The sequence below is a fragment of the Grus americana genome, chromosome 4 (genome assembly GCF_028858705.1).
Source record: "Grus americana isolate bGruAme1 chromosome 4, bGruAme1.mat, whole genome shotgun sequence".
NCBI lineage: Eukaryota > Metazoa > Chordata > Aves > Gruiformes > Gruidae > Grus > Grus americana.
Window position 1 is genome coordinate 6,908,451 of NC_072855.1, and position 71,714 is coordinate 6,980,164.

Here is a 71,714-nt window from a genome sequence, read left to right on the forward strand (position 1 = left end):
CTTGAGTTTGGATGATGCTGATGTGGGCTGACCATTTCCAGATCTGAGGCCACCTCTGGGATCTGTGCACCATGCTCCATGTTCCTGTGCTCCCAGACATGCAGAGAAAGGCACTTCTTCCCCGCTTAGTGAAGTGCAAGGAAAGAAAGATAGCAGTGAATGTAGTAAAACTGTTCGATTTGCTTCACGTAAATTTAAAATTTTTTTCATTTTTCTTTCCTCTAACTCACTCTCTGCTCTATAGCCCTAAACACCACCCCGGATCTGCAAATCCTTACCAGGTTTCCAGTCCTTACCTGGTTTCTAATCCTTTAACCCCGTTTTTCACCATCTAGTAGATAACACATGGAAAACTTCAGGTTCATGGTCACGCTCCCCGCACGGGTGTGAGTGCAGTCCAAGCAAATAAATCCTGAGTGCAAGCATTCATACGTGAAGAACTTCACACTCGGAAACATGACCACATTAAATTGCTGCCAGAGTTTTAAAGGCAGCTTTTGAAAATATTGGCCCTGCATCTTGTATTTCTGAAGCAAATGGTTTGATTCATTAGGGAAACATCAGCTAACTGCACATAGGACTGCAACCTGGGGATGCAGGGAGGAGAGAGGCTGGGATGAAGACAGCTCTCTGCTTGTACATAAATACATTGTGGGCTGATTAGCTACCAGAGGAAAAGGAAATCTTTATTATTTCTGCCTTTATCGTCCATGTCTCTGCAATGACAAAGACCTGATATAGAAGAGTATCTTTCAAGTATATAAAGCATATGCTCCCCAGAAGTATTCAGCAGCAATGTTTTTGGCTCCTGTAACTAATGCTAGCAGAAGGTTCAATTTCCTGACCGTCAACACTGGTTTTTATTAAGAATAAGCATTTTCCCTTTATTTTTGTCCCAATTCCCAAAGTATTATTGATAGTTGATTATTACTATTTTATGTGAGGTCATAGCAATTAGGTTTGAACTGTAGATGTGCAAACGTGCAGTCTGTAAAACTCAGGTCAGTGCTGGAGTGCGTAGGTAGTATGTGCCTATAAACTGCACTGAGGCCATGAACTCCAGCATGGAGAAGTTAGGAGATGCCAGAATGAAGGTTTTTACCTCCCATCTTCATTTAGCTTTCACAATGCTATGTCTCATAATGGTCTCATGATCATTATACAATATTTTCATGCAGGATCCTCCATTCAGCTCACTGAAGAGGCATCACTCTTGTGAGAAGCACCAACTCAATATTTCGTGTTGGCCCCATGGTTGCTGCAACACGTGTGCTACTGATGAGGTGGGGATCTCAGTCCATCCCTGCTCTCCTTGCATCAGCCCCAGCTGCTTGGGGCCCTGCTCACCCCGTAGTCCCGCTCTCCTCTGCTGGCTCCTCAATCAGGTGCTCACGCCTGTCTGTTGGTCTTGCCAACTTGTCTCAAATTCAGCCCTTTCAAGCTTCTTCCAAAAAAACTCCCTTACTTTCCTTAATACAGCAACCTCAGGAGTGATGTATGGTGTAATTCATGAGTTATATACTATTATAATGCATATTATGGAAAGGGATAGAGCAATGAGATCTTCTGTGTCATTGCAAAGACCCCTATACTTCAGCCCATGTTTTACACACTCTTATGTACGTTGGATGGGGGCCAGCCCTAGTCATCTCTTTTAGTGCAATGTGCCAAGTGAGAGGGAGCATGCTCAGGGGGACAGAAACTTAATTTTAATATCTACCAATATTTGAAGTGACATGATCTTGCGCTGTGTAAAACCCACCCCTGACACTGGGTCTCCAGGGCACCAAACCGGTTGCTTGTGGTTAATGCTACGAGAAGTCCCATGAACTTCGGGAAGATCAAGCACATGCATGGATGCCCCCAAATGAGACTTACCATTTCAATACTGATATCAAAGGCCACAGATTTTATAAGTTATTGGTATGTTGTGGGTTAAAACTTTTAAAACAGTGTCTTGGGCAAGCTTATTCTGTGTATAACTTAGGGTTAAATTTTATCCCCTCCCCAGCTCTTAGCTTTTACCATACGTTTTGTTTCAATCAAGATTTGCTTGAATTTGACCGGTTATATGTGACAGCAGGGTTTGTCCTTCTCTCTGTTGTTAAGTCTAGTTACACTTAAAGTGAAGGGATGCTAGGATCCTTGAAGGAAAAGGTACAACTAATAACAGTAAAATTCAATTACTGAACATCTATCAGTGGCAAAGTGTTGTGGAAAACATTTTGATCTGAACAAAACAGCTCTACACAAAATGAAATATTGTGTGATATCTAGGGCTTTTCATAAGCAAGTGGAAACAAATTATGATAGGCAGAGAGGAAATATCAATGTTTTGCTTTGAAAATTAGCCTCTTCTGGATTGTTTTTTCTGGCTGAGTCAGTCTGACAACATTTCATGAAATATTTTGATCTGCTTGAAATTGTCTCTCTCTCTCTTTCTTCCTTTTTTTAACCAAAAAGATGTATTCTTGGCTGAAAATTTTTACTGTATCCAGAAAGGGAAATTGTTCTGTCAAGGGCATTGTAAAAAGCCCTGTGTTTCATTGCCTTTTAATGGAACCTTAATAGAAGTTGGCAGCGTAGATGACGAAGCTGGAAGGCTGCAGTGAAATTAAAATAATCAGAAGTTGTTCTGAGGTTCATGACCATGAGAAAGCCCTCAAAGCCCGTAATTCTTCACTCAGCCATAAAAATGGCTGATCTCATTTCTTCCCATCACGTCCCATCCTTGGGAGAAATGCTCATGACTGCAAGAAGCCCATGGGGGACCGTGCTATTGCTATTGCTATTGATTTTAGATGGAAGATGTGCAGATACTGCAGCGAGAAGAGGAAAGATCAGCTTCACACACAAGAGGTGCGTTGAAATCTGGAAAAGCTCTCGGATCTGGGAAGGAGAGGATAAATTTTAATCAATGTCAATGTTTCCAGCTGATTTAGAAAAGCCTGACTATGCATTAAGCTGTAATGACCTCTGGCAGACTTTAATCTAGATGCAAGCATTATAACTTTCTTTTTTAATGATGAGCATGGCTTCTAAATCCTTTAAAACAGTTGCATCTGAATCAGATTGTGCTACTTGGAGCTTACGTTACACCCACTAGAGGTTCCTTGGATATTTGCCGGAGTATTGCTGAAATCAGAGTTAGAAGAATTGTTCCTCAGGGATAACACTACCTGGACTGGTACTTCTCTTGCTCCCCTGCACTGGATATTTCTCCCCCCCTAATATACCCGCATGCTCTTTCTTTTTCCCCATCATTACTGCTATATATTCAGACAGCTTTTGGGTTTCAGTCTATTGGTTTGTCTATTGCAGAGCCTTTAATAATGGTCATTTCCTGGTAGTGAATGCTCGACGTGGTCTAGGGGGACCTGTTTGTAGCATAGTTTTCTGTAATTACCCAAAATTTACACAGCAATTCCAGGCCTATTATATGGGGCATAGTATGTAATTACAGGCATAACGTATTAGGTCCTAATAACAGCAAATATATCATTACACAAATCATTCACGTTACTGTGCTGATATTTTTATATGGAGTAAGTGAATACAATTACTAATAATTACAATACACATCTTACAGCTGCAGTGTAACTGGTGCCACTGCGACATGTAGCAGGACAGGGGTGGGAATAAGAAACTCCCACTGAAATACGATTGAGCCTGTGACATATCACATCCAAAACCAAGGTGGAAACCCTGTCCATATAGTTTTGTGTGTATGCATGTGCACATATATGACAACTGTATTCATCAAAGCAGCTGTCTAGGGAGAGGGATCCACATCGTCTTGCTTAGATGATGGATCTCCCAGTTAGTTATGGGGTGGGAGATGGTTCTCCCTGTCCTAGGGCTGTAGAGGGAGGGAATAAATCCCATAAAAGCAGCTGCAAGCAGAGTTGGGCCAGCAGATCACCAAGTGAGCTGTGCAAATGGTGTGTCTCACCTTCCAGTTCGGAAAAGCTGGGCTCAGCCCAAGATTTGTAATAAAAGTGCTTTGAGGCACTTTAAACCTTCCCTGAAAGGTGACCGCTGATCTCTGCCAAATGTAGGTAGCTTGTAGGGAAAAGGTGTTAGTGCTGGCATCCCTCAGGCAGTGCTGGGTGTGGATTAAGGACACAGAAGGGGTGCAAGGCCAGTCCTGGCCTTTGCATGCAGCTTTATGAGTGATTTGGGTTGATGCATGTGGGTTTATGAGTGATTTGGCTTGATGCGCGTTGGTTAATGGGTTGATTTAGGCACTGCCATCCTGGCACTCCAAGATGCATCATCTCAGCCCTTGGCATGGAGCGCAGGGCAGATGCAATGTGGACTTCTTCCTATACCACTATATCAAAAAGTTCACACCATGACTTCTGTATTTACATCTACCTACTTATATCTGCTGCATGGCTTAGGCTGAAATTTGTTTCCTTTGCTGACTGGTTAACCAGCTTCCTGGGTTCTGTCTGCAGCATCCCAGCAGCACCTTTGACAGCACTAACTCATAATGTCAAGCCTCCTTTCTCCACAGCAACAGGATAAGGGTCAGTCACTCTCACCCAGGTTAACGGGCATTTTGTTCACCTCTCCAGAGCACCTCAAACTGACAATATGAGGAGAAAAACATGTAGGCTGGGGTCAGCCCTGAGGCACGTGGTTGGGAGTTATCAACAGGACTTGGCTTGCACTTGGGCAACTTGATTTGGGCAGAGGTCTTTGCTTTGCCTATCCTATTTCAGTATGGAAATACCCTGGATAGAGCAGGGATGATGAACAGGAACCATGGGGCCCAGCACCAGCCTGCCAAAGCCATTTTAGCCGGCCATGGAAATACTGACGATCCAGCCCAAGCGGGAGTATTTCTGTTCATGTGGGGTAGAGGGAGATGGAGGTGCTCACCTGAGCCTGGAGAGAGTTGTTGTGCAAATGTGGTTGCACTGGTCTACAAAGAGCTACTGCCAATAAAAAGGGCCAGCATGAGTTTGCATCAGGATAAGCCAAAATAATATCATGACCCTTGATGGAGACAAACAGCAGAGCATGAGCAGCTTCACAGTAGAAAATATGCAAGTTCCATGGCCAGGGCTCCCCATCCCTGGTCGATGCAGTCTTTCAGTGCCTATCCCACCTTAATTTTTGCCCGAGCTTGGTCTGGTCACAGCTGGGATTCAAGCAGGGGCAGCAGTGCTGCAGGGGTCCCTGCCCAGAGGAGCTGGTCCCTCGTATGGGGGCTCTGCACTGATCGCTTGCTCCGTGCTTTAGTTCCTCAATGGTTTACGAGCCCCAGAGGCCAGGAAGTGGGAGCTGTTGATTTATGTGAAGCAGGCAGGGGTGTTTTCAGAGGCCTGGGCACCTATCAAGGTCTTTCCTTTTTCAATATGACTGTTCTTGTGATGTTTTTGTGCTCAGAGTTCAAGAGTAGAAATGGTAGGAAAGGTCCTACTGCTCCCATGTTGATCCCGCCACCCGCGAGCAACAGAAAACAGAAAGAAAGAAGAATCTGATTTTATGGGGCAGATTATTACACATGGTATTTTTGAGACTCCGTAGACAGCCTTTCGACCCCTGGCAACTTAAGCTGATATAAAACCTTGAAGATGTTCAGATTTAGAGGTGTCTGTGCAGGGCAGGGCTCCTCATACAAGAAGGACTTGGCAGCGGCGAGGACCTTTATTTAACAAGCAGGTAGATGGTCACTGCTGCTGCGAATCCTGTGCGATACTTTGAACAAGTCTGGCAGTGTTGCCGCGTTCATAGGATGATCCTCACCTTGGTCTTCACCTTTGGTATCTCCTTGGCTGCTAAATTCCTGCAGCAATTGTTGGATGAGGAATAAGGTCCTTCACCCACGGCATCTGGCATCCGAGCAGCGGATGCAGTATGAGCATTAATGGAGCGCAGTGCTTTACTTCCAGGTGAATTTATTGGGTCGGTGTGTGATTTCTGGTTTAGTATGGCATTCAGGATCTGGGGAAAAACACAAATGAACGTCATCTCCCCTCTGTCCCATGGTAGGTCATGGTCAGCTGAGCTCCTGCAAATTGTCTGGCGTGGGGTCTGTGTTAGAACGAGTCCTGTGCCCTCCCATCCAAGACGTGGAGCTGGGGGCTGGCGTCAACCGGGAGCAAAGGCTTTGGCTCTGCTGACCGTGGGGAGGTGACGGCACGAGGGCTGTTTTGCTTTTCCAGCATGATAACAAACATCATTACCTTCTTATCGGCAGAGGAGAGCAATCGCTCGGCGTGTTTGCTGGGGAGGAGTGAGGCAAGGTCGGCTCTGTACCTTGGCTGACCCCGGCTGCGTGCCTAGCCAAGAAAGCAGAGCGTCACCTCCGCTACGGTGCTCACACTCAACGTTTGCTACCCTTTGGTAAAAATTTACTCTTCTTCTTGTCAGAGTCGGTTGGCGGAGCCGGGCTGGGCAGCATGGGGCTGTGTTAGGGATGGCATTTGCTACTCGCCTCCCCTGACCGCCCACGGGGATGCAAAAGCACCCAGGCAGCCTTTTGCAGAGCCTTGCTCACTCAAACCAAGCAAAACAATTTTCTTTTTTAAGCTCTAAGGGCTATCTTTCTGCCTTCATTTACTGGGGGGGCAGCAGTAGGGTGGGAATTGCAGGGAATGTTTAAGGAAAGTGAATTTAGGAGTTTGTAAATGAAACAACTTGATCCCAAGGGTTAATGTTTCCCTAATCCGAGGGACAAAGAATATTGCGTGACCTGAAGCCCCAATTGCAACCCGATGATGCTGCCCAGCTTGTGACCTACGTATGTGCAGCAAATTCCTTATCTATCAACAGAAATTGAAAGAAGGAAAAAAAAAAAGGCAAATAAAGAATATCAACAGTATCATATCGATAACTCTCCCTGCAGACCTTGCCTTACTGATAATTATTAACTCTCACAAATCGAGAGCCACTGCAGAACTGGTGACTAGTTTTGAGAAATGGTTATTTCTCAAATTAAAAATGCTCGGTGAATTTTGGATGCTGCTTGAAGACAGAAATGGTTACAGGCTTTCCTTAGCCCCCAGCTGCGTGGCATAGCCTGTGTGCGTCAGGGTGGGGACAACCTGGGGTTGTCTTTTTGCTCTTGCTCAAAACCCAGATGGGAGAATTGCAGCATGGCCCCGTACAAAACCTCCAGTTCCCCCTTCAGGTCATCTTGCAATGAATTTTTCTTTTTCCTACTGCCTTCCAATTCCCTTTCTCGCACTGTTTTCTTTAGCTGGGCCACATCTATGACGTCAGCCGCTTGCTGGTTCTCAAAAGCAAATGCACTTTAAACCCAACCCTTTGACATGGGTGCAAACATCCCCGGGAGCGTTTCCCGCAGTCCGTGAGCTCAGCCCCTCTCCCTGTTACAAGCTGAAAAGCTGGCCTTAACGTATATAACAAAAGACAGGGTTAAAAACTGTGCTTTAATAAAGAAATACAAATTACAATCTAAAAATGTATTTTATTGGGCTGCTAATAATGACCGGCGGTGAGGGTGGAGGGGTGAGCAGTATAAAGAGCTCCTGGGAAGGGGCTTGGACACAGCCGTCCCCCATGCGTCCCAGGAATCAGGTAGCAGACATCTCGAGCATCCTCACCGGGAGCTCGCCCATCCTCGCCTGAGCCAGGGGACCTGGCAGCGAGCAGACCGTCACCGTGCAGCCTGGCACCCCAGACCCTGCTCCGGTGAGCTCAGGTTTTGCATACCAGCTCCCCAGCTCCATGTTCATCTGCCAACTGCTCAGCTTGGGAAATAAACGGGCAGGCACCGAGGAGTTCAAGTTTTATATTCATGTCAGTAAAACAGAGACGATTCCCTCCCCCTGCCCCAGCCCCTCGCCCTCCCCAGCGCCCAGCGATGCCTGGACAGATTCGGACTGGAGTAAGTCAGACACCTGGGAACCTGATTTACGCTGATGTAGCCAAGATGCAAATCTGGCCTCACACATAACCTTTCCCCTTGAGTGGGAAACAAAATATGTTAATCTCCTTGGTTTGGAAACCCCCTTTTTTTTTTTTTACTTGAACACAGAGCTCTGCCCCCCCATCATTAGCAGATGTCTTGCATATGAACTGCATTACCTATAAAGTCTGCTTACTCCAAGCAAATGTTTCTCAATTTTTTTTTTTTTTACTTCAATTTGAAGTGAAAGGTACAGTATAGGATTCAAATGCTTTTGCATTACATGGGTTTCTGACCACTTGAAAAAACCCACAGAAAAAAGACTTCACAAACTTGAAACGCCCGCTGAATCGTTTTGCTGCCTTTCATTCTGCCTAGCTGAACTTTCTTTTGATATCCTGGGTTGGTTTTTTTCTTTTTTTTCTTTACATGGCACTTAGCTTTTGCTTATTTAATTTTATTTATTTATTAAAAAAAAAAAAAATCATAGCTCCTTTTTCAGCTCTCACTTTGTGTCAGTATTTCTACCCTGTGGATGTGTCGCACAGGCAGGAACGTCGGGAAACTGCCCAAAAGGCAGAACTATGGAATAGCTCAAAGAAAGAAGCAAATCTGAACGCCGAAGCACGACTTGGTGTTGTCCCAGCTCTTGCCCACACTGAACGCTGGCTCCTGGGCTGCAGGCAGAGAAGTGCGGGCAGGAGAAGTAAGAGGCGACTCACAGAAGGACTCAGAAATTCGGATTTGTCTCCGACAGCTGGCTGGCCTGCTCGCCACCATCTGAATGGCACCTCTGACTTTTCTTTGGCTCAAAGATTTAACGTTAAGGCAAAAATAAGACACAGTGTAGAAGCTCCATCAAATCTTTGGCACAACAGCAACAACAACAACAAAAAATTACTGTACACATGAGCTGAGAGGGTAACATTTCCCAGTTAAGCAAAGGGAAAAGTGCTAAATAAATTGCACGTACTAGAAGGTGGCTGGCTTAACAACAATAAGAAGCATTCCCATCCTTTTTTTTTCTTTTCCTTTTTTCCTTTCTGTTCCAGAGATTAAGAGAGTTCCTTGGCCAATTGTCATCTCGAAAAGGGGTTTCTGCAAAAAAGCTGCTTGCAGTCTTCATCTGGATTATGCAACCTTTGCCAAGAACAGATGTAACTCTGGCTGGAAGCTCTTCTGAATCCTCCCTTCCTGGTTATTACTCCTGGAAAGAGAAAGATGCACCATCAGAACAGCGAACACATGGCGTCCCGGCGGCTCCTTGCACGAACGACCATGGTTGACACACGCTGGGGTGTCCTCAGGGACTGTTGGCCATGGGACCCGCTAAGGGCTTGCAGAGCAACCACCTGCAGGTGCCACAACGGTGGCCAGAGCCCACATAGAGCAGGGGGACTGGCAGAGAGGGGATGAGAAAGCTTTGGGGAAGAAATGAAACCATGTAATTAGGTGCTGGCTCCAGCTTGTGCTGCAAAAGAATTAGAAACGATGGCAAATACCTGCTTTTGACAAGACCTGCAGCTTTTTGGGTCTATTTTCAGCTTCAGAAGCTAATCTCAGAATTACAGAGGGAAAGCAAAGGAGTTGGGACAAGCTGGATTTGTGCAGGATACGGGGTTTATTTCTGTATTTTAGTGATTGCATTTACTTTTCTGCATGCATGGCTTCTCAGTCTGCAGGACTGCAACCTGTCCCTTGTGCCTCGGCGTCCCACTGTGAGCCACGGCCGTGGCAGACGTGCTTGGGTAATTGCCTTTGGCTACAGAGTATTACGGCCAGGTCCGCTGGAAAATGCACAACTCCGAAGCACAGCAGCTTCAGACAGGGAAAACCTCGTTAAAACCCCTTCGACATTAAAATAAGCCCCGCAAATATCCCACAAGTTCAGAACAGAGTAAAATACTCAGGGCCTGCCCTTTCATGACATCACATCTCTGTTGTCTGCCATCATCACGTGGGCTCCTAAATCCTCCTTTAAGTAACTTAGGAATTAGAAACTTGGAAATGAGATCCCATTTACTGAGTCCAACCACCGTTTCTTGCTTTTTGCCAGTGGATTTAAGAGCCCTTCAGGGTGCAGTACGGCCTCTGAAGGTCCGTTGGACACGGTCATCAATTCCCCGGACAGATCAGCCATCTTTCTGACAGCCTTAAAAAGGTCAAACTCTTTAAAGCTTGGCCTGAAAAACATTTTTTCCTCAATTCGTTTTGTTTCTGTACTGCCTCTCCTTTTCCATTACTGGGTATTGGAACATTAAGGTATAAAATATGACTAAGATACTGATTTTATTTTATTTTATATTTATTTTATTACTATCATTATCTGTTTGTTAGATCAATCATCACAGCTGAGCATCCACGCCAAGCTAAGGGGCAGGGGGGCCCAAAATCCACCCTGACACCCTCTCCTGCAAAGTGCAGACCACGGGAAGCACAGGATGGCCCCAGGACCATCAGAATTTCCCTCGATAAGAGTATTTTGCTGAAAGGGCCCAGCTCATCCTCCGTGCAAGAAATACTGGTCTCTGCTGGACCCCGGACTCGTGGTGTTGGGGTCAGCACATCTGGATACGGCAGAGGAGGCGTTTGGTCGCGTGGCTCTGCCGGAGAGCATCACAGCGGCCGTGCCGTGGGCTGGCTGCATCCCGGCACATCCCGGCAATAACAAAGTCCCCGGATACATGTCACTCCATCGGTCCCAGCCCGCATCGGTTGCTCTCCTACGTAAGCAATAACGAACTCTTCACATCTGGCACATGCCAAATCTGAAAACGGAGCTCATTATTGCAATTATTGTCGATAAGGAGGTGTCTCTGCTGACTGTAACACACTACCTAGCGCTGCTCAGAGCAGGAGGATATAGAAACTATTGCTCTAATTCAGGTCCTGCACTGGGATTAGAGATTTTGAATAAAGGAGGTTTAGATGGGAGAAGGACAAACAGCCTTGCATATCACAAATGTTTTTGTTAGGAACCCCTAAAATTATTTTCCAGTGATAAATATTATATATTAATAACCTGTAATAGAAAAATCGGTTGTTTAATTTATCCCACATGGAAAGAAAATGTAAAAGAAGAAAAAGGAGGGAAGCAATGACTGCTTTCATTAATATTAAAAGACAGTAGAGACAAATCCCCCCTGCTCCCGTCTGGAACAGCAGTCTTAGCAAGCAAAACCTTTTCCACTGCAGGAACGAATTACCCAGCAATAGCAGCCTCGTGCCCTAAGCCAAAGCCACCGGAGTCACAAGCCCCCGGTCCCCTCGCTTGTACCTCTGGTGCTCTTCAAAGTGCTGAACAGACAGGACCTGAGATTGCAGTTGCAAAGTACCATGAGCTGTGAGACCTCCTGCGTTCCTTCAGAGAGATCAGGGTGCTCCATGCTGATAAAAAAGCATTGGTGGATTTTGGGAAGCAGGATGGTTTTAGGAAGAGGAGCCCGGGCAGGAGGTCTCTGCTCTGAAGTCTTTGCAATTGGGGAAGATCAGTGATGGGGATGGGGGGGGCAAGGGGGAATATGTACAAACCAGCCAAGGGCAGGTAAGGGCTGTACCTTCATGGCGAAGAAAATGGAAAGAGGAATGGAGAGATCCCTCTGCAACACAGTGGAGGATCTCAGCTCAGCTCGTCGGCACCACTTGGTTGGTCCCCAGGCACTGCCCGACGCTGGCCATGGGTTTTGTTAGGGGGACACAGGCTCCTTTCTTTCCCCCTCCACCTTTTTCCACTCCAGCCAGGAGCTCTGAAGACAGATTTATTAACCAGAGTCTGCTTTAAACTAATAATATCAGAACTCCCATGGCTCTTGAATTTGACAACTGGCCCAATGACCTTGGTGAGTTTGCAGCATCCCGGAGCATTTCAATCTCTATAAATCAAAGCACTTCTGGAATTGAGTCAGCCTTTGTTCCAGGGCTTCTCCTGTCTCTTCTACTCACATTTTCCTTTTGCTGTAGTTACCTGATATCCGTGGGGCGGATCTTACCCTATTCTTGGTAATACCCTTGCTACAAAGGGAACAGAGCCAATGCTGGGAGCATGCTCCCACCGTAGGAGCAAATCCCCGGCTCCAGCCTTTGTGTGCTGTGATGCGGCTGCTCCAACACCCCTTAAAACAAAGTGAATTTTGGGTGCTGATGTGCAACGTGTGGTCCCACATCACATCCTTTTTGCAAGGAAAAGCTTTTGGCCCTGCTCTTTGGGGTGCTGCCGCTCAGCCCCCCAACGGGCCAACGCAGGGTGCGCAGTGCCGTGGGGGATGCACCCAGTGCCTGCTCGGCATCGAGTGAACTTGCTCATGAACTTACCACGAGCCCTTAGCCTCACACCTCTGCCCCATTTGCAACTGCTGTTTCAGGTTGCAGGGACATATCAAACGTAAGCAATAAGCACGGGAATCCGCTACGGTGCTTATGCAGCTTTATTTTTAAGCAGGTTTGTTCCCCGGGTGTGTAATCCCTCAGCCAGCGTGGGGCAGGGATAACTCATGGCCAGGTGGATCCAGTCCCCCCCCACCTCCCCGGGGATGCTGCCATCCCGCTGTCCCGCTGGCAGACAGACGGCTCGGAGCGGGTCGCTGCTCTCCTGTGGTCCAGCTCCTCCCTGGGGCCCGCGGAGCCGGCGGCCGTGGGGAAGCAGACTGGCTGGCTGCCCGCTCTCGCCTGCAAGTCCTAGCAGGGAAATGAAGCTATTTTTAAAGAGGAACCTCTGCGAAGTCAAACTGCAGAGAAAGGGAGGTTGAACCTCATTATCAGACACCCCCCCCCCCAACCTGCACAGGATGGGAAGCGGCGAGGAAGAAATGCCATGCAGATCATCAAGATTTTTACTGTGCCGGCTCCGAATGTGTTATAATAATCAATATCAGATGATCGATAACAGCAAGCCATGGCAGCCAGGATCATCCATACAAACCAGGGGGTGGGAGCTGTGGCTTTATCTCGGGGCTCTGTCTAAATAAATCATGAGTCACGATACAGTGTTATAGCAAAAATACGCTCCAAGCAAATGGTTTCAGTGCTACACAAATCAAGCCTGCCACTACCATTTCTCTTTCATAATATAAAACCTTAACTTGTTCACTTCTGCAAGTAAATATGCCCGCAGAATGCCCTCTTTGGAATTTTTCACTGGGAGTAAGTGTTACCTACAGCGGGAGCTCTGCTTTTAGCAAAGTAGCAATGAGGCAGCATCAAGGCATGGCAGAACACCACAATAACTATTTTATATAATGCAATAATTACATACACAATGCGAGCCATTTTAGTGCAGCAGACTGCAACAAATAGAGTGGCTTTTCATTCTATATATGCTTCTATATCATTTAATTATCAGGGAAAAAAAATATATATATAGCACATTTTTAATTTTTAATTCCTTGCGTCTGTGCGCATCCGCACACACAGGCACAAAACCAAGAAACTAAATTCCAGCCGAAAACTTTTATTGAGCTCCAACTGCTCGCCTGTTATTCATAACCCAGTTTCCTCTCTCACAAAGAGACCTTTCGCATGGTTTGGGGTTTGGATTTTTTTTTTTTTATGTGTGTGTGTTTCTTTTTTTTTTTTTTTTTCCTTCTGCCTCGCTAACAGCTGCTCACAGTGTTGTATCCTGAGTGATGATGAGGTTCTGAAAGTGTTTTTTTGGAACAGATGGCCAGGAGAGAGCCGGGGAATGTGCCAGCAGCGAGCTGGGGAATGCGCCAAGTCCTGCAGTGACTGAGTACTCCGGGTTCCAGCTCGCGTGCCTTTCCCCTGCCCTCTGCCCCAAGTGGCGCCAGCAGGACTTCCCAGCTCGCGCTCCGAACATCTGGAGTCTGCGACTGCCAGAAGAGCCGGGACGGGGGGAGGATGAAGCGAAAAAAAAAAAAAAAAAAAAAAAAAATAAATCCCTCACCCATCCCTCCCCGCTCCGGCTTAGCTCCCATGGCCGCGGCGATGTTGCTGCCTTGCACGAGGGCTGATCAAAAGCAAAGAGGAAGGAAAAGAAAATGAAGCCTACGATGGGTGTTTGGGGCTGTTTTTTTTAGCGGTCGGGGTTTTCTGTTCGGTGCTGGGTGCTGGGTGTGTTGTATAGGGTATTTGTTTAGTGGTCGGATCCTGCTCTGTGTAGACCGAAGGGCTGTGGTTGTGCTGCCTGGTGGGGAGGTAAGGTCTGCCCCATAGCCTGTGGGGCTGGGGGATGTGGGGGGCTGCGGTGCACAGCTCTGCACCCACAAAACCACCAATCTCCAGGGAGAGCGCACGGCCGTGGACCCTAAAGCCCTAACCCTACCCCGAGCCACAACGCCGCTTTCCTGCAGGGCACCAGGATTTGGCCCTGGGGGGAAAAGGCTGTAAAAAGAGACTGTGCCAACAGCCGGCTGGACCCGACACCCTATAAAACCCGTGCAAGGCTTTCAGATGATCTCCGGCCACTCGGGATCATGTCTCATGCAGAAACAGGGTACGCTAGGGATGAGAAAACTTGGACCCCCCCTTGCTGATCCACCTCCTTTCGCTCAGCGCTGCCGGAGGATGCTCTTGGCCGGAGCCAAGGGCAGATCCCCCCTTTTCCCAGGACACAAGTGTGGCCCCAGCAGGACTCGGGACTCTGCTGAGGGTGTCGCAACCCAAATATCTGACGTAGTGCGACTCTTGCGTGCATGGTGAAGGGCAAGGCTTAGTCCAGATCATTTGTATAACCAAGCAAAAGGCAGCTTTAAAAAATGAAGGCTATCATCATAATTCGCCACCCCCCATGCAACTTTTTTTTTAAAGAAAAGGCATTTGAAGCCCTTCAGTTACCCCCTTGGCCGCTTATAAATGAGATCTCCCATCACCAAACACCCTCGATCAAATCTCAGTTGCAACAACTAAAATCACCATATAACTGCTGTTAGGACTGGAAAAGGGATTTTTTTTTTTCCTAGCCAAGTTTGAAAGACTAAAGCCAACTTTTCTAATTAACAGAACAGAGCAGAAAGGGGGAAAAACCCACCCCATTAAATTTCCTATTGCAACAGCAAAGTCCGAACAACAACCTAATGTTAGGGACAGCAGAAAATTTGCCCTCAAAAACAAAGCAAAAGGCAACGCACAATCCAGCAAACGCAACATCTGGAGCCCCTGCCTGCCAAAACAAACTCCAACCAGCTACTTTTTTGTGTGAAAAGCTCACAGTGCCATAGCACATCGCAATCGGAGAGCTGAGAGAGCAAGTGATAGAGCCAGGGACACAATAAAATGGAGATGACAGGAGATAAGGGTGCAGCTCGAGAAGCAGAGGTCTGCGTTCAGCCTTGCTGTGATTTTTTTTTTTTTTAAAGAGAGAACAAAAAAGGAAACCTAAAACCAACAACAACAAAAATATAACAACCACCCCAAAGTCGATAATTCAGAGGAACTGCTCGGCGAGCAGTGGTTTCGGAGACCTGATTAAAAACACACACAGCTTAGGAAAACGTGCCGATTTCAAAATTAATGAGGGCGCGGTGATTTTGGGCCAAGCCATTGTATCCTCATCCAGCTGCCTGCGCGAGACCCCCCAGGAGAGACATCCCTTCACACCACCTGACATCCAGAGCTCGGATCTTCCCTGCACAGCCATCCTGGATCTACAATTTCCCTCTGAGAATGGCATTTCCCTCCCTCGTGCTCATGATGCCATCAATTTGCTTGGCTGAAGGAGGAAGGGATGAGTCCTCCCAACCCTGGCTTTGCATCCCCACTCCTATCTACTGGGAATTACTGGTATTACTTAGTGGTACCTACTGATTTTGGCTTTATTATCAGCTGAATGTGCTCTTCAGCCAGGCGAATCCACAGGCTCTTGGGCTGCCCAGACCCTCCTAAACCTGGACTTTCCCCAACAACAGAAATGCATTTGCAAGACACTTTCCAGAAAGAAAAACAAGGCAGAGCAGGGACCAAGACCCTGCCTTGGGTACGAAGCCCAGCTTTCTTTTTGGAGAGGGCCTTTGGAGAAGGGTGAGGGTGGGTGTCCTTCAAAAACTTGCCCAAAAGGCTGATTTTTCTCCTGGTGATGCTGTTTCTGTGGATCAGCAGTGGCCCAGTGGGAGGCGGGATGTGCCGATGCCCCATGAGAGCTTCATTGTTCACGCGCTCTCGATGGGCTCAGGGCTTTTCTCCATGCGTCCGCTCCATAGCAAACTTTAGAGAACAAACGCCATAAATGGAAGCCTTTTAATTCTTAATTTATTTTTTTAATTACGAGTGGGCCCAGCCCTAACCCTCGGATGTGAACACCCTGGGATTTGGAGCCATTTGAAATCTGGCTCTGCGTTTTCTGTCTTTAAGCTTGCATTGGTTTTTGTAAGTCAAGACAATGGATCTCAGCCCATCGGGCACCCAAAGCCTGAACATCAGCCCAGCAATCTGCTGAAGCTCCAAAACGGATGCTCATCCTCTTCTCCCCCATCTCGACTTGGGGAAGGAACCCAAGACCAAACTAGTAATCTGCTGAAGCTCCAGAAAGGATGCTCATCTCCTACTCCTCCATCTCGACTTGGGGAGGGGACCCAAGACCCAACTCTCACCTCACTGGAGGGTTGCGGGCATCACATTGGTGTCCCTGGGACACCACCGCCTGTGGCACTATGGACCCCGCAATGAACCTCCAATTCTGGGCCGTGTCCAGGAGCTTCCTCCTGCGCCTCCCAGTTTCTGCCGATGCTGTTGGCCATGGGCAAGCAGTGCCGCGTCTCCGCCTGGCACTGCTGCTCCGGGAGCATAAATACGGCCCGTGACAGTGAGAGGAAGCGACAGGGACTGTGCTATTGTGTTTATTTATAAACTGAACTTCTGCAGGATGATTTGTTGGGCTAAAGAGGAGGAAAAGCAAGGAAACCTGCCTGAATCGGAGGCAGATCTTAACAACACCGGGGAAGGAGCCTGCTCCCCGGCTTAGCTGCCCATTCATCCATTAAAATCACGCTGATTTATTATCCTGCCTGACAAGCGAGCCCAGAAAGCAGGGGGAAGTTCAATTCAAGTTTACAAAACTCTTTTTGTCATAAAAGCCTGAACAAAGACATCAATCACTCCTTTAATTCACCCATGTCACTCTCCGAGAGGAAAACTGGCAGAACTCTCTGCTTCCTCCTCCTGCCGCTTGACGATGATTTCACCTAATTGGTTCAGTGTTAAGTAACCTAAAGGAATGCAAGGCATAATTAGATTTAACGTTGTTTCCTCAAGATACCCACATGTCCTTCAGGTCATACATCTTACTAATGTGTTTATACATACAATGTCTCCATTAACTACTTTTTTTTTGTTGTCGGGTGATTTTTCTCGGAGATAAGTGTTAGATTAAACAAAACAGAAAACACAGGCGGGCGACCGTGTTTTATGGGCTCCAAAAGGCGACTCGAGGTTGGTTTGGTTTAACAAATAACAGCCCCAAGATGACTCTAATAGGATCACGCTCGTGTTAAAACACACGATGGGCGACTAACGAGAGGAAGAGCCCGGCGCGGAGGATGGGGAGGAGAGAAAAGCTTTTGATTAGAGAGGAATGCGGTTATTACAAGATCAGACAGATGGAAGAGAAAAAGCAAAGAGAAAGGCAAGGGATAAAAAAAATCAGGAAAATTTCAAGAGGTTGAGAAAGGAAGGAAACCGCTTTGGATTTTTTCTTTTTTTTTTTTCTTTTTTTCCCCCCCTTTTGTAACTTTTACCGTTATTTGGGGGCGAGGGGGAGAGGCTGTAACATACCTTCCTTTTTTTAGATCTTCCTTCTGCTTGTAAGGTCCTAGTGCACTGCTCTACGCATTCAGAGAAGCTCATGTTACTGTGGTCAGCGCTGTAATCCAGGTCTGCTAGTCTGGCCAGGGAAAGGATATAGTTACAGGCTATTCTCAAGATGGCCAGTTTGGACAACTTTTGACCATAAGAATAGCAGGGAACCTAGAAAGGGTAACAGGGAAAAAGAAAATATTAAAAATTAGGCCAGATAAACAAAATATCTTGCTTGAAGCATGACAAAACAACTGTAGGTTATTTTCTTAGCAGTTTTTAACATAAATAGGAACTCTAGCGATAAAAGGCCATATGGTCCCAAAAGGTTTTTAAGAAGAACTCCCCCGCTGATCTCCACGGGGATGAAAGCAGCACGAAGCCTCTTGATTTCAGCGGGGCAGTTCTGCTTAAAATGCGACGGCAGGATACGGCCCGGGACGTCTGCCTGCCGTTCAGTTCGCTTCTCAGAGGTCCTGTTTTTCTCAGAAGCCTGCAACCCCCATGCCACCCCACTACTCATTTTGAGCAACTTACTCCCTGCAAGTAGCTCCAATGCCATCACACGTCTTGCAGAATAAGGCAATAAGGGGATTATGAGCAAATATATCACAACCTGGTGTTTCTGCGCCCAAACAGCATTGATCATGACTTCCAGCCCGTGCAAAAACACGATGCTGTTGTAGGAGCAGGACGCGGAGGCAGTAATTCCTACCTGCTGAAACACCCCATCACAGTATCTCACCTCCCAGAACAGACCAAACCAGAGCCTGGTTCAGGGCCGTATCTTACACAACTTATTTCTTTACCCTTGAAGATTTCTAGTGTAATGTGAAACATTCAAGCAATTCAAACTAAAGCGTATGTGTCTAAATAACTGCACAGTGCACATTTCCTGCTGCAGAAGGTTTGATTGCTTTTCAATCATGATCCAGCAAAGCGCTACATAGATGCTCAATTTTAGGCACACAACTTTGACATGTCCAGCTTAAAGAGAGATGTTCTTCTGAGTTCCATAGGCTTGGGGCCCCATTTGCTAGTTTGCAAAATTGCTAAAGGTCATTCGGCCTTTAATGTACAAGAGTCTATCGCCTACGGGAAACTGGAGCCGGGCGTTTATCTGAAATCCATCCTAGCCACTCAGGTTGTCTCACTGCCCGTCAATCTAAGTTTTCATACTACATCAATCACTGGAATGCCTCAATGTCCCTCTACCATCTGCCTCCGTACCAGTCTCCATCCTCCTCATCCCTCTAGGGTGTCACACTCTGCTTAGGGTTGGAGATTTTTTTACACTTCTTGCCATGCTCATGCCTCAGCTTCTCTTTTCTCCATGGAGACACAAAGGCAGGCTCATCCCTGGAGCGGTGTCCCTCACTTTACATAAGGTAAGATGGGTTCACCCCCTCCATGAACCCCACAGCGGCCATACGCAGATGCCAAGGGAGGAGCAGAAGAGCTCAGGCATATATGGGATTTCCCTAAGTATTCTGCCAGGCTCCAACTAACGTCAGCTCCATGACCTCAGCTAGATGTGCCTTCCCCATATTTAGCAACCCATGATAGATCTTTTTTGTCTGTGAATGTAGTTTGGTAAGCTGAACCCCCATCAATTTTGAGCACACACAACATCCTTTTACAAAGTTTTCTCCCCAGTCTATATAACGCTCCCCTCCTTTTGCTTGTTTTGAACTTGGCTCCTACTGTCTTCACTTGAGGTGCCCCTGTTCCTGAACGAGAAGAGAAGACAACAGATTTTCATTCATCTCCTCCATGACACATGTTTTTAGTCCTCCATCATCTCTTCAGCCTCTTTTCGAGAAGAAAAAGATCAAACCTCCTTAAGCAGACAGTTGTGTGGAAGCCATCCCATACCTTTGATGACCCTTGCTGCTCTTTCCTGAACCTTTCCTAGTCCTTTTGGAGCTAAGAGGATCAGAACAACACACAGTATTCATGTTGTGGGTGCTCCGTGTGTTTATCTAACGGATGCTTATGTTATCTGTTTTATTTAATATTCTTTTTCTCATAACTCCTGATTTGATTTGTGACCACTACCAGGCACTGACCTGAGACTTCCACTGAACTATCTACAGAAACCCTGAGGTCTCTCTTCTCTGAGATAATGGTCACCTCAGGGTCTATCATTTCATATGTGGAATCTGGTATGGTTTTTCCCATACGCATCACTTTATCTATATTGTATTTATTTCATCTGCCATATTATTATCTAGTCATTCAGAGTCATAAGGTCCCTCTGTAACTCTGCTTATGTTTGCTACCTTTAGCAAATATCAGTACCATTTGCTGGAGTATTGCCAGAAAACTTCCTATCACACTGCTCACCCACCTTTCCAGGTCACTTACTTATAAACACACTCAGCGGCACAGCTCACACAGTCATGATTGCAAGTGGTGGGACCTTTGAGGTCTCCAACCCAACTCCCTGCTCAAAGCAGAACTAAGGTCAGGGTCAGACCCTGGTATGTCCACTCATGACATCCCTCCCCACAGGAACCAGCCCTTTTTCCCTACCCACCGTTCCCTGCCTGTCCACCAATCACTGATCCACACTCCTGTCCAAGCTGCTCAGTTTCTTCAAATGCTCTTAGGGAGGAGCTCTGCCTTAATAGTTATGGAAATCCAAACCAACTACAATTGGTTGGATCACCCTTATCCATGAGCACGTGGATTTTAACGCTGTTGACCCTAGAGGCCATTTGGCTTGTACAATACAGCTGAGGTGCCGAGTAGTATCCAACCTCTCCAGAAGCAAGCCAACAGGCTCCAAAGGGCCTTTTAGTATACACACCATCTGCTACTGATACCCCGAGGAGGCAAGGAATCATGGAATCATAGAATAGTTTGAGTTGGAAGGGACCTTTAAAGGTCATCTAGTCCGCCCTCCCCCCTGCAATAAGCAGGGACATCGCAGGGAATCTATTTATCCTCTGGGAATACCCAGTGACACTGCTGCATTGACCTCAGGTGGCACTTCCATGGAGCAGAAACGTCTCTGCTGGCAATACTAATCCAAAAGTGACAGAGCCACTTCCAAGCCCCTCCTGATGGAAAACAGAACTAGGTGTCCCACAGGGTTTGAGATACGTGCTGTAAGACCCTCTTTGCAAAGCTGGCAGTCAAGGAAAAGGCAAAGGCTAAAAGTGTTGTCCCCATCGCTCCACAGTGAGTCAGAGGGGTAGATGGAAATGGCTGAAGTCTGGGGACACAACAGGCCTCTTTTTGCCCAGCAAAATCTCTCTCTAAATCCTTGCCTTCATTTCTTTGCCAGCATTATGCACCCACCAACTGCGCTTGCCCTCAGATTGTAATACCTGGCCCCCAGATACAATAAGCTGAGAGTTATTTTGAAAGCAAGAGCTTCGGGCAGCACAAACACCCAAGTCTCTCCTGACACCGATGTAAGAACAGTGGAGAACCCAGATCAAACAGCAGCATGAAAGACCAAAGCAAGATGGAAACTAAAATGGAAGGATTCAGTGAAATGTGGGAGTAATTTCAGAATTAGAGCAAGAAGGAAGTTAAATCGAGTGGAAGGAAAATAGACCACGAAATCCTTGAGGCTGATGCACAGACACTGTCCAGTTACAACACAAGAAGGCAGGCTAATGTCTTTCTTCCTCATCTGTTTTGCTCTCTTTCTTTTGTGTTTTGTTTTATTAAAAAAAAAAAAAAAGAAACAAAATAAAAACCAAACTGTTTTGTAGGACATGTTTGCTACAAATTCCAAGAAAGATCTCAGTGCTAACACAGTTGACAAAACCCTCATCTGGGATTACACAATGCTCTTCCCACACGCTGCAGCAAAGTTCAAACTGGAGCTGGCCCGTATGTACACGGAAGGAGGTTCACCTTGAGCAGCTCAGATACCACTGTGATGGGTGCAGGGCACCAACATTAAGAGATAAGAGTTTTTGCCATGGTAACAGTGTTAGAATAACTATTTCGTAGAAACCTTCCCTGTCTTGGCTCAGCTCCTGCCATTTTAATGTTTCCTTTTGAATTAAACATGGGAAATTGAGAGAGGAATGAGCCACTTTTAGTTCAGATCCGGATCCAAAGCTTCCCCAAGCAGTCTGTGTGTGTGTGCGCGTGTGTGTGGAGAAAGTGAACTTCAGTTTTATTCCTTCTTTAACATAAAGCCAGCAGGGAAGAGGGGACAGATTTGCACAAGCTGGAGTGAAGGGTGTCGATGACACACATGGATGCCAAGAAATCTTCAAAATCTGACCCAAAACAGAGCGAGTGTCTTAGAAATCGGAAAAATGCTTCATGTGGCTGGTGTGGCCACGCAGGTGTAACCCTCCCAGCTCCAACGAGGTCTGTGCTACACAGGTGTTCAGGAGGTAATGCGAGCTACACAGGTTTCACCAGGAGGTAATGCGAGCAGGCATCCATCATGCTCCTGGTGAGCACCGAGCCCTTTCCTTCTGTCACCTTCTTGCTCATCACGCCTGAGCCGAACAGACATCAGTGCTTTGGTGGAAGACAGGAGCTAGGCAGGTCCGTTCAGAGCCTGGGGGAACCAGGGGAGAGCTCAAGTTCCCGTGCATTTAATGAAAATATTTCCCTTATCTGACCTCACTGATTCCTGCCGAGCGGCAGCGCAGCTCACCGTCTTGCCTGCAATATTTGCAATGATTAAAAGGAATTAGGAAGGAACTGCAACTGAAATTTCACACCGATCCAAAGGAATGCAGCTGTCTGCTAGAAAGGAAAGGATACTGGCACCATCCTCGGCTTCGGGAGATCAGCACGGCAGTGGGCTGGGACCAGCAGGAACCAGAGCTTCAGCCAGAGGATGTTTGTTGGTTGTGTCTGTGAAGGGCTCTGCAGAGTCTCATGGTGGCTTATCAGTGATCTCCAGGCTGGCAAGGGCTGAAGCAACACAAGATGCATGCTCTTGAGACATGTTCCTGTGCAGAAGAGCCCTTCTTTGGCAGGAAGATAGGACGGGATGTGACCTAACAGGTCTTTTCCATCCTTGACGTCTGTGATTCAGAGGCAGTGCCCTTGGAAGACCAAAGATGCTCCCTTTGAAGTCCATGGGAAGGGTGCCAGAGCAGTGCTCGGCCTGCAGCCAGCCCCCTTGAGAAAGGCAGAACCCTGCTGCAGCTCCCCGGAGCGTCACTGTCATCCAACAAAGAAGCGGTCTTGAGTTGATTCTCACCCAGGGCACACGAGAGGAGACTGTGGGATGAGGTTGGGGAACAACTAGAGAAAAAGATGGGTGAGAGGGTACAATAACCACCCCTGCCATATGAGGGTGCAGGGTGTGTTCACCATGATGGGTCGGTGGGGAACAACCAGGAGCATCCCATGAATTTTAGGAGCATTAAGCCAGTTCACACCATTGAGCTTCCGGCTGAGTAGCTCTGTTATCAATAAGATACAATTTCTACAAACATCCTCTGGACCTGTACGGATAATGTCTGTAAAACCGTGTCTGCTCCGCTTTTACGCTACATGAAAATGCTGGAAGAAAGAAGGGTGTTGGGTGCTGGGGGTCCAGACCTCTGTGTTACCGTGCTAGAAATGGGACTTATCAGCACAGACTTGCTCAGATCCTCTCCACACGAGGGTCACACAGGGCAGAATTGGGCCCCTTGGGTACATGAGGGAAGACGGGATGGCTCCGAGGCAGAGGAACGTCTGTGTTTGCGATGCAGTGTAAGCTAAGCCGTCCTGACAGCTAGCTCCTCCACTACAGGCCTTAATAAGCTGCTGATTTTACCTGTCTGCTAATTCATCTGGTTTATTTTTATGCTGGGAGTTAAAACACATCAGGGTACCCCCCTGGGACAGCAGTTGGCTGCCTCTTCCCCGCGTCTGAACACGCAGCACAACTGCACTGTCTCATTGTTTGTGCTGCGCCTCCTGCCAAAAATATTTCCAGAAGGTTCATATAAATGTCCAGTGCTTAATAGTTCTGGCTTTCATAGATCATCCTTTCACCCTGGCATGAGTCAGATGTTTCCCAGGGTTAAGGCACCTCTGGGGAAAGCTGGCAGGCTGGGGCAGCAGGACCACTGGTACTCCTTGCTCGTCGGTCCTGAGCACACGGCAAACCTCTTTCCTGCCTGTCTCACTATCCCAAAGTATCTCCAGGACTAGTGTCTGCAGTGCTACTGGGAAGAGGAGGAGACAAGTTGTGGATTCTCCGTCATTGGGAGTGTTCAAGGTCAGGTTGGGCGGGGTTTTGAGAGACCTGATCTAGTGAAAGATCATAGAATCACAGAACGGTTTGGGTTGGAAGGGACCTTAAAGCCCATCTAGTTCCAACCCCCTGCTATAGGCACGGACACCCTCCACTAGCCCAGGTTGTCCAAAGCCCCATCCAGCCTGGCCTTGAACACTTCCAGGGAGGGGGCATCCACAGCTTCTCTGGGCAACCTGTGCCAGTGCCACACCACCCTCACAAGGAAGAATTTCTTCCCAATATCTCATCTAAATCTCCCCTCCTTCAGCTTAAGGATCATTACCCCTTGTCCTATACCTACACGCCCTTGTAAACAGTCCCTCTCCAGCTTTTGAAGATGTCCCTGCCCATAGTAGGGGGTTGGACTAGATGATCTTTAAGGGCCCCTTCCAACCCAAGAAATTCTGTGATTCTGTGAGTAACAGCCTTAACAAGCAGAAGGCCTTGTCTAGAAGGTCACCGCTTGTTTTCAAGATGCGTTATGTTGTGGAGTATGTTTGGGAAGGGTTTGGAGCCAGCGTTCTTCCTTCCACCCAGTTCCAGTGGGGAGGTGAACACTTATGAGTCCCCTACTTCTTGGGGCATCCGTTGGTTGACCCGCTAGTTGATGTGTTCAGAGTTGCCATTAAGGAACTTGGCTTCCCCACCATGCTCTTGACAACCACGTATCCTGAGTCCTCCTAACATCCCAGGTGGGACGATGATGATTTATACAGCCATATGACAGAAAAGCCTGCAAGCGTGGCTGCGAGGTCCTTTCACAGTCCTACCAGACCCCTCCAGTGCAGTCAGTTATCAGTGGGTGGATTTGGCAATTGCAGCAACCGCACCATGGAAGCAGACAGCTTTCATGGAGTGCCTCAGCTTAGGGCCCAGGAGAACCACAGTGTGGTTCAGAGCCGTCAAGCAACTTGCAGCTACCAGACAGGCAGCTTTGCTGCCTGCAAGACTACTCCCACATGCAGAAACAGAGCCTGATGTGTGGTCCTCGATTCTAAAATACCCCTCCTCCTGCCCATGGCAGAGCACCAGACACCTTCCACCGATGGCTCCTCCATGCCACCGGTGCTCACTACACCAAACCAAACCTTCAGGGCAGCATGGCACAGGTTTGAACCCAGCAAGGCCAAGTTCTGCTTTGTGGGTAGATGGCATGGTTCTCAGGGGAGTGCTTCTGGAGAAGGGCTTCATCTGTGGCTGTCATGGTGTCAGATGCTCCACAGAGCTCTATTCCAGCCAGCGATGGGCAGCTATTTCATACAGTAGGTATGGGAGGCTCTTGTTTCTCTGCCACCAAGCTGTGGCGGAGCGGAACGGGCAGCCTCATGCTAGGAAAGCAATCACAGCATTTTGAAAGAAAGCCTCATTCGTGCCTCGCCACAGGCAGCGAAGCGTGCAGCCAGGGACCAAACCTAGCTTAAAATGCCAGCAAGAACAAAAGCAGCATCACTCAGGCGGGAGCACTAGTCCTGACCGAGGCGCCTTCGCCTCTCGGGTGGGTCCAAGCAGTCAAATAACCCGGCTCCCAGTTCCCTCCCAGCTCCTGGCTCCCCCATCGCTCACATTGCAAAAACATGAGTTCACTCCTTGGAGCGAATGAATTGGCTTCCTCCAAACAAAACCTAGGTGTGGTGCTGGGTGAGTTCACCCCAGGGATCTCTTCCAAACGGCAGTCTGGTTAACGCTGCCCCAGGCTTGGCTCCACTCTGTTTTGGACAGTCCTCCTGCGCTATCCCTGGACGTTTTGCACCCTCAAAGCTTCCTGCACATCCTCGGGGCACGCAACACACAGTATCATGCATGAAAAATATCACACTGCTGGGCTGTAGCAAAGCTCCTACCTTACTGCAAGCGCTTTGAGCCACTTCCCCAAATGATAACTACACAGAGGACTACTGGGGTATCACAGGAGAAATCCCGGGGCCATTGGGCCCAGAAAATCTCCTCTAGAAGGGGTTACCCTCAAGCACTATAGTGGGGAAACACTTTTTTGGGTGACATTTTAGTAGCGGCCATCTCCATCTCTGAGGTCCAATTGGTCCAATTCACCTGGGGAACAGGAGAACAAGCTCCACCAGAGCTAACGGCATTACACCAGCCCCAGCTTGGCCTTGGTGATTCTTTAGTCACCGGCCACTTCTGGACACCACAGGGTTTTCCAGTCCCTTGCTTATCGCTGCTTAGACCCAGGAGCTGCCCTGAGCCTGTGGCCAGCTGCAAGGAGCACAATCCTCCTGCAGCACACGCGTGGTTCTGCTCACATCCCTGCATCCCTGCTTGGCACGGGGGACAGTGCAAACTGTGACTGGGGTGGGATATGATCACGTTGTGAACACACATGGCATGGACTGAAGGAGATGCAGGTTGGGAACAAAGACCCTGGGGGGGGCTCTGCTGCAAGGTACCATAAAGTGTCCCACCTCCCCACCATGGGGACTGCAGCCCGGAGAGGAATTTGAGAGCGGATTAAGGCAGGGAGCGGAGGCTGGATTCAAAGCCCAATGGAGAAAAGCAGACTCTTTCCTCCGATTCAGCGGGAGCCATAAGAAAACACAGAGGTTAACCCTGGGTGGCTGCAGCAGGCAGAGCAAATACCTCCCGACAGGAGCGGGATTTGTAGCAGAGGATAAAATCAGTTAGCAGCCAAGGGAGCAAACAAGCCCTGTTCTTGGTGACACACAGTCATTGTTTTCAGGATTTTTGTCCTTTTGTCTGGTTTCTCCCTTATTTTCTCTCCCCTTGCGTTGCTTCAGGCCAGTATTTTGTCATCTTCTTTAGCTGTTAAACCACAGTGCCGTCCCGCTCTGCCCCAACCAGGCTCTAAATAACTGTAAGCGTCACTCCCGACTGGTTGAAACCACTGAGATGCTCTGGTTAACGCTATGCTGTTCAACGACAACACGCAGTGGTGGCACCGCACGTTGTGAGCAACATGTGGAGGATGCTCCGGCTCTCCCGAAGCCCATCAGCATCTCTTCAACTGCCACTGTGGAGCAGGGCCAAACCTTCCCGCCTGGCTGTCTTCCCCAGGGAGCTCAATGGGCAGTTTGCCTTCAAGAGCTGGGTTTTAAGGCATCTTAGGGTTTCCTGTTGGTAGGATCATGGGGGGATGAATCACTGGGAATAGGGCTGGGAGATGTCAGCAGGTGATGAAGGAAAGCCTCCTCACCACGCAGTAAGGACATGCCAGCGACACTGGTCACATACGGTGTCCCGCCTGCAGAGGTGACAAACCACAGCCACCTTTGGGATGACACACAAATAGGGCGAGCACGTAATGATGCATCCCCAGAATAGCCTCAGCCTCCACCGGCTTGTGGCTAAGGCGCTGCTCAAGCCACAGGTCCTGCCTGCATTTAGTGCCTGGCTTGTCCCTTCGAACCCCTGCAGACAGCTTGCCCCCATGCCACCCCACAGCAAGGCAACCTCCTCCCCATGGCCTTGAGGCTGCCGCTCCTGATGTCCCACCACGTGCCTGACGGGAGCGAGCGGGGTCTTTTCCGCACTGATTTAACAACAAGCCACAGCAGCCACGTGCATGCCGGCAGCAAAAAGTGAAAGGATCCTAGTGGGGGGAAAAAACCCTCCACTCCAGCAGCTAAAAAGCCCTATAAAACCCTAAAATATCTCCAGAACCCACATGAGTGAGGAGAGCGAGGCTGTCAGCTGCTAAGGCAGAGAGCGCCCTGGTAATGCAGTGGTGAAAAGATTTAGAAAAACGCCAATATACTTCAAGGGAAAATAAATGTCTGTGGACACATTTGCTCCCGGCGCAGACTCTAGCTCGCTGTGGCTCGATGCGTTGCTTTCTTGAGGAGGAGCTGGACAGCAGTGCTCCAGAGAGAAACCAGATGTGCAAGCCTAGGCAGGCTCCAGATCAGGAAGGCTGCTGTGGTCGTCTCCGTCCATCGAGGGAGAGTTTGCTGCCACCTTAGGGTCTGTCAGCACAGCTGAGAAGCTCGATCGCAACTCCTGTAAGTGCAATATACTGGTGAGAGTTGGTTTGCGTGGGTGCCCGCTGCAGCCTAATGGTGGAGAGCACTATCTCCTCCTGGCCAAGGCCTCCAGGAGCAAACCTGGTGGCTAAGTCCATGCTGTAATAAATGTTAAGATGGTTCAGTTTCACACTTGGCATGTGCTGGAGTAAGAGACTCTTGCTGCCAAAAAGAGTTTACAGACGAAAAAGAGCCGGTGTTGCTGATAACCATGGCCTGGCCTGAATAGCAGTTGCTCTGAAGATGCGCAGTGGTGTTGTCACATCTTGCTTCCTCCGAACAATTGCACTACTTCATGAACTGGAACATCTACCGGCACAGGGGCGCTTTGGATGGAGGAGGAGATGTCCTCGGGTTCTTGTGAACTCAGTGCTGCGTCTCTGCCTGCATCAGAGATGTTTGAGCTTGTTGACCACCCATGAGGGCAGGGAGAGGGAGAGAAAAAGGATGGAAGTGACAACCTGTTCTGTCACTTATGGGGGTTCTGGAGCAGCTGGGACAGTGCAAGAACCCACTGACCAGCATCTGCCAGGGCATCTGAGGTCAGGAGACCAGTGCTCAAGGTAGGACCTGCCCAGCCACGGGGACAGGAGCAGCACCCAGCAGGGACACGCAGAAGGGCAGCAGCAGAGGGAGAGCAAGGTATAGCAGAAGTATCTCCACCATCTCAGAGAGTTTTAGAGCAGGTGAGTGTTTTCCACAGGGAACTACGCTGTTAGCCTCAGGAGTCCACTGTCAGTGGAAGGATCACTTGGACAAATGACGCTTGGGGGACTGAGGGGGGGGAAATCTCTTCCAGGCTGAGTAGCTGAAGATCACAAGTGCCAAGACTAGGGGGAAGGAGCACCTACTCTTCAGTCCCACTTCAGTGTTATGGCTCTGTGGTGAAGGCAGCAGCTCGATACAGAGAGAGGGAGAAAGATCCTTGTTCGTGGTGGCCATGACACCAAGGGGCGAGCACAATGGCAATGACACATCTCTCCCAAGAGCAGGCAGCTTCTCGGAGCTGGCAGCTGCCTGTCTACCTCCCACCTCTGAGGCGGCCCTGGCCTTGGAGGCGAGCCGGGGACAGCTAAGTGCTCAGGGACACGGCTGGATTAGCCTCTCCTTGTGTGAAACGACTGTGGTTGGTTCTTCCTCCAGCAAGAACTGGGGGGGAAAAAAAAAAAAAAAAAAAGCCACCCCTTCCTGCCATCTGGAGAGTTAGCTGACACAAGCCGAAACATGTGTGCCATATGTACACAGCTGCGGAGTGCAGGGACGCCGCTGTCAGCCCATCTGCCCGGCATGCTGCATGCCAGTCGCTTGCCCTCGGGTGAGCTGCCGAGACACGGAGGGTGTCCTGCAGGGAGGCATGCCTCCCCTTCCTCCTCCTCCTCACCCAGCACGGACAGGCTCGCTATGGTGTGGCCGTGGTGGGCCTGATCCTGCAATCGTTGGGGTTTTATCTCATGCGTGCCAGCGAGGATGGGTATCTCCAGCCCCACACATCCAAACAGGGTGGCGAAGGGGACGACACCTGCATGGGTGCTGGGTACCGGTGGCTGAGTGGGGCTCCTGCTTCCAGCAGCTCCGCATCCAGCACCTGACCCCTTCCCAAAGGAGCACGGGGCCATGGCCGGCTGCGGGCAAGCGCGGCACTCTCCCGTGCTCCTCGCCCGCCCGTCTGTGGGGAGGTATCGGTTTCAGTGCCTCAGGAAAAGCCTCCCAGCTGCTTAAGAGCCTGATACGTGATGACAAGGAGAGACGGAGGACTGACCGAGGAAGAAGAAGTAAACCGAGGTCTGCGGCTGACGGCACACAGGGATTGCCTCCTGCACGGGGCTGAAGCTCTTTGTATGCTCAGGGATGTGAAAAGGCGGCGCTTACAAGAGGCAAGAGAAAGCCTCCCTGCTGCATTTACCTCTACAAATGCATCTCTCCGTACTCCCGCTTCCCAGCCCCGCTGACCAGGACGTCACGGAAAGCAACGTCCTCTCTTCTGATCCAAACTGCTCCTCAAAAACCTTGCCGCCGGCACCGGTGTGAATGATTTGAGTGACAAGCCAGCACCGCGCGTATGTGCAATGAAGCCGACTGTCACCTGATGTCACGTACGGCACCAAGCACGCCGTTGGCAGCCCGACAAGAAATTAATCCAAATGTCATCCAATGATGGTCGGGACAGCCAGCCCACCCCTCAGCAAATTGCTAGGAAAACCTCGCAGCAAACATTTCCCAGAGAATGATTTCTTTCTCTCTGCAGAGCAAATACAGCTCTACCAGTATGTTCCTGTGCTGACCCTAGAGACTGGCTTTCATGGGAAGAGAGGACAGCAACTTGTTCTCCCGGCTCTTTGGGCTCCCAGCTGAGTCCAGGGCTGAAATGATTTACGGAGACAGGGCCAAGGCCAGGAATCTGAGGCTTTTCAAGAGTTGCTCATTTCCCAAAAGAGTGCGGCTTTAATTTGTTGCTTGCCTGACTTCTGCTTGAGGCTCAGCCTAGAACAAGATTGCCAGTGATTTGGGAAATCAGTGCTACTTCCCCTTGCGGTTTTGGTGGTGTAGATGTCTGTCCACAGAGAATTAGACTGACACTTCCAAGCGTGTTACACACAGCCCCCAAACAACTGAGATATGGAAGTAGCTTATAGAAACAAAATATATCAAGTCTGGAGTTTGCATTTACAATGGGTGGCCTCTCAGCATGGGAGGGACAGCATCCAGCACACACTGGATTACTGTGATTATAACAGAAGCTGTCAGATCCCACCACCGCGCGGTGATTAAAAATGCTCTAGTTTAGACCCTCATCAGCAATTCTCTCCTGATGTACAGCCCCAGTCTCAGCCTGCGCTTCCTACCAAGGATGAGGTTGGAAGTCTGTTTGCAGAAGTGGATGATGGGGAACGATTAACTCTTGGGGTACAACTACCCAACGCACAGCGGTCACTGAGAAGGGCTAGAGGCATCACAGCGAGCGAGCGCAGGAGGTGGGAACAAGCAGAGCCGCTCTATGCAGAACAAGATTGAGTTCTAAAGCGAGCACCCTCGGGGAGCAGCTTGGGTAAGTGAAGTCCGAAAGATGGTAGCCAAAAGCCTGGGTGTGCGAGTCTCCCTGCAAGCAGAGCGTGCCACTCCCACCGGGCTGGAGGGACCATCCTGGGACAGGTGATAGTCAGCATCTCATGATCAGACTCATCTGCAGGTCAGAGCCCTCCAAGCCCTGTGCATCTCCTCCTTCCTACACACCTGGAACAGTCCCATCAGCATTTACTGGAAAGGCAGAAAAGCCGGGACAGCTGGGTTTGCGCAGTGTGACAGTCTATCAGTGAGCTGTTACAGGGTGCCTACACGCAGAGAGAGGTACGGGGCTGAGTATGGGGCCGGGGCACGGATTTATCCTTGCGGGGGAGATACAAGAACCTTGCAGCTTCTCTGGATCTCTCCTCACTTTCCACATGTTGGGAAGGTGAGAGAGAGATTTTGTACAAAACTTCATTTACCTTTCAGAAGCTCCACCCTGCCAGTGAGAACACATCTATTATCCTTCACAGACAACCACGAGGATTTTCAAGACCTCTCAACAGGAAAGCCAGGCACTGTACACACTTCAAGCACACACTACAGTAAAAATAATGGGAAATAACCTGGCAGGGGACCTACAACTTAAGTCGCCTATCCCTTGCAGACACAGGGCACACGTAAAGTTTCAGAGGTGGCTGCGGTAACCCCCGGGGCCCTGAGGGGTCAGGCAGCCCGCACAAAAGCCCAACGGGAGCATGTCGCTGCCCACATTCCCAGTGACCCCTTCGGGGCTGCCCACCCCAGCACGAGAGCTAGCGAGCGTACGTGCTCTTGGTAGAGGAGCATCACCGCAGCTCGCAGCTTGGCCAAACGCCTCTGTCCACCCTCTGTTTTCACTCGGAGGGCTTGCTTGGTTTTGTTTCGTTTTTTTTCCCCTCCATGCCATTCTCTCTCCGGGGAGGGAAAAAAAAGTCCGAAAGTTTCTAACTGCAAGCAAATTAAAAGCGCTTATTTATTTATCTTGATTGTTAGCATAGTTCTAGGGTTGGTACTTCCAGGCATTTTGAACCGACTTCCCCTTCTGTCAGGCGTCCACTCCCGGCTCCTGCCTTTAACCTCCCCGCGCCCTGCGCACCCATCAGCACCCCTCGGGCGTCTGCGAAAGGGAGAGCAGCGGGTGCTGGTGGGGAAGACTTTGCAAAGCGATACCCGGCACCCTTCCCTCCCCATCCCCGCAGCTCGTTGGCGGAGCCCCGGCTCCCCGCGGGGACGCAGGACCGGGGTGGGGGGGGTGGGGGAGCGGCGCGGTGCCCCGGCCGGCGGCAGGTACCTGCTTCCGCAGCGCCTCGAAGGCGGCGCTGATGGTGTGGACGCGGGTCCTCTCCCGGGCGTTGGCCAACAGCCGCCGCGTCTGCTGCAGGGCTTTGATCTCCGGCGAGACGCCGGACGCCTCGCCCGGCCGCGGGCGCGGGGAGGCGGCGGGCGGCGGCGGCGGCGGGCGGGCGGCGGGGGGCGGCGGCGGCGGCGCGGCGGGGAAGGCGGCGGCGGCGCCGAGCGCGGCGCTGCGCGGCTCCCAGGCGGGCGGCGGGACGGCGGGGGGCGGCGGGGGGGGAGCGCGGAGCCCCGTCCGCCTCCCGCTCAGCACTTTCAGCTCCACGCGGAAACTTTTGCAGCCGTGCTTGCGCCGCAGCCGCCGCAGCCCCCCGAGTTCGGCGGCGCAGAGGCGCGGCCAGGGCTCGCCCTCCGCCAGCGGCGTGCTCCGCATGGCGCGGGGCGCTACGCGGGTGCGCTCAGCAGCGGCCGCTCCGCCGCTCCGCTCCCGCTGCTGCTACTGCTGCTGCTGCTGCTGCTGCTGCCGCCGCCGCCCCGCTGCCGCCGCCGCCCATCTGCGCCCGCTCGGCCGCGGCGGGCAGCGGAGCGCTGGCGGGCCGGCTTTCTCAGTCCGTGCGTGCGTGCGTCCGTCCGTCCGCGGCTCCCCGCAGCCTGCCTCCCACCGCCGGCAGCCGGCCCGCCGCGCAGATGAGCGGCTTTAAAGAAACAGGAAGGCTGGCCTTTTTTTTTTTTTTTTTTTCTTCCCAAAACAGCTGTGCTGCCAATCTCCTTTGTTCATCCCCCCCCCCCCCCCCCCTTCCCTTCCCTTCCCTCCCACCCCACTCCCACTTTCTTCTTTAATCTCTCTCTTCCATGCGATGGAAGAGAAATCCTGCCCCCCGGAGACTCGCCGCGACCCGCCGTGTGCGCTTTTTTCCCCCACCCCCCTTCTTGCCTCCCTAGGGAAATCTGTGATTTCGTCTGTTTTCCAGCCCCTCTTCATCCCCCTTCTCCCCTCTTATCACTCATTTCCCTCATCAAGATCCTCCTCTGCGAGGTGGGGGTGCCCGATTTCACGTTGCCTTCCTAAATGTGCCCGGGAGTACTGAGAGTACTGGGGAAGCCAGGGAAGCTCTGCCACCTCGCAGATATCCCTCCTGTCGCCGCTTCGCCTTTCACGGCTCCCTGAAGCCTTCGGTTGTTGCTCTGCTACCGGCTTCGTACCCGCTTGGAAGAATTATTCCACAGCAAAGGGCTGCCCTGTTTTTCACAGAGCTAACAAGGGAGCCCGGACGCGTGGGTAATTGCTACCAGCCATGGGCTGCCTTCTGCTGGCACCCCGAAACCCCTTTAGTCCCCTTACCCCAGCCACCGGAGGGGAGCAGCCCCAGAGCGGCAGGGGCAGGGGTCTCTGCAGAGCAGGGTGGGAGAGCGGGAGGGAGGGATGGAGAGGTGCAAGGATTTGCCGAAGGTCACAGTCAGAGCTGTGGCACAGCTGGGAATAAACTGCATTTCACAAGATTGTAGGAAACTTCAGAGGAGAAGGGACTTCAGGAGGACCTCTGTCATTTTTAAAAGTATCTCTGTTGTTTAGGCACCATGCTTCTGTTTTCAAGTCACATAAACCCCCTTAGACATTGTCATGTTGAGAATCAATGGGATGTAAGCTGTGAGATGCTTGAATTCACTACAGAGAAAGGGATGTTGGTTCCTAACCCTCCTCCTCCTCCCATGGCATGTCAACCTAGCAGCCATCAGCACCACATAGCACGAGCAGAGGGAGTTTCTGTTGACCTAGTTGAGGTCCGCGAAGTGAGACAAGCTGTGCCTGGTGGCTAGTGTCCTCTGCTTCGTGCTACTGTGGCCAGGCTGCCCCAGCGCAGACACAGCAAGGGTATCTCCAGGTGGAGAAACTAGAGGTACTGGAGATAGTACTAGAGAAGATACGCTGAGTCCTGGTTCAACACCATATCTGTAACTGCCTCCTCCATTAAATCCCCTGCCCCAGGTGTCACTGCAGTTTGATTTTCTTTTGCAGAAGGACTTAAGGTGAGCCAAGTGAACTCAGAAGTGCCTGACTTCCCCATGTGGGTAGCATCACCCTCCTACCTTGTGGTGGTGCTGGCAAACTGCTCTGATATCCTGAGCTAGAGCCTGTGAATTATTGCTGTTGATGCCAGGGCATGCCCTGATGACCATTTTCTCCATCTTTCATCTCTGAGTTCCTCTAACTCTCAAAGATGAGAGCCAACAAAGGGATTTGTGGTTGACCTGGTTTCTCCCAAATGTCCCAGTGAGTGGCAGTAGCACCAGTCTCTTCAGCAGGGTCTATCTTTCAGTGGAAGCCTACATTAAACATTTGGTGGCTCATCTCACAAGAGAAGGAGGATTAAACCCAAGATCTTGGCCAAATTTCAGTCTCAGCCATTAAATTCTGCCTACCTAAAATCCCCCTGCTGTTCCAGCTTGACTCCATGGACCAAATCCATTTGGGGGGTAAATAGACGAAACCCATTAAAACGAAAGGAATTTGCAGCCATTTACACCATTTGTTTTTCACGTCTCACCCTTAAGGGGCATGTATTTTCTGGGTGCTGGTTATATAGCTGCTCCCTTGGCGGTAGCTGCATTACAGAGTGCTTCCAAGAAGAAACCTAAACCTGAGCGTCCCTAGTCACATAACTGCCTGTCAGACCTTCCCCTTCTCTCATTTTAGTATCCTTGCCGTTATGGGTATCACAAGAGAGCTGGGGAGGCCCCAATCAGGGCTGGGTCACAATGGTCCTTGTCCCTCAGGGTGACGCACCGAGTGGTGCGTATAGCTTGTCCCCATCTGTGCCCGTTCGCAGAGTTTACAGCAGCGACAGCTGCCAACTGCGGAGCGCAGACGCCACGTGCATACAAACCTGCACCCCGTGCATTCTGCTGCGTGGTACCTACACACCAAAATGATGGTGGGAGGTGAAACGTAGGTGGAAGGAATTGCCTGCTTGTGTGGGAGAAGCACGGAGTAACAGGACTGTGGTTATGAGTTGTAGCAAAACTTCTGATCTTTCCTTTCTGCAGACCACTTAATGCCAGCCTTGCCTGCACTCAGAGTTGCATCGTTTCAGCAGTCCTGCAGTGTCCTGTGAGGCAGGTAGACACAGATATGGGTAAGGCAGGTACCCCAGGGTGTAAGCACACACGGGGGGACTTTTCATCAATGGCAGAGCCAAGCTGGTGGACTGGTGCCACTGTCAGATCCCATTGCCCTTCCTCCTTTCCCTCACCATACTCCCATTGCCTCCCTTTGCCCGCTCTGGGGTCCTCTGCTCAAAGGGAGCAAAGCTATCCCAGCCCTGTCCTGTTCTATATGCCTGGCATTTTGTAGCGTGGTGGTGTGGCCATGGCTGCACACTGGTGAGATGGGAAAGGGATCTCTCCTCTGCGACCCACCAAGAAAATAGCTTCAGTGTAATCACCGACCAAGAGGCTTGCCATGCAACCTCTGCCTTCAAGGGTAAATAAATAAGGAAATAAACCCTTTGCCAGTCCCCTGTGAAGGACATAAGGGTCCTTGGTAAAAACTCTGAGCAGACAGTATCTGGAGAGGTGTTGACGTCTGATCCCAGCATCCTCTGGCACGACATTACTGTGTCATGGATTAACTCCATCCAGTACGGGGTCAAGCTGTCCCTGACACTACAGCACCGTGCCCTAAACCGGGCTCTGCCTCCTGCCACTGGGTGAAACACCTCGTCAGGCAGCTCTCCGCTCTGCTAAAAATTGATGTGGCTGAAGGAAATGACTGTGAAACCCTAGAATGTGTCTTCAGATAATATAGTTTTTTAAATGATGAATAAATAGAAAGAAAAAGGAAATGGAAACAATCTAGTGACTAAGTGGCAAGATTTAGCAGTAGGTGCAGTTTGGGGTTTTTGAAAGACTTGTCTTCAGCGCCCAGGATAGGTGATGGGAGACAGACCTGCTGCAGGTGGTGGGTGCCAGGGAAATATCTCCAAAACAGAGCCCAAAGGACAGGACATCTTCCCCAGGAAAGATCCTGAACATTTCTGAAAGGTGATTCAGCTGGTGACAGCTTTGTACTTTCTGAAAACCAGAACACACTTCCAAAGCCTTTGAAAAACCAGAGCGCTGCACTTGTTAAAAAGGAACATCTACTCTCATGTATGCTTTCCAACATCCTCCTTAGGCAAGAGGAATTATTTTAAAATGCTGTTGAAGAGCAAAAACAGAAGTCTGATTGCAATTGGCATGCTGAGTATTTCAATGTAAAGTTGAGTCATCAAAGCGAGATTGAGATGCAGCCTTAATCCTTCTCCCTTTAACGTTTAAATGTGCCAGGTACTGTGACATTATCATTAATAGTTTGACAGCATTTGAGCAGCCCTCTTTCTTGAGAGGTTACAGAATTTCAGTATGTGTTTTGAAGTGTGTAAGATATAAGAAAGGAGAATAGGAGAACTTTTCTTTCTTTTTTTTTTTTCAATAAAAATTCCATCAGGAGCACATTCTTTTATTATGAAGTATTTAAACAACAAAAAAAAGAAATAAAGAAAAAAGGCTTGGCTGGCTAAGAGTTTGTCCAGTCCTTAATCTGGAAAAAAAAGAAAAAAAAAAAAAGGAAAGAAAAGAAAAGAAAAAAAAATCCACTGTTTTTATAGTTCTATGAAAAATACATCTTAAAAATCAGCAATTTGAGAATATAGGCAGGAGAGGAGAGAAAAAGTGAGAGAAGGCTGCTGAAACACATGTCTATTATTAGCGAGGAGAAATTTCTCCAGCATTAGGAGAACCCTGTAGCATTGCTAAATACCCATAAAATGTACAGTGGGAGTTGCAAGAAACCGTGAAGTTGGTGGTCTCTCATCAGTGGGGGTTTTTAAAGCTATTTGGAGACTTGGCAAATGTGCATGGGCAGGATTATAGGATAGTCCTCTTGGATAATATGAAACTGAGAAAGGATAGTGGATAGTGAAATGAGGTAAGAAATGAGAATTATTCACACCCAATGTACATTGGAGTCATATCTGTCATTGACTTAAAATTGTATTTCTTTTTAAATGCTTGGTTTTCACATGACAGTCAATATGTACTCAGAGGGAAAAGTGCTTATGACAGTCTGCAGCTTAATTTTATTCTCTTAGACTAAACGATCACATTAAATCTCTCCTCTCCTCTCCTCTCCTCTCCTCTCCTCGGCTTAAAGAGGGGCTGTAACAGTGATCCAAGGTCTGAAAAATATGTTTTGTCAGTGTATCTCAGCAAAGAGCAAAGGGTGAGATGTTTGTGGCCCATTCACATCTCCATGAGGAGGACATTGCTGCTGCCCAGTGGCTCTCCAGTCTATCAGAAAGAAGTGCAATGACTTCCAGAGGCAGAGCAAATGAGGGTTGTGATAAGAGCTATGTAGTTATGCTGAACACAACAAAGCTTGCAATATATTACCTAAAAGAGTAACGGAGTCTACGCTGCTTGAAGTGTGTAAATAAAGACTGGACATCTTTTAAAAATATATGCTATGGTTTAAGCTGTAGACTTGATGCAGGACTTATTGCATGAATTTATTTTATGTGGAAAGCTGGACTAAATACTCATACAGGATCCCTCTGGCCTTAACAGCTTTGAATCCCAAGCAGGTATCTGACTTTCTGAAACATCAGTGTACATCTTGGTGGAGGCCACTTGGGTGCTTGGCAGTCTTGCAGATCAGTTTGGATGCACTCCACTACAGATTGAGAGGCTCAATTTTATAAAAACCATTTTCATTTAAAATTTTTAAAAGCCTCACCAAGCCCCAGTGGGAGCACTACGTTACACAGACCAATGCCTCAATGCCTCCCTCCTGCTAAGGCCAGATGAGAGATGTGTCTCCACTAACCTGCCAGGAGGCTTTAGCCACACCGTAGCAGCTTATACAGTGACCCTGGAGCCATCAAAGCCAAGGACAACTCTTCCACTGACTTTAGCAAGAGCAGATATGGGCTCCTGCATTGCAGGGATGTGAGATGTATGGGAGGTTGAATAGCTGGGTAAGGACCTGCAAAAACCTCAACTCTTTCTCCATCTGTGAGCCAATCCACTGATTTATGCACAGTTGCACTGGCAGCTGGTCTGGCTTCAGCCCGATCTGACCTCATCCATCATTGAAACCAGTAAAAATCCTCCCATTTGTTTGTTTAGGACCTGTCTGAGGCTGGGAGGTTGTTCATGTGGTCAGGAGAGGGGTTGAGTGTGGAGATGGGCACGAGGTGCAGCCCCAGCTCTGCCAAAACTTCTCTTGTGGGATGCTCCCTGTAGTGCTCCTGGTGTCCTGTGGATCCTGGCAAGCAGCAGTACCGTGTCCTTCCTTGCCACAACCCACCTTCTCACTGTGGTCCCTGTGCCCTACAGCACCAACAAGATGCCCCGTATCAGCTTTAGCTCAAACTCTTCCTCCTTTAACCCGTCAAGGCGGTGAGAGCTGAAGTACATAGCATTTTCTAGGCTTTTCAAACAATTACTCTTTACATCGAGACAAGAGATACACAGGCTCATGCAAGCAGCCTCAGGCTTTCCCCTGCCTCAGTTTCCCCATGTGCATTAAGCATCCTTTGGGCTTTGCTGATTTTCTTTTTGGACTTTTGGGTCCCCTCTCTCAGCCTATCTCTGTCCAGCATTGCTTCTTCTCTCTGGACAGTGAGAGCAAGCTTGTCCCTTCACAGCTGTCCCCCCCATCAGCTGATAGTTCTGGTCAGCCTCAAACCCTGCCCTGTTCCTGCACCACTTGGTTCACTCTGAAGCTCTTGGCCAACTCTGAAATGCAGATGGACAAGAGGCTGAGATGACCTTGGATAAAGCTGTCTTCAGTGACAGTGTATGCTTAGTGACAAATGCCATGACAAAACCAGAATATTAAACATCTCTGTGGAGAAATTGTGGCAGAAAAGAAAAAAAAAAAGGATGCTAAAATCTTTCTACTTAATATTCTTTTGGTCTAGAAAAAGGTCAGTGGATCTTAAATAGAACATAGGTACAGAACAGTCTCTTTTTTAGTTCAAATCTATGTATTTTGCACGGAAGTTTACTTTTGTGGGTGAGGGCAAAGCAAGCATGTTTTTGCCAGATTTTTTTAATGGTGACTGTTGAATGTGGTTTGCAAGGTCTCAAGAATTCGCATTGACTCTTAGTGGTTACAGTAAAGAGAGTGCAATTAGAGGCACATTTATTATCAACTCTCTAGTCAGATGCTCCAGGTGTAAGAAATCCTCCAGTGGTGAAAAGTACTACCACTGAGAGCTTCATTTACATGAGCTAAGTACCCACATCTCCAGTGGGCAGTCACCAGGATGGTGCGGAAATCGCGGTTTTGAGAAGATAGAGGATTCCCAGAGAGGCTCATCTGCATGAAGGACATCTTATCACGTGCTAAAGTTTATTATTTTCTTCTATTAACCATTCATCAGAAGGCCTGAATTTATTATTAGAGTATATCAATAGTGCAGCTTGGTTTTTTCCCCCAAAAACATCATGTAGCAGCTTGTTTCCGATTAAGTTTGAACTTCGCATTGGGATACATTACTTTAGAGGCCTGTTAGTGAATAAGGACATGGGAGTCCAGAGTCATACTGTCTTGGAGTTATAAAGTAGAAAGACTATAAGAAACTTTTAAAAAAAAAAAAAAGTAAGAAGCAGACTGAGTGCAAGAGTGGTCCTACCCATGGTACATCATCCCAGCTTCTGGCAATCAACAGCTAAGGGAACTCCTGAACTAAATGTTGAGTTTGGACTATGGGGTTTAGTAGCCTTGCTGGAGCTAGCCACCATCACTATTTTAACCTCATTTGTACTCATTTGTATTTTTTTTCTGTCCATGACAATAAGTTCCATAACTTGTTTGTGAGAGAAAAAGTCCTTCTTTCTGTTTGTTTGAAACCCACAGCCTCATCGTTTCATTAGTTAGTCTCTGACCCTTGACATTCTGAGAAATGATGTACAATTATTTCCTGTTCATCTTCTCCATGCAAATCATGACTCCATAGACCTCCCTCAGATCCCCTTTGTCTTCTTTTCTCCCAGGATGAAGGGGTTTAGCCTATTTTGGCTTTTCTTGTCTGGAAACTGTTCCCTGTCTCTGGCATCTTGTTGCCGTTTCCTGCCTTTTGTAGTTCTGCTCTGTCCTATATGAGATTGGTGCACTGGAGCGATGTTCAAAAGTTCTTTATATTGCTCTGAAGTCTTTTCCTACTAGTTTTTAATTTTCTCTTTGCCTTTTTAATCCCCATAGAGCACTAAGTTCTCATTTTTAGAAAAATATGCACAGTAGCTCCAGGATCTTATTCCCAACAGTAGTAGCTCACTCAGCGCTCGTTATTGTGCGTCTATCCTTAGGATTGCTTTTTTCTCATTACTTATAATACTCTGAATGTTATCTTCCATTTTATTGTGCAGTCGCTCAGTATAGGAAGTTTTTCTGAATTTCTTTGCTCACAGCTTTAGTTTGGACTATTTTAGATGGTTTAGTATCGTCAGAAAAAGTAATCAACCTGCTTTTTACTTCTTATGCCTTTTCTGGAATAAATCTGTGTGAGGAGCACCAGAGGTCCTAACAGCATAAGACCTTGTCCAGTCCTGCAGATTGGCTCCCTTTGTTACGAAACCTGGTCATTTATTCCTTGTTCAGTCTCCTAGCTTTAACCAGTTGTTGAGCCACAAGAGGACCTTCTCCCTTGTTCAAGAACAGCTTGATTTTTTCATACATTCCCACATTTGGAAATCCAAGTGAACCATATTACTCAGATCACCATCCCCCCAAACTCAGTGACGCTCTCAAAGAACTTGATTTGTGAGACATGACTTCCACCTATAGATGCTCTTCCCCATTACACCTTGCTCCCTGATGTGTCTAATATTCTTTTTTAGAATATTTATCAGTTTGCCTTATACAGAATCTCACTTGTCTGTATTTATTTCTTTAGTGAGCCGTCTCTGGAAACTGCTGTTTCATTTTGCATCACGTTTACTGCTTCTGTTCTTTTGACATAGGCTGATTTAAACAGCAGGTTGGCTCTGCACTGCGGATAACCGTTCAGCAATTTCCTCTTTGGATTTCCATAGAGCTCTTGGGTGCATACCATCTGGTCTTGCAGATTTGTCTTATTCACTTTATCAGTTTGTTTGAAAATCTTTTCTACTGACGCTTCAATTTGAGGTATCTCTTCAGATGTGCTCCCAGTAAGGAAAGGCTGTAGTGCGGGACACATCCTCAGTATTTATTTAACTTTGCTATCATGACATAATGTGTCTTGAGTGCTCATCTATCACATATTGATCATCTATTAGTCTGACCAGCTGTCTGGCAAACTACTTGCTTTGGAAATATTTGGAGCAGTTATTATTATTAGCTCTCAGAGCTTTAGGAAATTGCTCTTCAGAATGTTTTTTAATAGATTGATATTAATTTTTAACATTGGCTTACCTATGTGTGTGTTTTTTCTATATTCCTTTTTGAACTTCATGTCCATATATTCCTTCTAATAGATTTTATTCTGTTTTTCATTCTGTTAACATTTAGAATTGCAAATGTACTGTTTAAATAAACTCAGAGTCCTGAAATCATTTGACTCCTAGCTTTCCCTTCTAACTTCCTTTCAGTGCAACTCTTCAGTTTTGTGTTACTGCCTGTCAGCATCCTACAAGTAGAGAAAAAGCTCCATTACTTAATGTATGAAAGATGTGACTGGTAACCTATACATCAGTTTACTGCAGGACTTGGTTTAGTACTAGTCAGTAAATGTCTTCCAAGGTTTAATATGATATAAAATATGACCACTGCCAAGATTCAAGCCAGTTCTGCAGTACAATTTCTCCACTTTGGCCTCCTAACATGTTTCACAGCACATAAATGAATACTCTGTGGGCATTATCAACTTTCTGACAGTTTGGTCTGTGAACTTCGTACTTCTGCACTGATTGGGGTCCTGGTGAACAGTGTAGGAAAAAGAAATAGGGAAAGAGAAATTAGTGATGGGCTGAAGTACAGTAGTCAACTTGTGATACAGACTTCAAAGTCTCTCTACAAAGCCCAGAATGTTGGGGCTGCTGAAGAGCTGGGCTTTGGCCGAAATTTGTTGATCCATTGTCAAATACGAAGCTGCCTTAGAGTGGGAGTTTGCCTTCAGGGTTGGGTTTGGGTATCCTGCTGTCTTGGATGTGAGTCGTTCAGTGGTGAGAACCAGACACATCCATCCACCTGGGTGACATGGGAACGGTGCGAAGAGGTTGATTCTCAGTTGCCATGTCTGTGGTTTGGCACTTTCTCCCTTGGCTAATCATAGGAGTGATGGTCTCTCAGCTGGCTGAAGATGGATTGGTTTGTTATTGTTGTTGAATTCACTCCTGTCCCATCTGCCTGATGAAGACAGTTGTAGCAGGACTGTGTCAATGCACCAGCCAGGTCTTTCTTCCCCACCATGGAAGCTTTCCTCAGGAGGGCAGAGAGACTGCCAAACCAGGGCCATCCTCCAGTCTGCACCCAGAGGTGCACACCACATCAGAGGACAGAGCTGTTGTCCGTACTGTGCACTCCATTGGATGGGTTTGGTCTGGGCCAAGTGAGTTTTCTCAGACAATGTCCGGGCACCCTTTGGGGATATCCTGGGACAGGGATGATTCCCAATGGGCAGTTTGCCTGTGGCCAACATGGGGTTTTTCCTTTCTTTCTTTTTTCCTTAGGTGGGGATGAGGAGCATTTAGCCATCCAGACCCATATTACGCTATGACAATTGATATCATAGCTAGAAAATGACCTTTACTGGTTTTATTTACCATTATGCATGTAGGTGGAGTCTTCACTGCTGTTCTTGAGTGGTCTTGGTTGTAAGTTTGAACAAGACTCCTTTCTTCCTCCAGCCTGCTGTACCATCAGCCTCATAGATTCTCAGCTGAATTGGTATCTGGGAGAAAAGATAACCATGCATGCTGGTTATTGAACAGTCAATGATGTTGCTAGTCAGCCATGTCCTTTAACCAGCTCCCTGGTTGTTAAGAGGTCTCAGCAAGGTGGTCAGGGCTCAGAAGAAGTGACTGAGGACAACTGTGGTCAATGGACATGAATTCGAAGAATAGAGAGGTCCAGATACATGAGATGAAAGGCCAGAAATTTGGCCAAAATATATCTAGGAGCTCTTTCAAGAAGAAAATAAAAGCTTACCCTGGCATTAAGTGGAGGATTAGGAAGAGCAGTGACACAGGAGAGGATCTGGAACAAGGACTAGATAGAATGGGAGTGAGGTGAGGCAGATGTGGATCAGGGACTAGGGCTCATGAGATCATGCTCAGAAGATACTACCACAACCCAGAAGGATGGTGAGGAGCAGAGAGCAATGAGAAGGACTTCTTGAATAATGACTGGTTGAGGCAAACCTCCAGTCAAACCTACAAGAAAATTCTCAGGTACTTGGGCACATTTCATTGTTTGTTTGTTTTTTTTTTTTTTTTTCTGGCTGCAGAAAACCAAATTCAGGCAGAAGTCAGCACAGGTATGGAAAATGTTTTGGGATATAGCCAGAAAGCAGAGGAGACACAGTGACGCAGAGACTGCAGGTCCTATGAATAACTCTGAAAATTAGTTGTGAGTCGTCCCTACTTGACTGTGTTTGTGAAACACATTGCTATTCATGGTATCAGTGGTGTTGCCCAAAGCAAAATTAGCAATGGAGCTAACATGTAAGAGTTTGGGTAATATCTTATTAGCGATATTTCTTAGCTTCTCTAAATGTAATTAGACCAACCTTTACCTAGGTGTTCAGATGTTTTCTTGGAATGTGTTAACTGCTAGTTGAGTGCCTGTTCAAAGGAGAAGCATCTTCCAGCAAAGCTGTAGAAAGCATGTTTCTAAATAAAGTCTTGCACTTTTAGGTGTGATTCAAACCCATCTTTCCATTGGTTTTCAGAGGCTTTTGGATTAAGCCTCATATGCAGATTTGCCAGTGCTCTCAGATGAAAAACAGTGAAGGATATGAAGTGCCAGATGGCGTTAAGTGAAATTTATTGGGTTTGGAGGTAACACAGAAACCCTAAGCTGAATGGACCCAGAAATTCTGGCTGCTGAAGTGTGATTCACCATCTGTACTGAACATCAAGGTGGCTCAAATAAAGGTCAGGGACCCACATTACCATTCTCTGTTCCACCGATGGCTTATAAAATATTTTAGGATGCATTGAGTGGGCTGTATAGGAACAGACTGACTAGTTTAGCAGATGTCACCACTAGAAGAATGTCTGCCATGATCTGGTGTCTTGTCCTTTGATAGCTGTTCAAAGAGCAGGCAGGAAATTGCACTGCTGAAAAATAAATTGGATATTAACACAACAGAAAGAGCTGATAATGTTTCTCTTTGTGATACCGGGCTGAGTTGATCTGAAAGCTAACCTTAGCGACCCTGAAAGAGGAGCCTATTGAAATATGCGGTGTGGACCTAAGTCCAGTTTTCATGTGGACATTTTTATTCTTGTGTTTTCCACCCACCTTTTAGCAGAGCCAAACATGATGCACAATCAAACAAGACATTGAGGCCCTTAATTTTAGCATTCACCCTAATTACAACCATTTTCCTGCTACTGATTGCTCCTAATGACATTCAGAGCCCCTGATAAATTCCTGAGAGACTCATTCGCTTTCAAATCTGCAGGTACATAACTTGATAACTATTAAACCTGGTCACAGTCAAGGTGGAAATGGGCTGGGTGGAAAGCTATAGAGCCATTATGAGGATCTATTGCTGAGCTTACCTGGAAGGGAGCGTAAAAAGATTTCTCTTTTTAAAGGTTCAGATGACAGTGTTGCAACTGATATTTAAAATGGCTAATGTGCACTGAACTGAGCTAGGCAAAAGAGCATTTCCAGGGCTGTTCCAGAATGTTTACCTCTCAAATGTTTTCTGACAGAAAATGCCATTATGGATTAAGCAGCTTTTTTGGAGAAGTGTCTGTTTTCAGCATGAAATTTCAGATGTTTACTGAAGCTTTTTAACTAAAAGCAGAAAGTTTATTTTCAGCTGTTTCTGTTTTTTTTTTTTTTAAGTAAAAGTTAGAATTTTTTGTGAGATAAGAAGAAAACTCCATTTTTAGACCAGCTGTAGTCCATTCACTCTTCCAGATGGAGAAAAGCCTGAAGAATGTATTTCTGAAGTGTCAAGCTCTGTGTGAACACTGGGAACCCTTAGTAGGGTCCTGGTTGGATAGGTTTGACTCATGCCCGTTTCATGGCTTCACTCTTTGGCATGGGAGAGACAAAAGGAGAGCAGGTCATGTATGAAACCTCTAATAACAATTTCTGAAAGGATCTTGAAACTTCTGAGAGTTGAAATTAACTGACCATGACTGCCTTTAGTGCAAAACATTTGCACTCATGAAGGCTCTTTGAGTGTTCCTCTTTCCTAGAAAGTGGAACAAAAATACCAGGTTATGTGAACGGGAAAGGAATCTACCATGTTGCCTCAGGTGACAGCCACAACCCTTTCCATGACCCTGTGGTTGTTACCTCCCTGGTCTGCTGAGCATAGCTGCTTTTGGTGCCTGGTGCTGGCATGATAGCTCATTCCCATCAGAGTGTAGATTTCTGGTGTCCTGCCCATCTCTGACCATGTGTACCAAGTTGAGATGTGGACTACAGATCAGGACGCCTTGAGCAGGCAGGGCCCTGGGTTGATTTGTGCTATGTGGCAAATGGTTGAGATACAGCCCGTGCAGGAAACAAGACCAGCTGAGTGACTCCCATGCGTGAAGGTGGAGGCTTGATGGGTCTCCACAATTTGCCTTGCTGTTCTGTCTGTTACAAATGCTAGGTGCCTGCTGGTGCTGATGCTCATCCAATTCAACCTTTTCAGTGACAAATCCTATGAGAGCTGGATGAACCAGGAAATGAGTTTGGCAAGGTTGCTACTGGAGGAATTTGAAAGTATGTTTCGCCTTGGAGAGAGGGAGTTGTGGAAGGTACAAGGCCATGCAGCATCTGTGGGGAAGAAGAAACCCAGTTCTGCAAAGAAGAGAAGCATTTTGCACATCCTCATATGCTGGTGGATATGGATATGTTGTGACTGCTCGTAGAAGCAGTGCTGGGCCATTTCAGGACTTTAAGTTCCTTCAAGTAATATGTGCTCCTTGATGGAGCTAAGCCTCCAGCCTTAGCAACTGAGAAATGCCTGAGAGAATGACTGCTCCTTTCCCCTGTCACCTCTCCTACCTTCCAACACTGACCATCCCACAGAGCTGCACACAAGTGTAGGGCATGGGGTCCCAACCATGCAATGACACTGTGAGCCTGGATTATCCCGCCCAGCGCCCAGCAGACTTTGGGTATGTGTCTCCATGCATGGATGACTTGTAGCACTCAGAGTCATTGTTTGATCATTAGGTCCACAAACAATCTTGCTCTCTCCACAGAAGGAATTATCCTTTTTTCCATCAGTTGATTTTGGATCTTCTCACTGTGAAGCGATCCAAGCAGTGAAGAGCTTGTTAATCCCGTTAGTGCAGAGACATTCTGAATAAACTGACTCACAAGGTGGTGGCTGTTGTCGCTGAAAGCTTCAAGATAAAAAGGAGATGTTTAATTTGTCCTCCTGGGACTGCCACACTGCCTCTGTTTTGCTGCTGAATTCCCACGTGTTGCAGAGGGACCCTCCTTCATGCTCTTGCTCCAGAGGCCGAGAGGGCAGCACCGCTTGGCTCTGCGGCGTGCAATCATCTTGGCCACTGACGTGTTGGCTCTCTGGGGGGAACTGGTAGAAGTGATGTGGGAAGCTCAAACCTGAAGTCATCCTTCCCTGCTTGCCAGAATGAATCATTAAATCATCTGCTTTTACAGGCTGTGGCCAGCTATAAGCACCCGTGGAAAGGGAGAATTCACTCTCCTTCTACCTCCGTGTAGCTACACTGGGCCAAATCCTAGCCTGGTGCCACTCTAGTGGTTTTGCAGCAAGCCTATTCACTCCTTTCAAAAATAAGCTAGAAGTTGTTGGGTTTTTTTCCTCCATCATGTCTCAACCAAAGTTTCTTGAAGATATTTGATAAAGTATCTTTCCAGAGGAGCCAAGAACACCTATTGCTGTATCTGAGCATCTACCAAGAGATTCCCCGCCTCTAAGCTCAGCCTAGCCACGTGGGATGAGAGGAGCAGAAAGAACAAGAAGGAGGTGTTGGCATACAACGGCAACTCCTCCTTTAATATAGGGGATCTTTGCTCCCTGGCACCTGATGGTCTGCCAGGAAATATCCTGTGTCCATTGAATATGAAGTTGGGCTGCCACAGCTGGCTACGGGTGAACTAAAACTGTCAGACCTGGTTTTGGTTTCTGTTGGGTGATCCTTCTGGCAGTGCAAAAGGAGGAACTTGTTGAGAAGATGATTTTGTTTAGATTGAACAACTTTCCTAAGCGCAAATTCCTTCAGCAAAGCCAAAGATGGTGGCAAGTGGTATCTGGCAGGCAGAGCCTTTGATTGGTTCTCTCATCTTGTTTCCTTTTTTGGGTGGAAACAAAGTGATGTTTCTTTTTTCTCAATTACTGAGACTCAAGACAGCCTTCTTTTATACCAGGCTGCAAAGGTGGAAAAGCACAAGAGGAGCAAAACATGCAAATAACCCAGCAGGCTATGGACACCAAAATACAGAAAAATGGCTTGAGGTGTAGAATAACCACAATTGGCACATGACTTATTGATTACACCCGTCATATGATCAGCCCTTAGCTAGTTATAAATATTATATTAGAAGTATTAGTGAAACCAGATGGGTTGCAACTGGTCCAGAATGTGGTGAGCCTGCGGCCTGAAATAAAGAGGGAAGAAGCACAATGATTTGGCATTAAAAATCATCTTTGTGCTAGAACCAAGAACTGATGAGGAAAAAGAGGAAAAGTCACAGACTCGGCTGTGCTGTGCACATGATGCCTGGGAAATCATTTTTCTGTGTCCCAAGGCACCAAAATCTATTTCCCAAGAGCCTGCGGTCCATGTTGGACATTTCATCCTGATGCTAACTAGCTCTGTTAATTAGTCAGATTGTGTTTATTTTGGGTCAGCAGTGGAAGAAAAGAGAGGATGTGAAGGCTGTCGCCCACGGCAAAGGGGCTGGACACAGCAGGACTTTTCCTCTGGATGTGCAAGTATTGTGCAGGGCTGGTGCTTAGGTTGGTGAAGAGGGACCGAGGACAGAGGTAAATGCATCTTTCTCCATCAGTGCCTCCTTCCCTGACCGCTTCAGATGCTATCCCCCATGTCTGAGAAGTTTTTAACCCCCTGATACCCAGCGCCTGCTGCAGCGCTTGCCTCTGGGTGCTTTATATGTCCTCGGACACACCCCAGCGACTTCACATCTTGCGTTAGTCCTTCCCAGGTTAGCTCCTCTCCCAGAAATCTGTGCTGGTCCCATCTTGCTTGGAGTACCCCAAACATTCATTAGCTGCATCAGGAGACCCTCAGAGCCCCCTTGGCTCAAGAGACTGGTCCAAGAGCACCAGGAGCACCAAGTATCCTATGAGCAACGACCCGGGGTGGCAGGATGCAGTGGAGCCACACGCGGCCGAATCCTGCCCTGGAGTGAGTACGAGGTGCATTAGTGTTTGCATCAATCCCGGCTGCAGAAGAGCCCTGGGGCTGTCAGTGGGGTGGCTGATTTATCGCACCGCTCAGGAACGGAGTGGTCAGCGATACGGCATCAGAGCGCTGTCGCCGGCTGTTAATAGCTGGGCGGCTCAGGGTCACGCAGGTGCACGTCGAACCCCGTGTGACTCCCTGCAGCCCGCGCAGCTGAAAAAATATGCCCGGCATCTGGCGCTGTCCTCGCGTCTGGGCCTCTGGGCTGGCACGCCAGCCCTGCACAGCCGGTGCCTCCCGACACGGACAGAGCTGGATCCTTACACAAACACAGAGAGGCGGCCGGAGCAGAGCTGTGCCAGGGATGGATTTGGCCCTACCGTGCAAAGCAGCTCTCAGTCGTGCCTCTGGCCTCGTCTGTGAGGTCCTCACCAACCTCGCCTGTGCCTGCATCTCGCCTCCTTCCAGCTTCCTTCCCCCAGCCAAAACGTGCGTCACCATCCTCTCCCACCTGGTCCTCTGGAGACACCGTGCTCTCCAGCTTTGATCCCTAGGCAGGTCCCTCTGCCTGCTCTTGTGCCCCTCCAATCGTACTGAAAGGCTCATGGAGATGCTGGGGCTTGTTGAGGGCTGGTCGCATCCATCCTGCTTGAACGTCATGGGGAAATAATTTGGCAACTTCTAATCAGCCCATATTGCGTGGTTGAGCTCCTGGTTTAGATGGCTTTAGGCTACGCGCTTGCTTGGTTGGGTTTTTGAGGGCTGTATACATCTGCGGCAATACATGGATACAAATTACTAATAATAGGAAAGCATGTGCTGGGTCTGTGTCCACTCCTTTCTGTCCCAAAAAGGAACAGGCTCTCTCCAAGAGCCCTAACCTTGTCTTGAAGGCCAGGACAACATACTTCGCTGATGAGGTGGCCTGAATTTCATCACCCTCATATCACTTTTGGTTCTTGGCAGACATGAGAGTCCGTTGCTTATAATACTACTTACCTCTTTAAAAGGGCTGTTCATCTCAAAGAGCTTTAAAAAGAAGCCAAGATCATTATTTCCATGTTCCAGATGGGGAAACTGAGGTACGGGAAGCAAAGCCGATTTCCCCAAGTTACACGGCAGCGCTGAGGCAGGAGCAGGGAAGGGCTCGGTCCTGCCCATCTCCAGTGGCCGCCCTGTCTTGTGCCGCAGCCCTGGAGCACGGGGTTGGGTGGGAGAGCTCACTGCGACATTTATCCTTCGGGGTGATTGAGTGTATCCACACTTTCTTGCCTCGCTAGCCACCAGTGCTCCCCTTGAAAGTGTTCCTCAGAAGAAGGAGGCGCTTGCGGGCAGGCAATTAGGTGTCATGGATGAATGGACAACTACAGCATCTACAATGGTTGTATGGGCTGGGCACTCCGATGTGATCCTTCTTACAAGGATTAATCATCTAGAAAAGAAGTTGGGGAAATGTTTTTTCCCCCAAGACAGTCAGGAATTTGGGTATTTTATTAAACAATCATTAAAGATACTCTACAGTAAAACCAAGTAATTTTCACTGTTTTGCCATGCGTGCACTTTGCAAGAGTCAGTCTCTTTCGGCCCTTCAAACCAAAAAAAGCACAGCAAGGAAAAGAGTAGATTGCAATATCCATCTTACACAGTAGAAGGATCTGGGGTAGGAGGATTCTTCTCAAGATCACACAAGAAACTGGTGGCTGACCTGGGAACGCAATCCGTTTTAACTAAAGCCCTTGTCCAGTGATTTAATGACAAGCTCCTGTTCCAAGTATGAATCTTTTATGATGAAAAGAGACACAGAAAAGGAAAATGATGGAGAGCCGGGATGCTGAGTGCATTTTGGTCCGTCCTCCCCTGGATCAAGATCCAAAACCAGGAGGAAAACGTAAAGAGAAAGGAGTTGATGGAAAGACAAGAGTGATTGAGCTAAAATCATCTTTACATCATCTTTGCTGGAGCAATGGCTCTGACAACTAGAAGTGGGGAAAAAAGCTGCATTTCAGTGAGTCCTGAGCCTGATGGTCTTTGAACTTGGGTGGGCTGGTGGCTGCATCACTGGGCACCATGACACGGCAGAGCAAGGGCAGCTGCCAGGTTGGGGGACAGCAGCAGAGCACAGATACGGACCTCGCTTAGGAGATCCCTCAGGGATCCTTACCTGCTGGTCATAGCTGGGATCTGCCTCCAAAGATCTATAGTTTCTCTCCAATTTCTTCATGGATTGATCAGCTTTGTGTACGTGGAAGATCACCTCTCCTCTGTCTGCAACAGCAGTGTCCTTGGGTGGCTGTGCCCCATGGAGCGGTGATGTTGCAGGGGAAGGCGGGTGGGTGCTGGTGCTGGGCATCACGATGCTGCGTTTAACTGTGAAAATGCTTCTGAATGGTATGGAACCCTGCGGGTTTGGAGTCACAGGTATAGTTTGGTTGCTTGGTTTGCTTCCATGAGATCTCCCCTCCTTCTCACACATCGGGTTTTACCCAGATGGGTGGAGAAGGCATCCAAAAGGATGCTCCTTTTTACCTCTGGAGAAGTGCCATGGTCGACATCAGCACATCATGTGCTGGTGACTGTGCTGCATTCAGCTGCTGGCCGAACACTGTTTTCCCTCGTTAGCAAAAAGGGCAAATCCCTAACGATGGTGGTTGCTGTGAGTCAGGCCACCAGCTTGCTGAGAGCCGTCCCTGCTGGGACACCCTCCATCCCTGGGTTTTTTGGGCTGTGTGTGAAGCCTGGCACTCTGCACAAACGATAAAGCGATGAAAAACTACAGACGTGCAGACAAAAATGCCGGTTGGATCTTTGCCTCCTCCCGTGCTGTGGAGAGTTAATGGACGTTTTTCATTAGGGGCAATTTTTCTTGGTGTCTTTTACCTACTTTCTCCACTCCTGTAAGCAAATTAACCTTGGAAAAAAATTCCTATTGCCTCCCAAAAACATAAACGAAAGTCTCTTCTCTAGTGTTTGATACTTGTTACTGGAGGAAAAAAATATCCTTGTTTGCTGGAGGGTATTTTCAGAGGCATGGGCACTGCTGCCCCATCCCTTCCCTGGGGCTGCCCACTCCCCTGGGCAGACCTGGCACATGGTGCTGCATCTTCTGCCCTGTGCACGGAGGCAGCAGCAGGCAGGATTCAGCCTCGTCCATCGAAACGCAACTTCTTTTGCCAGATGTCACCGCTGCGCGGCCGAGCAGACCACGGGGGTATTCCTGCAGGAACGTGCCTTTCAGAAATACCATTTTGCAGCTTCCCGGCTCCAGAACTGCTGGGGCTCTGTTTGCCTGGGGAAAAAAAAAAAAGGCAAAAAAGCAAAAAAAAAAAGCAACATACACAAGGAAAAAAAAATCTGAAGGCATCCAGTTGCTCCTGGGCAAATTGCCAGTGATTGAGTGACCTGCTGCTTCCCCAATATTGCATTCCGCTGGCATGTCTTTAGCCCTGGCTGACGCCAGCCATCTAACTCACCCCCAAAGCAAACATTTCCAGTTGGCACTGCTGCCTTGTTTTTCTGAAGAACCGATTCATGCCTCCCTTAAAAAGTTTTACTATATCCATTTTTTTCTTTTTTTTTCTTTTTTTTCTTTTTTTTTTTTTTTTCCTGGTGCGTGGAGCCACCGGGGAATGGCTGCCGCTTCAGGGATTTCTCCTTAAAATAAAAAAAGAGAGAGAAGGGGGGGAATTTTTTTTCCACCTCTCTTTTTAGTGAGCATGATAAATCCATTCAGAGCTCTCCTTGTGCGCGAGTGTGGAAACCTTCTGCTAAAAGAGTTATTCTGTTCTCATTCACAGATAATTGCTCCCCGAGGGGCCAGCGAGAGAGCGAGGAGGAGAGACCGATAATCCGGGAGGACATGGATACAAATATCAGGCTGCGGCGCTGAGTGCCTGCTTAATTTATTGGGAACGAGCTGTTACTCAGCACTTTGCAGGATTAGACCCTCTGTAATTCTGTTATTTAAGGAGAGATGGAGTCGAACGACAACAACAACCCACCCGGGGCCGTTGCGGAGACGGGCGGCGTTGGAGAGGAGCACATGCTGGTTTATTTTTTACGCTATGGAAAGAATGAGCTTTTAGGACACAAAGTCCTCGCGGCCGGCGAGGGGGTGGCGGGAGGGGAGCGAGGGGACAGCCTGGCTCCGCGCTGGCCGCCCTGACGGACAGACCCAGGTTAGGGTTGCTGCTGGGCCAGCTGGGATGATGTATGGCAGCAGGGGGGCTCCCCCGAAAAGGGCATGGATTCGCAGCCAGGCGGCACTGCCAGCATCCTCGCTGCCTGGCAGGTAGATGGGTGACAGCACCCAGATCACCCAGGTGGGTGATGGTCTGGACCACCACCAGTGCCCACCGGCTCCTGCTTGGACCACAGAGTGCTGGTTTTTTTATTGATTATATCTAATTGCGTAGTGCACCAGTCCCGCATCTGATGGAGTGTTCTTACCCAGGACTTCATGTAAAAGTGAGAATTCAGCCTCCTTCCCTCTTCAAACCTTCCTAGGATTCATCCTGTATCCCAAAAATGGGGGTAAATTACCCAGCAGGATGCCAGGAAGCTTGAACAGAGTAAAGGAAGGCGCCTTCTCTTTTCTTGTCTTGATGGGCTTCCTCTTTCATTCTGAAATCCTGTGATATTTGACACATTTGTCTGAATTTTCACTGACTATTTGAAAAAAAAACCCTCTGGGAAGCCAAGGGCTTGGAAAGAAATGTTTAGACTTTTCTGGCCCAAGTGAAAGTTGCGGTGACATTAAAATATAGTAGGCTTTTCTGCACAAGTTTTCTTTCTTTGGGGAAAATAAATATATTTATCTGTCTATTAAAGCATCTATCACCCATGCAAGAAAGACCCTGAACATGGCTTTTTGTTTTCTTATGGGGTGGTCCAATGAGGGCTCTTGCTGTAGTAGTTTAGGCTTTTTACTTCTTATAGATTCTTGGGTATGTTTCTCACCTGACTTTATGTTTGAGTACCTGTTCAGCTGGGGAAAGAAAACCAACCAGCTCATAGAAAACACAGTTCCTCCTTGGACAACATTTTGTACCGTCAAACCACCAGCTACCACTATGTCCATTTTACAGGTGGAGAAACTGAGGCAGCAAGGATGAAATAACTTGCCTAAAGAAAGTTTTGTTGGATAAGGGAGTCATAGAGCATTGTCAATCTTTATTTAATATGGCTGTTGCAATGAGAGAACCAAGAGCTGCTTTAGGGCTTTTCCACATACCAAATTATTTCAGGAGAGAAGAGGTTTCTTTGTGGCAGGAGGATTTGAGAACTCTGGTGATGCAGGAATAAATGATTGCTTATAATTCTCTTGAATTTATTATTGAGTAGGATTACCAGTGATTTTCAATCTGGGGCTTGCAGCCCTCAATCAAGGATCAATCCCAAGGAAGTTGTCCCTTCGAAGATCAATAATTGCTCCCCTCCTCCCCTCCTTGTGGATTATTGAGTGATTTTTGGCCGAAAGGACCCTGTTCTCCTTTCATAGTAGGAGCTAGAAGAAAAACTGACAGCTATGAGGTAGTAAAGACAAATGGTGGAAGGGAGAGATTTAGGAAAGCGGGTCTCAGGCTGTGCTTATGAGGAGTGATGACAGCAAACCCATTTCTCCAGCAGAACGAAACGTGAAGGGGAATACTTTGCTCTTTCAGACTGCTAATGTAAATAAAAGGCACACAGAGGGACGCTGGTAGGCTAACAATCAATTAAAAGCAAATTTCCCACTCCATGTGATGTTAGAAGGCTGTGGGTGATATAAAATGAGACAGAGATGAGGCACCATGGCGAGTTTCTCAGGTCATGCAAATACTTTAAGCATATTACTTAGCTGGGACAACCAGCACAGTGGTGGGATTTCCCTTTTGGTTTGCAGTTTCACCCTCTGTGAACGCTTCAAGGATACATTTAAATTCATACAAACAATTGATTCGATTTCAGCTAAAAGAAAAATGATGAGAATGTTTCCACTGATCTTTCAAAAAATCTTAAGCTGTGGGCATAATGTGCTCGGACTGTGTCCATTCAATATCTTAATGGTGCTAAAAATGCAGCAGAAATAAATGTCATTTCCCTGGAAGTGTCATTATTTAGCTGTTATCTGATTGGTTGTTTTAGTGATGATGTTGTAATTCCATGATGTGATATCTGAATTCGTCAAACTTTTTCCATCTGGTTTAAATGCCGTCATCAAGCCGAAGCAGGATGGGATCATGTATCACCAACAAACCCAAGGTTAAATAAGCCACGAGAAGCGACTGCTTTCAGTCCATGATGTCAGAGGCATGTAAGTACAGGGCCCATAATATCTGTCTGGATTTCCATGTTGTCCAAACCATGGGTTTTGTTCTACACTGCTCTTCATCGGTACTCCTGGTGGGATGAAGCATGGCATGGTCAATGCCTGCATCCCGGTGTTTCCATCCATGCTGCTGGCTGTTGCATGAACGTGTGGTAGCTACACCATGTGTGGGAGGAACCAGCCGCAGGAGATGTGCCCATCACGTGCTTGGCCCCATCATGCCTGATCTGACCTGCCCATGTATATGGGAGTTGTGGTTTGGATGGGTCCATAGGCTGAGCCTGTAGCCTGGTGGGTTGGGGGAGCTGCAGCTGGAGGAGGCTCCAGCCCATGCTGTGCGGGGCAGGACGACTCCAAGCCCTTGCAGTGCCGATGGTAGCTGCCCCGCAGGCAGGAGGAGGAGGGGTGCTCGCTGCCAACTGCGCCCACGGGGCTAACCCAAGGCAGCCCTGTAACCCACCGGCTGTGGCCGCTCCAGCTGTCAGGCAGCAGTTGCTGTCTGCGGCTTGGCGGCCGCCTGTGTGTCGTCCCACGTGCCTGCCTGCGCCACGCCGGCCCCCCGGGTAGGCACAGCTGGGGAGCATCTCTCATGGCACCAATGCCGTGGAAATGTTGTTGATTTGGCACCTGTTTGCAAAATGTATATGGCCTTTCTATAAGCACCTGGGTCTTGTACAGCCTACAGTGCACAGCCTCACGGCCGAGCTCTCAGGGAGGGAAAAATGCCCCATTTTCCCGTTACGCTGCCAATATCTGTGTGCCTTGGTTCCCTGAGACACCCCACGTTCTTGGGGCACCTGGTAGGAGAAGAACCGACACTCGGGTTTCTCTGCAAGAGCCTGTCCTTGTGTGGCACAGCTGCTGGTGACAAAATGGCCCATTGATGTTGATGCCAGGGCCATCTCTGAGATGGAGAAGTGCAGCCTACCCCTGCATTGGTAAAGACACTACGACCTCCCTTTCTCTTTCTGTACATTCACGGGACACATACCCAGCCTTACCGTACTGGGACCAGCTAAAGATGTAGCCCTCTGCCCTCAATGACATGAGAAAACCCCTTGCTGGGTGCAGGCTGCTCTGGTCTTTCCCAGACCCTCCTCTCCCAGCATGTGGTCCAGCCAAAAAATTACTGTAGTTGTTAGCGGACTCAGAACTGTACAACTCCCTACTCTGTTTCCTAATTGTATTTTTCATCTGGTGGTTTCCAAGGGTGGTTTCTTTACTTTGGATAGGTCAAAAACTATACTTCCAAACACCCCCAGGTCAGGTCTGAACTGTGGTTTGAACCTTGTTGCTCAGATCCGTGCCTGGTCCTGAGCATAAATGCTTTTAGTGCCCAGGACTTCCACACTTTCCTAGGGAGCACATAAATAGCATCATAACAGTCCTAAATCTTAGGAACCAGAGTGCAAATAAAAAGTACACTTTTAAAAAAATATATATATATCTCCCCTGTTTTTGAAGGCAGTCTCATGATCTGAGGAGCCTGACTCATGGGTTTGACAGCTTGCTTCTGGCAATAGCAAACAACTTCTCATCGCCCGACAAGGAAGAGTGATGGGCAGTGTCAGCAGCCCATCTGAAACACTGCTGAGAATATAGATGCTTGATGCAGATTATGCTGTTATATCCTACAAAAATAAATGGTACATAGAGAGAATTTACAGGGACGTGGCCCCGGAGCTGGCTAAGAGCATTCTCTAGCACCATCTAGTGCTCTGAAAGTCCAGTTTCTTAAAAAATGCTGAGATTTAATCATCATATAGATCAATACCATAGGCAGTTTTGAGCATCGTGGTGCAGAACCGTGAAGTGATGCATATCTTGGAATATATTATATGAAAGAGTGAGCATTAAATTAAGTGTCAGCCGTGAACCTAGGTAATAAAATGTGGCATATATATTGCAGACAATGCAGATCTGTGATTTATGCTAGCTGGGCTTTAAAAGAAAGAATCCATATTATTAAAGTACGCATTCAATCATTTCAGAAAATCACAATGGATTCATAAATTTAGACTTCAGGGGCTGAGCCTGAATATCCCTGAAGCATTTAAAACGTGTCCTCCTTTTCTCCAGCGCATTGCCACTTCTTTTCTAAATATCTCTGTCCCTCTCCGAACACGTCCTATCTTAACTTACATCATTCCTGTTTTCGCAAGACTCCCTTCAAGGCTGATGAGATTCATCCCCGGAGGAGAATTCCCTACTTGCAAGAAACAGAACAGTGAATAGTGATGAGCAACCACCAACACCTCCGGCAACTGAGGAGAGAGCTGTGTTGAATCTGGCTGTTAAATTGGGGGCACTGGGGACAAATAACTATATAAAGGACACTGGCTGTTCAGTTAAAAGCCCAAGACTCAAGCCAGGTTTCTCAGACACATTCTTAATAGCCAGTGAAACCCACGGCAAATCTGGGGCCAAGTTTTGAGTGTCAGGAAGGGAATACAATGGCACTATGCTATTATTTAAATATTGTGTTTTCCTTATTTGTCTGTTAGACGAGGTTGTACAGAGCTATTGTTGAGCTGTGAACCAAACTTGTGTAATGTTTTCCATTTGGTTTTATGCCTGGCTACCTATTGCATGATGTACCTTAGCTCAGTGTTTTCAGGACTTGTCAAACTGTGCTGGAGGAGATATTTTTTACAAACATTTATCATTTCTCTGGTACAGTATTTTCCCAATACCTTCTTTTCAGAATGTGATAAAACTGCTAATAAGGAGATGGTGCTAGCAGTTCTCATCATAACAAATCTTGTCAGATGTCATTTTTTCTTCCCTGAGGTAACAAAAGTTGCCAATAGCCAATGCCAGGTCGATCTTCTCTGTTGATTTCCTATGTTGAGCTGGTCTTTATTTCTTCCCTGTCACCACAAGTAAGCCAAAGCAAGAGATTCAGAAGGTACATGCTTTACTCATTAAGCCATTATAGTCCTAATCAGTAAGTTGGTTCAGCTCAGCTGCATTCGTTTCTCAGACTTTTGTTTATATATCCATTTTTTCAGGGTCAACGGCAGTGAAGTTTTGGCTGGAAAGCTATGAGTGAAAGTTATTAAGGCTTCATGAAATTTCAACACAAAAGAAAACCAACCTCCAAGACAGACACGGCAGCCTGCTGCACAATTTGTGCCAGCGCCAGGGGTTGCAGGAGGACAAGGAGCCTATACTTGACACGTAGCCCACACTTTAAGTGAGGACGGGACACTGCACCTCCATACAGCCTCTCCATCACCAGCACTGCTGAAAGTCTCTCTTGAAGTAAATCCCTCCTGAGCCAAACTGACACAAGGTAAAAGGGGTGAAGAAGACAGCAAGAGCTGCATGGCCATGCAGGTTACTGTGATCCTCCCAACATGGGCTAGCAGTATTTTGTAAAAGGTACAAAAGAGTACAGGGGTCTCTTTATTAAAGGTAGGGAGCGTGTAAGGTGCCAGAATATTTGCATATATCCACACGGTTGTGAAGAAGAAATGGTAATAGGCTTAGCACACGGTATCTTTTAAACTAGATGGGACAAAATGCATGAAAATGTACTGATGGGGGAGCAGTCAGAGATGAGGAGCACATGGCCAAGTAGATATTGCACGTGGCCTCCAGCAGATATTGATGCATGGGGTTGGTCCTCCCCAGGTGCAGGATTTTGCACTTCCCTTTGTTGAACTTCAATGAGGTTCCTGTCGGCCCATTCCTCCAGCCCACTGAGGTCCTTCTGGGTGGCAGCATGACCCTCTGGCATATCAGCCACACCTCCCGGTTTAGTGTTGCCTGCAAACCTACTAAGGGTACGCTCTACCCCATCATCTCAATCATTAATGAAGACATTAAACAGGACTGGACTAAGTATTGACCCCTGGGGTACAACTGCTAGTTACTGGCCTCCAACTAAACTTCATGCCACTGATCACCAACCTCTGGTCCTAGCCACTCAGCCAGTTTTCAACCCACATCGCAGTTGTTTATCCAGCCCATACATCAACAGCTTGTCTACGAAAATCTTATGGGAGACAGTGTCAAAAGCCTTACTGAAGTCCAGGTAGACAATATCCACTGCTAGTCCAGGCAGATGATACCCACTGCTAATGCTCTTGGAGTGAGGCTTTCTTCTTTTAGGGGAGATACTTTAAAAATATCTGCGTCAGGACTTTGACACAGACCAGCTGTGGTTTAAGAAAACTCCAGTGATATGGGAATCAATGTAGGCAACTGCAGAAAAATAAGTGTCACCAGAATTCCCTAACAGAAAACAAAATGAGATAAATTACAGTCTGAATTTACACTCTATCAAGGCAATTGTATTATTGTAATAATACACATTTAGATGTGATGGAGCTCACGCTTGTTGGAAAAGGTATCAAGCAAATACATTCTCAGCTTGTGAAGTTAGACCCTCCTGCTGAATGTAATTCTCATTGAAGATCTGGGACTGAGGATTTCTCTTCTTGTGTGTGGTTCTTCAGACAGAGAAGGGCCATCACCTTAGGAGAGCACTCCTCTGCAGACTGGGATTGCTTATTTCATTTAAAGAAAAATCCCCAAAATATTTTAAAATGTTAATTAAAAAAATATTCCTTTAAATCAAAATAATTGGATTTTTACTTATTGGAAAACAATTTGTTGTAAACAGTTTATTTCTGGCTCCATTTTAGCAATAAGTGTCACCAAAAGCTATTTGAAAAACTTGCCAAAAAAAGAAAATCAAATCTGTTTAAAAACCTTTTTATTCTTGTCTTCTTCAGCTCTAATTCGATGTCCCCTTTTCTTTTAAAATGTTTTGTTTTAAAACATTTTAAAATCTACATTTCTCTTACAGTTAGAGGTGCAGGATAGAGTGGAGCAGGTAGAAAATTTTACAGCTACAGTCTTGACCGTGGCTAAAAAAACTTGAGTCTGAATCTAAACAAGAATGTCTCCAAAGCTGTGGGGTTTGGGTTGTCTTGAAATAACAGGTGGCTGTTCAGATAAGAAATGCTGGTTCTGCCCATTACACAGACAGGAACCAGGTGCGAGGTGCAGATCTGCGCTGGAACTTCCTGAAAATTTGGGAGTCTGCAGCCAAAATGCTTCTCGGATCTGATCACTGCTGCACTTCCAATTATAATTATTAAATTATAGTGTGTTAAATTGCCTGCAACTGAAAACACAGTCTAAAAACATACATGCTTTAATATGTCAATGAGAACTATGCTAATGAGCAATTAATAGACAAATGAGCAATGTCATATTTTGGATATTCTTGGCCTTCAAAGAAGATCAATGCTGTTCTTGTGTCATGTGTTATCATAGAGTCACAGAATGGTGGAGGTTGGAGGCAGCTCTTGAAATCTAGTCTAACCTTGAGATAAGATCCCCCCGGTCCTTCTCCTCTCCAGGCTGAACAGTCCCAGCTCTCTCAGTCTCTCCTGATATGAGAGATGCTCCAATCCCTTAATTATCTTCGTGGCCCTGTGCTGCCTTAGCTCCGGTAAGTCCGTGTATCTTTTGCACTGGGGAGCCCAGTACTGGGCACAGTGCTCCAGGTGTGGCCTGACCAATGCTGAGTAGAGACGAAGGGTCACCTCCTTTGATCTGCTGGCAATGCTTTGCCTAATACATACTGTTGACCTTCTTTCTGCCAGGGACATTGCTGGCTCGTGGTCAACTTTGTGTCCACCAGAATCTCAAGGTCCTTCTCAGCAAAGCTCTTTTACAGCCAGTCGTCTCCCAGCGTGTGCTGGTACGTGGGGTCAATCCTCCCTAGATACAGGATGTGGCATTTCCCCTCATTAAACTTCAAGAGATTCCTGTCTGCCCAATTCTCCAGCTTGTTGAGTCAAGCATAACCGTCTGGTGTACCAGCCACTCCTCCCCACTTTTGTATCATCTGTGAACTTGCTGAAGGTGCACTCTGTCCCATAATCCAGGTCATTAATGAAGATGTTAGACAGTATTGGCCCCAGGAACTGAGCCCTGGGGTACACCCCTAGTGACTTCCCTCCAACTTGACTTTGTGTCAAGGTCACAACCCTCTGGGTCTGGTGGTTCAACCAGTTTTTAATCCATTTTACTGTCCACTTATCCAACCTATACTTTGTCATTTTCTTTATGGTGATGTTATAGGAGACAGTGACAAAGGCTTTACTAGTTGTGGTAAGCAACATCCATTGCTCTTCCCTCATCCACCACGGTAGTCACCTCTTTGTAAAAGGCAATGAGGTTGGTCAAGCATGATTTTCACATTGTAAATCCTTGCTGAGTACTCCTGATCATTCCTGATTATTATATATACCATGTTTTGAAGATAATGTGCAGGGGAGAGAAGAAAGAACTGGAGCTCCACTGGAAGACCTGTGGAAATATAAACACTCATTTGTGCCTTTTAAGTAAATACTGTGACAGTGGCAAAGACATAATACAAGCCATATGATACAGTTGCGCCACTGAAGACCCACTACTACAAGGAGCTAGTGCAAGGACAACTTTTTGCTTAAGAAAAGGCTCACAGAGTAGGAAAGTGAGACCAATTTATGGCTGAAAGTGTTGGTGCTAATTAATGGCTGCCAAGTAAACAAAGTTGTGCTGTGGACTCATGTAGACATATTTATGCTAGTGCATTCCTTGCCATGGCAAGGGCTTAGGATACTGGTGAGCTGCTGGATTCCTCTGCTGTCAGAGCCAGACGTGGCTTAACACCTAACCACTACGCTAGCAGCTCAGTCTTACGCTGACCTTGAATTATCTCATTGCTGTGTTCGCTTCAGTCCCATCACTCCCAACTAAATGTCAGTTTGCATGCAGAGAACATCTTAATTATCATTCTTCCAGGACTCATTCAACATATTTAATTAAGACAAACACTTAGAGGCGTAAACTTGCCAGTATCCAGTGCCCCTTCTGTATATGGGAAAATCAACTCCATTCCTTGTCGGTGAGAAGGAAGAGGTAAGGTCATGAGAAACTGAAAAATGTTCAGGGGAATTTCTCAGCTGGTGTAAGTTTGGCTTTCTCCTGTATTTTTACAACTTATTTTTTAATAAATAATGAAACCTCAGCTATGGTCCAAGAAGCTCATCTTGATAAACAAATCATCTGTTTTTCACTTTGAATACACACTAGAGAAATCAGATGGTGTCTGATTAAGCTGGAGCATACATTATTTCTTCAAGTAAACAAGACATTGACAGTCTTAGTGGGACTGCAGATATTTGTTCGCTGAAGATGTAGTTATCACCTGAGGTTATGCAAATGCCTCATCTGCACTAGAAATTAGATGGTGGTGTGACCCAGATGACTGATCAAAACCTAACTGAGGTTTCCAAGCGGCCTGTATTTATAAAATATATCACATAAAATCACTGAAGATTAAAAGTAAAGACATAGTGGATTAATTCTAACAAAAATCTTGCTGTAACATTGGATAGCCCATTTATTACCCCATCTTCAGAGCTCTGCATCACCGAACGAAGCAGTCATAACCCATCGTTCAACCTCTGCCTCCAGATGGCTTTCCATTGCCTCAAGTGTATTTAAAGATTTCTTCTGAGAAAATGGAAAAGTAGTACATGCCTGACTCATAGCAAGAGCTTTCCAGAAATGGCCAACACCTCTGTTATGGAAAAATTCACATCCCTGGAAGAGAACATATTAAAACCTTCAACAGGACTTTATCCAGCTGAGATAAGCTAACTTGTGCAATTAAGTGAAAGTACTACAGATTTATACCACTTGTTTAAAATAACCTTTTCTTTAGGTTGATATATATTATTTTACATTTCATCTCACTTCTGTACATCATACCTTTAGAAAATTTCCTGTATTTGTGGGTCTGATTTTACCCTTGCTGAAAATCAGACATTTGAATTTGCTTCTAGACAATTCGAACAGCATTTCTTTGGGTGTCTCTGGCAAATATCTAGCTGCCTAATTTCAGGCAGCACTTTGCACAAGGATCTGACTTGTCTTGAGATTCGGATGAATGAAGGAGCCTTTCTGGTTTTGACACACTTTGGAGCTGGTTCACACACTGTGGTGGGTTGACCCTGGCTGGAGGCCAGGTGCCCACCAGAGCCGCTCTCTCACTCCCCTCATTCACTAAACAGGGGAGAAAAGGCATAACGAAATGCTTGTAGGTCGAGATAAGGACAGGGAGAGATCACTCACTAGTTGTTGTCACGAGCAAAACAGACCAAACTTAGAGAGGGAATTCATCTAATTTATTACTAGGCAAAACAGAGTAGAGGAATGAGAAATAAAATCAACTCTTAAAACACTTCCCCCCACCCCTCCCATCTTCCTGGGCTCAACTTCACTCCCGGCTTCAACCTTCCCCCCCTCAGCGGCACAGGGGGACGGGGAGTGGGGGTTACGGTCAGTTCATCTCACGGTGTTTCTGCCGCTTCTTCATCCTCAGGGGGAGGACTCCTCTCATCGTTCCCCTGCTCCAGCATGGAGTCCCTCTCACGGGGTGCAGACCTTCAGGAGCAAACTGCTCCAGCGTGGGGTCCCCCACGGGGTCACAAGTCCTGCCAGCAAACCTGCCCTGGCGTGGGCTCCCCTCTTCACGGGTCCACCGGTCCGGCCTGGAACTTGCTCCAGCGTGGGCTTCCCACAGGCTGCAGCCTCCTTCAGGTGCCTCCACCTGCTCCGGCATGGGGTCCTCCACGGGCTGCAGGTGGAATCTCTACACCCCCTCATCCTTCCTCCATGGGCTGCAGGGGGACAGCCTGCTTCACCATGGCCTTCACCACGGGCTGCAGGGGGATCTCTGCTCCGGTGTCTGGAGCTCCTCCTCCCCCTCCACCTGCACTGACCTTGGTGTCTGCAGAGTTTCTTACATCTTCTCACCCCTCTCTCTGGCTGCAGAAGCTCTCTCTCTAAGTGTTTTTCTTCTTCTTAAATATGTTATCACAGAGGTGCTGATGGGCTTGGCCTTGGCCAGCGGCAGGCCCGTCTTTGAGCTGGCTGGCATTGGCTCTATCAGACACAGGGGGAGCTTCTAGCAGCTTCTCACAGAAGCCACCCCTGTAGCCCCCCTGCTACCAAAACCTTGCCACGCAAACCCAACACACACACAAATGCAGAAGAAACTTGCAAGTTATCCCAGTATGCCCTAAAATGACTGAAACATGCTCCCAGTGCATTTTAATTTTTTTTAAAGGTAGTTGTTCAGCATTGAGCTGGGGCTCGAATTTGAAGCTCTGAGCTATAAAGCACATCTGCTATGGCATCTGAAGAGGGGATGGATTCTGTGATGCATGCTAGGCAGAGAGTTATTTTATTAACACCTATGAAAAGCAGCCATCAACAATCCAGTTAGTATCTGCTCAGTGTCCTTTTCTGCTCCATTCTGTTGGTGGCCACATCACCTTTATGGGGTTGTGTTGGACAACTTGTCCTCAAAAGCAGGGCCAAACTCTGCTCAACTCAGGAGGGGAAGATGGGGACATTCCATGGGTTTGCAAAACCTGGAAATAAATGGGGCATGTAGTGCAGGAAAACAACTTGTTTTCTCAAGTGTTTTTCCACGGTGACCTGCATGGCTATTCCCCTCTTAACTGCCTGCTCTCCTGCCTGCTCTCCTGCCTGCTCTGCAGGGCAGGTCACTGTACCTCATATTGGTTCACATGAAACTAATGAAATCACGGCATAATATTTTCCATACCTCGCATTGTGTCCTTGCTACAGTGAGTTACACTCTGCTTGTAAAATATTTGCTTCGTCTGTTTAAAGGAGAGGAGTGGGGGTGGAGAGAGAGTCCCTTTCACTACCTGATTTATATGTCAAATATAAAACTAAAATGAAACATGTGGCTGATTGCCTACAAAGTTTTATGTCAGGTGTAGAAGTCAGTGGCCCCGTTCATAAATCATGCTGCTCATTTGTAACCATTGCAACAGATTTATGCGATTTATAACTGGGTTATTGAGCTATGTAATCAGCGTAAGCATTTTCTTATTAATAAAAGGACTGCTAAATTGAGAGATGGTTTGTAAAGCAATTGGCTATAATTTTTTTGATGGGAGGAGGGAGACAACTTATTGTTCATGATCTATTAAAACAAAATGCTTGTGAAAATCCTTGGCCCCTCCCTGAGCTCCCACTGCTTTATTTCTTCTCTTGGGACCTGCAAAACAAGCTTCTTATTCATAAATGTGAGATGATGCTGTAAGGATGATGTTTCCGTTGGTGATTCATGTGATTTACTCAGTATGTTTGATTCATCCGTGAAGAAAAACAACCTCTGGCTGAGGGACAGATGCTTACAGGGATTTGACATTTGATTTTAGCTGGGTTATACAGGGTTATGAACAGGGATGGTTCTTCTTTATATAAAAACTTTCCCTGGAGCAGGAGACCAAACTAATGCCCTAAAATTTTGCTTCCAGTCTGCATTTGCAAAGCAAAGGGGGCATTTCTGTAAGGTTTCAGTTGGACTCTGTCTTCTAAAATTCCTCTTCTAAAGGTTTGGATTACATTGCAGGGTGTTAAATTGGTGGCACCTTCCAAAAGGGAAAGGATGGCATTGCACTGATGGGTCAAGAGCCTTGGGTGCAGTTGTTGCGGGATGCCTTAGGGTGGAAGATGCCATCTAAGTATGTGATGTTTGATACAACTGGAGGATCCTCCAGCCAAAGTGAGGACCTCTACAGATGTTAGGAAATAGAGTTAATTGAGATTCCCAGGAGTGGCTCCAAAAGGGACTCAGCAGGTCCTCTGACCCCAAGCTCTGAGCCAGATAATCCTGCTCATAAACTGGAGCTTCCTGGTTCATCTTTGTAACAGGTAACTTCAAAGTCCCAGGTCTGAGCACCCAGAGTTTTAACTGAGATTCATTTCAAATTTATGGTAGAATTTCACGATCAGTGGTCCCCTCTAATATTCATTAAAAATTACAAATATGCCTAATATCAAGAAATCATTCAATCTTTTAATAGAAAAGTGCCTTTTTTTTTTTTTTTAATAACTTCATGTGTGAAGTTTCTTATTAAAAATGACTACAAAGACCTGGATCTACAGTGACTTGTAACCCTATTTTATGGAAGCTTTCCCCCAAAGACTATATTTGAATCTTATTTAATTATTTTTATTTGTAAGAAATGAGAGAGGCCCTGCCCTACGGGCCTCTGTCAGATCATTAAAACCAAAACTAGAGTCAGATTTCATTGTAGCAGCAACTAGACCAGTACAGTAAAGCGGAAGAAAACAAAACTCCACTCTTCATGAGATGAGTTTCTGTGTGAAGGTTATAAAAAATCTCAGAACATTTAGTAAAACTGGTCAAAAGTGGCCATAATTTTTCAATGGATATTTAAAAATCGTTTTAATTATTTTAATATTTTTTTCTTTGGAAGTGGTTTGTTTGTCTCTTTATTGAACCGGGAATATACACAGGGCTGTGATGATCTTTCTAGTCATATTGGTACTAGGAAATGCGATGTGCCTGGGAACATTTCAGAGCTTCGAGGCCAACTGGTAGGTGATGGCCTTCAGCTACCCTAGCAAACGTCTTCACCACCCAGCCAGGTTGGCTGAGTCCAAAACACCACCTGGGACCAAGTCTTGGACTCCTCCAACCCCACAATGAGCATGGGAATGGCTTGGAGATGTTTCTAACTGGGTTGGGGCAAATTCACACCAGAAGATGGTCTAACAATTTCCTCGCATGGGCAAATGCCTCCCATGCACAGGAGTGTTGATGATCGAGCCTGAATGGACCAACAGAGGCACAGCCTTCCTGTGTGATGCTCAAGGGGTGCCAGCAACCAGCGATGCCCCTTCCAGGGGTCTTTATTTGAACATGCAGCCAAATCTGTTTATAATATGCATTGTCATTCCAATGGTATTCAAATACTTCCCAGTCTTAAATGAATATACCTTGACAAAAGTCCTGGAAAGAGGGCATACACAGATATCCATGTTTCACAGGGGAAAAGTCAAGATTTAGAAACTTGATGGAAGCTATATGTGAGGTCTGTGGCCATGCAATGATTTTTTGGCAACAAACCACTTGTGTTTCTTCTTTGAATGACACACTCTTATGCTGGCTTTGCTGCTCCATCTACCTTGACTGCAGCAGAGGAGTGCAAGCCAAAAAACTTCACAACTGAGTCTAGGTCTGGGTGTTCGGTGCCCTGAAGGCTGGGGCCATGTAGCATTGTCTGTGGTGGTGTTGGATCCAGCCCAGCAATAGGCATGCACTCAAATTAATCTAAAGGAAGCAGGATCAAAACAGAGGGCTTGAAGAAAGTGCTTAGGTGTTTTGTTGCATCTGGGGTGGAGAGAGGAGAAGGAAAAACTGGTTGGGCAGATACAGAGAGAAATGCAATCCTAATCCTCTTAGTTACATTTATTGCAATGAGCAAAGGTAGGAGGAAAGTTTGGCCCGGTAAAGGGAAGGAGGACCCTGATATCTGTGCTGCTCCGGAGGCGGATGGGGCAAGATGTGATAGAATCAAGAATCTGAAGGCAATGTCCATCATTCACTAATTTCAACTCCATTTGAACAGCAGCTGCCTTCCCCGGCCATGAACTATTTTTTAAAAACACATTCTACATTTTCTTCTGTGCTTCATTGTTCGTAAAACATCCCAGGAAACTTGATTTAAAAAAAAAAAGAAAAAAAAAGAAAAAAAAAAAGAAAAAGCATCCCTACCAGATTTTTCCTCATCCATTTGGCAAACTTTGTTTTTCCACCTCAGTGTTTCCTATGGAGCTGCAGCCAGCATGGCTTTCCAGCTTGTTGATTTCCGTGTGCCATAATTTTTAGCATTGTCCGTAAATATCAACTCTGCTCTGGGGATTTGTGGCAATGCATCCTGCCCTCTCTGCTGGCTGCCTGTCTTGCTGCAAGAGCAGAGTGAACTCATGGTCAGATGAAGATCCATATCCTGCAGTCAGTCTCTTCGCTTATTATAGATAATGATGGTTTTAATAAAATGCTGGGCAATGTTCTCTTCCATTTTTACCATTTCTGAGTGTCTATTGCTTGATAATTCTTTGCGGTCTTCTTGGATGCTGGCAGAAACAACTTCTGCCCTGGGATCAATGCAAACTTGTGAGAAATTGTGCTGGTGAGAAGGTGTACAGGTGCCTGCCAGGAGGAAAGAGGTCACAGAGGTCTCCAGCACACGGATATCACAGAGTGCAATTACACAGGAGAGAAGGCAGTGGAGGTCCTCTCATCTTACCACAGGCTGTTAAAGCCTTTGGTATTCATTGCAAAGTGTCTATATGTAGCTTTGCTCTTCTTTGTGTTAGCAGAGAGAGTCCTTGGGAGGAAGGACTTGAGCTTTTCAGGAGAGGTGCATTTTCACTTTGCCTTCCTGGCGAATCCATCTGCCAGCTGCCGATGTGATGTGTGAGTATCCTCGTTTGAAATGATTTTTCCACAGGTAGAAGACCTGAGTAGTTTTGGTTTTTAACTGACTTTTTAGCTGATGAAGTTTATGTTCTTGTAACTATTTGGGGAAAGGGGCTATGTTACATGTGAACACAGATTTGGAAATAAAAATATCAGTCCAAAAGAGAAGTTAAATTCTTGTGGCACCTTCAGGAGCATTGGTGTGTGGGTCTTCATTGCAGAATGTGTTAACCGAAATATGTGTACAGGCTGATAGGGCTGTAGTTTGCAGACTGCGTTGTTACCCACTCTCCAAACAGGAATCGTAAATCCAGGCTCCCTTCTGTGCCCCTTGCCTCCAGTCTCTGCCTTCTGGCACATGGCCATTTGTGATGACAAAGCAAGACGTAAGTACCCAAATACTTTTAAACAAACTTCCGATTTCCTCTTTTTTAAAAATGTTGATGCCAAAGAATTTTAGAAAATTGGGCTCTATGACAATTATTTAGGAACCAGGTTTGCCTTTCTTGTTAATTTTTCCTGCAGTAGAAGCAAAGCATATAGATGGAGCAGTGTTGCTCTGAGTCTGATAATGGACTGTGTGGGAAAGGAACAAGCTCCTGTGTCCAAGACATCCTAAGTAAGTTCATGATAAATACCCTGGTGGACCTTAGCAACTCTTCACTCAAATTTTTAGTGGCCAAGGACCAGCTTTTGTTTGCCATTTCACATGGTCTCTCTGACCATCAATGCCATGACAGCCTACTCCAAAATGCCTTCCCGTAGCCTCTATACCACTCCCAAATATATGTGCTTGCTGTGCAGTGAAGGTCCACACTAAAGACATGCCAAAGAAGCACAAAATCCTCACTTTATATTGTTGCCGTCCACAGGACGTGCCAGGAATGAGGAGCAGTGGAGACCCCATGGAGATGATGGTGATGTTCAGGTGTGGAGTATTTCTCCATTAGGCAGGCTGGGGAGGACTGGGCAGGGGAGGGATGTGCTGGAGGTGGTAGACAGCAAAATACATGGTGGAAGGGTGGCAACCTCCATCCCATTGGCTATTTAAATAGTAACATAATGAAGTGATAATTTATGGCCCAGTTCTCCTTTGTCTTGCACCTTGTGTGGTCCCTTGCTGCCAGACACTCTTTGAGCAGAATTCCCCACTCTCACTGTTAACAGCTCCCAGTGTGTGAGCGCACAGATTTATTGTGGGGGAAATTGCCTTTTAACCGACCGGCTGGCATCCGCTCTAGCCCCTCCAAGGTTTTGGAGCAGTGCTGCTCCAGAGAGATGGGTTCAGTATCAGTTTCAGTTTTATATATTTTATTAGAGCTGTTAAATAAACTAACCTAAAACCAAGAAAACATCACTGAAGCTAAGCTTTTTCTTTTAATAAAATACTGAACTAACCCAACAATAGAATACTTGAACTATCAAATGAACTGGCCGAGACAAGGCAGTTTCAGTGCTGGACTGAAGCTAAATCATCAGTTGTGCTGAAAGTCAACCCTTTTGCAAATGGCAAAGAGGATTCTAAGAAGGTGGCTAATTGTAAATGGCTAGTCAGGGATTTTACCACTGTCATTCAAACCTATTTAAAAAAAAAATCTCATTAAATAATAGCTTAAATATCTCTTGTCTGAACCACAGCATAAGAAACATTTCCTTCTATTTCAGTTCTTATGCTCTGTCTCAACTTTCTCTGCTCTTTCTCCCAGCAGAGATATCATAATTTGGTCATTGATGGGACAATGTTTCAGATGGGACAGGTGTTTCAGAACCTTTATTTACTGGGATTTCAATGACAGCTCAAAATTTGGGGACTCCTAAGCACAGGACATGCTTTGCTCTGTGTTCTTGTTGACTTTTCTTGGAATTGTTGGACCTGGAGGACTTTTCTATCATCTGACCTTCTCCTATGGCAGTTTTATGAGTGCACCCATCCCCACAAGCATATAGTTGCTTTCTGACATCCTAAACCCAAATGGGATCAGAGGACAATTTGGGCAGAAAACTAGAAACCTTGGAAACAGATTGCTGAAAATGCTAAAGCCTCAGAAACTTGTGCTCTGTTACTGCCTTCTCCACTCCTCCTGCTCTCACAGTGGTGTGTCTGGAGCTGCTGACAAGCAGGTCATTGATTGTGGTGATAGCAATTATTTGCTGGCCAAGAGCTCCTCACAATCAGGACATGTTTGGACATAGAACAACACTACTAAGAGGTGTCCAGAGCAGCAATCTTTCCTCAGGCATCTTGGTTCAAAAGGTGAGACTTCCTAGCCACGTATGGATTTCTTAAAATTCATGATTTCTATTTGCTTTGCCGTGCAGCACGCATTGCTGAAGTTTTGGGACATATCTAGTGTACTGGAGCCCTGCAGCTTAGTCCAGTCAAATCTGATTTAGGTCACTGTTGGTCATCGCTAAGTAGGAAAAGCCTTGCACAGGCCAAGAATTTTTAAAACATCTAGCATGTTGCATAGCAGAAATTACTGCTAGGTTTTCCTCCAAGTAAATAAACAAATAAACAATGAAACACAATATCTTGGGACATCAGGTCACTTTGGAGTAATTTTCCGTGGCCCTATTTGAATTACTGGTTCAAAGTTTTCTGAGAAGTTATTATAACCTTCCCCGAGCAAGATGAATAGGAAAATCCCAGCCCAGGTGAATCAGCTGCCCAAACACCCATCCATCAGCAAAATCAAAATAAATTCACGTTGGCAGCAAAGCTCAGCATCATCCTTCTGTCCCTTGCCTCTGAGAGCTGCCACAAAGGCTGATTCTTCGTGATGACAGGGTGATTATAATAACCTCCCTGTTTCTGGGCAGGCAGCTCGGCGTCAGTGATGTACATCTCAATGGTGAAATGCTGCTAGAGGAATGATCAAGACTAGGCTTACTTGAAATGAACAAGCCTAGGAAAAAACACATGTCCAAAGAAAATCAAAGTTCTAAAAACAAGCATTCAGATTAGGTGCCTAATTAGGAGCTTATTTAGGAGCTGTAATTTATTAAGGGTCCCTGTGCAACTTGTATGCTTCTGTGCAGAGAGAGTCTTACCAGGAGGGAGGAGAAGTTCAAAGGACTTTGTGCCATGGGGCAATCTGTACTCAGATCACACAATGGCATTGCTTCTTGTCTTCCCTCCCCTTCCCAGCTCTCCACCCCATCACTGGTTGTGTCCAGATGTGTCTGCCTTTCCTCAATACCCACAAACTATTTCTTCTTTCATGAGCTGCCCCTTATTTATCACAACTCACTGCTGCTGTTCTGTATTTTGTTTTAGTCATTGTATAAAAACTGTTTATAGGATGGGCTCATGACAGTAACAAAACCCA

General features: G+C 47.1%; 1 protein-coding gene across 1 annotated transcript; it reads right to left on the reverse strand.

The window, feature by feature from the left end:
• Positions 1–7,379: 7,379 nt before the first annotated feature.
• On the reverse strand, positions 7,380–32,922 carry ATOH8 (atonal bHLH transcription factor 8). The gene is made up of 3 exons (XM_054824975.1): positions 32,178–32,922; positions 17,606–17,797; positions 7,380–9,092 (listed from the first exon to the last, which is right to left on the reverse strand). The coding sequence occupies exons 1-3, from the start codon at positions 32,610–32,612 to the stop codon at positions 9,087–9,089; spliced, it is 633 nt and encodes a 210-aa protein (XP_054680950.1). The 5' UTR covers positions 32,613–32,922; the 3' UTR covers positions 7,380–9,086.
• Between the last annotated feature and the right edge of the window lie 38,792 nt (positions 32,923–71,714).

Coding starts and splice junctions, on each gene's coding strand:
- ATOH8 (XM_054824975.1), bottom strand. CDS start 32,612: ATGCGGAGCACGCCGCTGGCGGAGGGCGAGCCCTGGCCGCGCCTCTGC. Junction 17,798..32,177: donor TCGAGGCGCTGCGGAAGCAG/GTACCTGCCGCC, acceptor TACCCTTTCTAG/GTTCCCTGCTATTCTTATGG.